This window comes from Schistocerca piceifrons, chromosome 8 (assembly GCF_021461385.2).
Source record: "Schistocerca piceifrons isolate TAMUIC-IGC-003096 chromosome 8, iqSchPice1.1, whole genome shotgun sequence".
Lineage (NCBI taxonomy): Eukaryota > Metazoa > Arthropoda > Insecta > Orthoptera > Acrididae > Schistocerca > Schistocerca piceifrons.
In genome coordinates this window covers 90,141,002-90,213,090 of record NC_060145.1, presented here as the reverse complement: position 1 = coordinate 90,213,090, position 72,089 = coordinate 90,141,002, and the positions used below count along the sequence as shown (strand labels likewise).

Genomic DNA, 72,089 nt, shown 5'->3' with positions numbered 1-72,089 from the left:
GAGTAGATGAACAGAACTATAACACTCCTTGCACAGTTTACAGATAATTTGTCATTTTCCGATGCTTGCAGTTTGTGTCAGACCACTGTGGAAGCCAGTCTCGAGTGGTATGTGCTAGGTTTGAATTCTGTTGGCGACGGAAGCTATCATCAGTATCATATAAGCATTGGGTCACTAGGTTCTCAATAGATGTGCAGGGACTCTAAGCCCCATGCTCTCATGAACACTGTCAAAGCACCCAAATGCAATACATGACTTCCAGTCAGCTGGGGAGACGATGCCCTCAGCAGGTGGTAACATTTCACATGTCAATGAGATGGCATGGAAACAGTAGTGCTGGCTCCGTGCCTGTTTCAGCAAAAGAGCATGCATCTGCTCACAATCATGTAACTTCCAGAAACTTCATAAGTGGCTGACAATAGGTGCCCTAACTCACAACAGACAGTACAACCACTTAAGGATTGGCTGGCCAGGGTGGCTGAGCAGTTCTAGGCACTTCAGTCTGGAACCGCGTGACCCCTATGGTCGCAGGTTCGAATCCTGCCTTGGGCGTGGATGTGTGTGATGTCCTTAGGCTAGTTAGGTTTAAGTAGTTCTAAGTTCTAGGGGACTCATGACCTCAGAATTTAAGTCCCATAGTGTTCAGAGCCATTTTGAACTTAAGGATTGGGAACAATAGCAAAGCCAGTTTGACCACAGGAGCAGATAAAAGGCTTTAGCTGTGGAACTACTGCTTTAGCAGACTCTTCCTAATTGATGCAGGCTCCGCAATGAGCATCATACCTGCTCAAGTATTTAATTAATGCATGAAGTGTTGGCTGCACAATTATTCACTGCCAATCACAGCCCCATCAAACATTTCAGAACTGTGTAACAGACAGTAGGTATATGACTACATGAAACATTTACTTGGCACTTTGTTACAGCCAATGAATGCAACTCAATACTGGTGGTGGATCTCTTACAAAAATTTCACCTGTCTCCTGACTTGGCAGAGGGGTTCCTTCATCAGACAATTAGTGAAGAATCCATGCAAGGGCTCATTGCCTTCCCACCAACAGGTAAAAACATTACTATCCTGAGACACAAAATATACGCTGGAACACACCCTCCAGAACATGATAGTGAAATATGAGGAAATTAAAAGGGAGAGAGCTTCAGTGTTTCAATGCTCACTGAAAATTATGTCTCAAGAGATAACAAATGAGCTCACCTCGTACAGTTACAACAACCATAACAGTTACAACAGCATCACCTTCATCAGAATCATCTACACCAGCAGAATCAGCTAGTTTTTCAGCAATTGCAGCTCAGAAACATCAGCAGCAGGACACATCACTGACTCTGCAGCAACAGAATTCAGAATAGATGAGCCACACATCAGCAAATGCCCATGTCAGTGCAATTTACAATGCTTCCAGTGTGCATGCTACCTCCACCAGCGATACCCCTACCACTCACAAACCACGTGAGCAAACTAAACAATGTGGAGTGATTCATGGCACTGTTCATAGAATAAATACCATGCCTGGACCACTAGTGCATTACAAAGCATGGATAGACTATACGCTGCAAAAAACACAACAGGTGAGTGCTACGGGCATATTTTGTCAGGCCATCAGAGAGTTCACAGGTCTCATCCATCCACTTAGTGACAAAGAAATGCAGTTCTTATAGACTTTGCAGTGACTGTTGTTTGCTGAATATATGTACAATGCCTGATCGGTACACAGCTCTGAAAATACAGGATTTTTCACACGCTTTTGCTGGCATTACCAACTTTAGCGTCTTAGACTGCAAAAAGGTGTATTTACAAATTCCCATGGCAAGTGAAGATGTGCCCAGAATTGCCTTAATGATACCCTTTGGGTTACATCAATTTCTATTCATGCCTTATGGTTTAAAAAATGGCCCCCAAACATGGCAGTGTTTTATCGACAAGACACTGCTACAATTCTGTTTTTGCTTTTCATATCTTGATGACTTCTTTGTCTTCTCATCATTGCCCCAATATTTTTTACACTCTAGGAAAGCACTGTGTTGTGGTAAATAACAACACATGTCTGCTCCAACAAAAAGAGATCATGTTCCTTGGTAACTCCATCAATCAGGTCAGAAATTGCCTTGCAGCTGAAATGATCGAACTGTTGAATTCCAGCATCCAAGAAACTATCAGAAATTAAGATGATTCAATAAAGCTGTTAAATTTTGCAGAAGACATTTGCCACAAGCTATGGTGGTACAAGTTCTGCTTATGGATGCAATAGCAGCAAAAAACAAGCACAGCAAAAAAGCTCTTACATGGACAACAGAGATTCAAAGAGCATTTGACCATATCAAACTGTGTCTGCAAATCACTGTGGCTTATCCTGTCAAGAACACTCCCTTGTCAATCACAGCAGATGCCAGCAAAACAGAAGTAGGGGCAGTCCTACAACAATTGTTAAGGATGACAGCAGCCATTACAATTTTTTTCACAAAAACTTACCCTCGCAGAATGCAAATGGTCTGCATTTGGCCAGGAGCTGAAGGTCATTTACAGGGCTGTGTGGCACCTCAAGGCTGAGGTAGGAAGTGGGCCGTTTACTGTTTATAAGGACCGTGAAAAATTCCAGTAATGACTGTTCTTCTAGACCCTATCACCACCTATACTATATCAGCTAATTCTCTACCGACATTCAGCACATTAAGGGTGCTGAGAACTTAGTGGTGGGCTATTTATCTCAAATAAATGCTTTGTCTACAAATATAAACATACTATGATGACCTCACTTGAGGTCAAGAACATGACCAAAAAATGCAAGTGTTAATGCAGTATTAATTGACTGGTCTGATTTTCAGATGTTGCTCTCTTCCTGGATCTGAGAAACAGATCTAGTTCCACTTTCAGTGCAACATCACATTTCCATAGTCTTCACTGTTTGTGATATCCCAGAATTTGACCTTCTACCGAACTAGTCACAGACAGTTTCATGTGGCCACATCTGAAACATGACTGCAAACAGGGCACCATGCAAATCTGTCACCTGGACAACATGTTCCACAGTAAGACTGTAGCATGTTCATCTTGACCTAGCTGGCCCAGTCCCAGAGTCTGAAGGATATAAATACATACTCTCAGCAATTGACTGCATTACACTGTGGGTACAGGCAGTGCCCATAGGAGGTGTTACGGTATAAGCCACAGCTAAGGCCTTTGTACAATTTTGGATCTATGACTTCAAATGTCTGGTCACTATTACCATGAACAAGGGCCATCATTTTGAGTCAACCCTGTTCTATGAAATATGGAAACTGTGTGGAGTGAAGAGCTTGTAACACCACAACCTACCATCGGCAGAGCAATGGGTTGGTCATGTGTGGCATTGCACTTTTAAGGTGGCGCTAATGTGTCACTGGGGTGTGTGCACAGAAGCACTATCTTGCCTACTGCTAGGAGTTCATTCAGCTTTTAAAGAAGACTTGCAGGCATTGGCGGAGATTTTATATAGGGAGCCTTTGAACCTACTAGTGGAGTTTCATGAGCCTGCAGAACTTTTGAATGTGAATCAGTTACCAACCCCAATGAGCCGTGTGAAACAGCACCTCTCACACATTAGAACAGGACCCCCTCAACACCATGGAACTCATAAGACATTCATTCATAAGGCCCTCACAACCTGCAAGTTCATAATGCTGCATAATGACACAGTACAGGCAGCTCTCCAATCACCATACTCCAGCCCTCACAAAGTCCAAAGGAGAGGTGTCAACACCTTTGATGTATTCCTTCATGACAACCCTACAACTGTCTTGATCCATTGACTTAAACCTAACTATATCTTACAGGACATGACTAATTCCTAGGGCACAGACAGCACTTTCACATCTAAGGATGCGCAGCAGCACTCAAACACATCTCACTGTTCGGTGACACTGCTAGAGCATTGCCACCTGCTTCCCCACCTTCACCACTAGCTGTGACATCCCCTTTGCAGGACAACCACCCACAGTCCCATTATGAGCACACTCACCGACTACCTCCTCACCTCAATGACTATATCCTAGACACCTGGTCCTCTGCACTACATGGAGGGGGGGCTCTGTGGGAACTTTTCCCAGCAGAGATTACAGTTCTTCTATTAATAACATTCTCATTCTTTGGCAAAGTATATTGTCTTTTATCTTTATCTTTTATTCTATAGTCTAGTTGCTTCATTGTTTGCTATACACGTGTTAATTTAAAGTAGTAAATAAAACAAGTGCATCAATGAACAGAGTATCACAATATTAATCAGAATACATCCTGAGTGGAGTCCCTCCACACTTACACAGCCATCAGGTTTGTAAGGAAGAATTCAGACAGAAAATAGACATCAGTAGCTGTGTGTAAACAAACTTAGTTTTAATATGAAATATCATCTATGTGAGTTAAGGTGGCACTGGAGTAATAAATGAAATTTATGACGTTTTAAAGAAGAAACTGGATGCACTATTAATATTTTGAAGGGTTGTTTACTACATACTGCTACACATATTATTTTCTATCACATTAAAATAAACCTGTGTAATACCAACATTAAAATCATTTTCTTGAAAAATGATGGTGGGAGGGGAGGGGGCAGCACCTCTTGCCCTTGCCCCCTCTTCCCCCTCCCCCAGTAATGAGCACCCTTTGCTTCAAGTAATAGTACACTAAAGAAAAATATACTGATAACTAAACAGTATCAACAAATAAACTGAATGTGTAGTGTTCTCTGACAGGACTGAACAATAGTAAAAACATAATATCAGAGACTTTGAGTAGAGGTTGGTAAATCCAGAAATTCTGATCTTTTCAAATGAATTACAGGGTTGAAAATAGCTTCCATCCCCTACAAATGTGTGGAGACAATGACTTGCAATTGTCAATGTTGCATCTGAAATCAGAGCCTAAGGAACAAAATGTGTACTTTTACGTCTTTGGTTCAAGTTGCTTGTTTAGTATGTTCATGGTATCCGCATTAAGCTCAAATGAATTTTTCATGAAGTTTATGCTAACAAAGCGGTTTAATTTCATTACAACAGCATGCAAGTGTTAGTGCACCAATTCATCTGCTTGGAATTTCCCACATTGGTGACCTACAACTCTTAGAAGTGTTGGAACCTGGTTAATAAGACTAAAAATTGTGACCAAAGGTTCATTATCAGCATGTCAATAAAGCCCAACACTGTTCTCATCAAACACTGAATAATGAAATTAGACAGAAATTGCGGGGACCTTTTTGCACAACCAAATTCTGATTTTAGTGCATTACAATGTGTGACGGATGAGACTGAGCAGATTATTTGCAAGGTGAAAAGTGAGACTGATTATGTTTCTCCTCTCACTTGGGGGCCAGTTGTGTGGAACACTCACAACAAATTAGTGCGCCAGAAGCCTTTGATCTTGCTGCCTTCATCAATGAGATCATACTACCTTGGTACAAAACTGTATTCATATGCCTCAACCAGATTATCATGTGAAATTTAACTACCAAGATCATGTGCCATTCATATTCACCTGTGCTTCTTTGCCTGTAATTGAGCAGATGAAACTGTTTCTTCCCTTATGTGGAATCCAGCTTGCCAGGACACACAAAAACAATTATGGTTAATCTCATACTCCATGCTTGATGAATGTGGTTCCATATGACAACACACCCTGATCACATAACCTAGAACTAAACGGACACAATGTCACTGATGTTCCTACACCACGGTGTTTGTTTCCTAAATCACCATTATTTCAACTTGAACACCCAGACTTAGTTTGCCATTACAGACTATTCAGACTACCCCAGCATTGTCAATGATGTGTCACAATTTTCCTCTTTGTTTGCTGTATTGGTGGCTATATGTATACCATCAGAGACATCATCCATCATACTGATGAAGGCACTCTTAGAAGTGTTGAAACCTGGTTAATAAGACTAAAAATTGTGACCAAAGGCTCATTTGTTTCAATTTGAATTTGTAAACGGTCTCTTAAAAAAGCAGATATGCTTAAAACTTTGTCATCCAGTCACCTCCAATCACTCACAAGTTTGGAACAGCAAAGACAGTCTTACTGTAATGGTTGTCCAAATCCTCGGAGAACAAGTTTATCAGGTGGTTTTTAAAGAAAATATCTAAGGCTCAACACCTATCCAGTTTTGGTGACATCTGTAGAAATTAGTGGATACATTGTGGGCAACATAGACGTGCAAGTTACCTCATCAAATCCAAGTTTCTTTGGTTTAAAATGAGGGTGCAATATGTGAGAACAAATTTTGGATCGCTGACCAGATTTTTGCACTTCTGGATCAAGACCATTACTATGTGGGAGCCATCAACAACCTACAGTAGCAGTGGCTACTATGCACCTCATCACCGTGTCTAACAGTCAAAGTGAGACAAACATATCCAGAGGAACATGACACTGCCACTCTATGTAAACAACAGACATCTCTCGAGATTCCTTGTGATCAGCTGTGCTTGGCAGACTGGCCCATAACTTGCTTTACTCAGGGTTACAACCACAGCTAACAGTGACATGCTGATGTTGGTTTCATTTACATTTTAGAGCAATTGCTCACAGGTGTATTACACAATGCTCGCACCCAAAACACTGATCAAAACCTCCAGTAAGCTTCTGATGTTGTTATAAGATGCAAAAATGCCTGTGTCTTAAGCGTGTGAGTCAGACCTGTGTGCTTCACTTTTCTAAAGACATGCAAGATCATAAATCCTCAACAGAGATACAGATCAGTATTCTGTTGTTGGCTTGAGCTCTTAAGTAAGCATAGACCTGAAGACAGTTGCTCTGTCTCATACCTTGGGATCCCTTCCATGGCTCCAGGCAGAAAAAGGCACACCTATTAGGCTGTACAGTACCTACCAATTGCACAGTTGAAATAGGACATGTTAATGAATGACAGTCAGGTGCCAGTTTTTTACTTCACTTCCACTTGTGTGCCAGTTCAACAGATTGAATACTCCCTCATAGCAACAGTGGTAATTCCATACCTAGTATTATCAGCAGACCATCTGTTTCTATAGCTATGACATCAATAGATTCATACACCTTACCAACAAAAGAGCTGCATGTCTTGTACTGCTCATTAAAGAAACAGCTGCCTATGGTGGGAACAGATGTAAGCAGATGTGAAGGTTGAATGTTTTGATTTAGTATATGAAAACTTGGCTTTACACAAAACTTAGAGGGAATGAAAGCAGCAAGCTAGTGAAAATCGGACATCAACTGTCACAGTTAAGGATTAGCAAAAATCGCCACCTTCAAACCCCCAAAACCATGCGATTCTACAAGATGTGGAGAAAAAGAGTGTTAGTGAGATCTTCAGTCAAAAGACTGGTTGGAAGCAGTTCTCCATGCGACTCTACCCTCTGGAAGCTTCTTCATTACTGAATAACTACTCAACCTTCATCCTTTTGAACTTGCTTACTTTTTCATCTCTCGATCTCCCTCTACAATTTTAGCCTCCTCCTCCCCCCCCCCCCCCACCCCAACTTCCCTCCAGTATTATAGTATTAAATTTATGATCCCTTGATGTTTCAGAATGTTTCCTATCAATGAGTCCCTTCCTTTAGTCACATTATACTTCAAATTTATTTTCTCAACAATTCCATTTAGTAACTGCTCATTGATTACATGATCTACACAGCTAATCTTCAGTATTCCTCCGTAGTGCCCCATTTCAAATGCTACTATTCTCTTCTTGTGTGAACCATTAAACATCCACTTTTCTCTTCTATACAAGGCTACACTCCAAATAAATACATTCAGAAAAGACTTCCTAATATTTAAATTTATATTTTATGTTAACAAATTTATCTTTTTCAATAAGGCTTTTCTTGCCATTTCCAATCTACATTTTATATCCCCTCTACTTCAGAAATTGTCAGTTATTTTGCTACCCAAAATTCATCTACTGCTTTTAGTGTTTTCTTTCCTAAACTAATTCTCTCAGCATTGCCTGATTTAATATGTCTACATTCCTTTATCCTTGTTTTTATTGTGTTAATTCTCATCTTATATCCTTCTTTCAAGACACTGCCCATTCCATTCAACTGCTCTTCCAAGTACTTTGTTGCCTCTGACAGAATTACACTGTCATCAGTGAACCTCAACATTTTTATTTCTTCCCCATGAAATTTAATTCATTCTCCAAATTTTTCTTTGGTACCTTACTGCTTGCTAAGTGTGCAGAGTGAATAATATGAAGGATAGGCTACTGTGCGGCTCTCATGTCCCTTGACTCTTGTAACTGTTGTGTTGTTTTTGTACAAGTTGTACATAACCTTTTGTTCTCTGTATTTTGGCCCTGCTACCTTCAAAATTTCAAACACTATATCCCAGCTGACATTGTCAAAAGCTTTCTCCGAATCTTAAAAAGCTATACATGTGGGTTTGCATTCCCTTGACCTATATTCTAAGGAATGTCATAGAGTCAGTATTGCTTCACGTATTCCTACCATTTACTTGAATCCAAAATGATCTTGTCTGGGATCAATTTGTACCAGTTTTTCTATTCTTTTGTAAATAATTCATGAAGAGCAGCCAGAAATAGCAGTCACGTGTACCTGAGATGTGCTTGCTCGTGTGAATGTGTGTGTTTTCCTTTCTGAAGAAAGCTTTGTCTTAAAGCAAATGTGGAACAGTCTTTTCATTGTTCCAGTCTGCAACTCAATGTGTCATCTTTCGATGAATAGCAATCTATATTTTTCATGAGTTTACAATACCTAAAGCTGAATTTTTCTCTTGTTGCTTGCCCAATCTTCACTAACTACAATCAAATATTTACATTTCTGGGTAAACTAATAATGACACAAAGTAATTACAGATGATGGCTGTAAGTGGATGCTGCTTAGACCACTCTGGCTGGATGGCTTAGTGGTCAGAGCATCTGTCTAGTAAGCACAAGACCCAGGTTTGAGTCATGTTCTATTGCAAATGTTTTATTTTCCCCATTGATTTCAATCAATGCCTGCTCAAAGTCATCATCTGTTATTTGTTTGTGTCTTAATTAATAATGGGTGCTAGATCAAAATCTGGTCTGTTTTTAGCAGTTACCCTACTTTTTTTTTTTATTTGTTGTCCTCAGTGTCAACATACTGGCTGAAAAAATAGGGGGGTGGGCATGCAGTACGGTCTACTGTAAATGATGTAGCCGACAGATGCACAGTTTCATTTCACAGCCTTTTACTTTCACTTTTCACAACCTGCCAATCATACACAGTTATATATGGCCTGTTCTAACTTCCCACAAGCCTCATTAATAGTTAGCTGGCGAACATCCACATACTGTTACAAGAGTTTCCTGTTGAACATAAACGACCAGTAAAAGCATAACCACACAATTCACAGTTATTTCAGAATAATCAGGTACATATGGAACAAACACTGTCATTGCTTTAACACATGGCCTATTGGTGTAACACTTATTTCACTGTTAAGTTGATGCATTGTTGTCGTTCTAACTAACACAGGTTCCTCGTCTGAAACTCAGCCATGGACTGATTGTCTTGTGACCAAAAATCGAGCCCTTACATATCCTCACAATAATAGGTGCTGAAACTACACATTGTTTGAAGTTAAATTTACAGAAATTACAATTAAAACTTAACTCATTAAATTAATTGACTACATTGAAAAATTTGTTCCTTTTAACAGTTTCTTCTACTACCAGGTTTAGGCCGAATTATTTGTTTAAATCATGAAATTAACATATATAGTTATGCAAACAATAATTCTGACAAAACTGTTAATTACTTTGGAATTAATTAAGGGCTGGCTTTGCTAACAAGTTTTCAAATAGAGCCAAATAGATCCTTTAAGAATACAATTAGTTGTTCCTCCAAATGTTTATAATTAGTACAGAAATTATATTTGTTTATAAGTCAACAATAGAATTTAGTTATGAAACAGTTATCAATTTAGCACTATAACAAAAGATACTAACTATGAATAGTCAAAATAAATTAGAAAATCAATTACATACATAAATCTAAGCACAAAATTAAATCTGTTGTTATTTTCTTTAAAACTTGGGGCCAACCTTTCTCTTTTATGAAAATGCAGGTTATACTCATGTATGTTAATCATAATTAGTTACAAGTGAAAAAACGAATTTAAGTAGGCAGATGGCAAAACAAGAGGGCAAGTAAAATTTTCCCAGCTTGCTTCATCATGTGTTCTTTTGGACACATCCAAAAGAACATATACCACATACATACATAAACTAATAATAGATGAGGATTCATTTGAACAAAATTTTCCAATATGGTAATAATTTCTGTAGAATTATGCCAGCTATTTTGCCTAAATATGCTATTCTATTTCTTAAGAGTTTAAGTACTTCAAAACTAAAAGAATGCACATATTTTCATCACTGGTTTTATAAATAATTCACGTATTTCTACAGCTTTGATGTCTTCTTTATCAGGAAGTCAGTACTGGTTCTGTGTTTATGTATGAACAATAACAACAAAATCTGAAATTACTGATATATTGTAATCAGCACATTTTGCTGGAAAACTATCTATTTCTTAGCCCTGAGCCAATATTTGAAATTTTAAGATACTGTGCCATGCCACGTAAATGACAATATCAAAGATATCACAAAATTTGCAGAAAAATTATGTGTGAGAGAAAAACATAAGACTAACATGATGGGTTCTTAGATAACAGTCATTTCCTCTTATTGGTTGAAGAATGGTGAACCCCCCATCATTATGTCCATGTATTATTTGCCAGTGCAGTGTTGTATTTAACTTTGCCTCAAGTTATTTATGTTATGTACACTGTTTTATCTACTCTGTACACACATTTAGTCACTCAAAATTTTATTCAGTCATAGTTTACTGCCACTGTGACCCCTAGCTTTCCCAGTCACTTTCAACTTTTACTTTCACTGTCGACAAGTTTGTAATTTCTGCCACATATCACTATACTTGCAGGTGTGAGTCAATTTTACCATACCAGCACAGGGAAATATCCTCACATCGTAGCATTGTTGATTAAGCCCTTGTAGTCTAGACAGTCAAAGTCTTATAGAACAGCTGTTTATTGATTGCCAGAAACTGTACTAATGATGTACACTGCACAAATTTTCGAGTAAGATGGCTTTATCCACATTTATCATCAAAAAGATTACAAAGATCAGATCCAGTTTCACATAAAATGTTACAGTATAAGCAAGTAGGTACAACCACTTGTGGCATCAATAGGTCGCATCAACCACGATTAACACCATCTTTGGACTCTCATTGCTCTGCCGAGGCTCCATGTTAGGTTTTAGCTCTGTTCTGTATTGCAAGCTGTGAACACATATATGACTTACTGCGAAATATATCTCTCTGTGGAATTTAATGGGGATAATTATTGCCTTCAAACGATAATAGTATCCCTTCCCCTTACTGGTGAGCCCGAAGTTTCTGCATCTTCCACAACTTCCGCACCGGGTGTTGTAAATCAAAAGGTTATGTGCACGATGCCATGGCTTCCTCACCCAATGCTTTGTTCGAAGATATGGAAGCACAACTACGATCACCTGATGTCTTCATTTCTTCACTGGTTCCACATTAATTCACAGTGATTCGCAATCTCCAGCCACGTTAACTTTGAACTTTTTCACTCTACAACAGTAAAGTACTACGCCACTAACACAAACAATGGACTCAGGTTTTGTGTCACTGGACTGTGCTCGCCAACATGTGAAGTGAATAATATTCATAACTGTGTACCTACTGATTGATGGTATAATGCTCAAAGTGATCTACATTCGCACGAACTGCAACAACAATTACTGTCGTGCCATGTGCAGCACCGCCATTATTGCAAAATGCACCCGGCCACTATCAACCATGACCTGTTCCAGTTTTGCCTCATTGGCAAACTAATCAAGAACATTTTAGTGCTCACAATTCTCCATGCTCACTTAAGAAGACCTTAAACTTTGGTCATACGAGTTACCGACTGCTACTGTTTAACAGCTGTCTGCTGGCAGAGGCAGAGCTCACTCCACATCCATGCTTTCTACACCGCCTGCCAGTATCTGCTCACTCTCTCCATTGTCCGAACATTCCATGATCGCCCATGCACCATATGTGCCGGTATACATGCCAGCACAAACCGAGAAGGACAAGCCTCCTCCGCTGCCGCAGTCACCACCACCACCACATCCGTACTGCTGGTACCACAATGTTTTCAGCAATAATGCTAAGAAGTGCCGGTTACCTTGCCAGCACCCAAGCCAACCACAGGACCTAAAAGACACTGAGCCCTGCAGGGAACCTCACAGGCATCCCCATATATTGCACTCCGTCCACTCGGCCACCCGGCTGAGCGGTCATTTATACGTGACTAACATTTCATCATGGCTCAGTTTCCTAGTCAACACTGGTGCTGACGTGTCTATCATAGCTACATCAAAGGCTCCCCCCCATCTTTTCGCTGACAAGGTCACTTCTGCAAGCTGTCGACACATCAATATTACAAACTTCAGGCTCTGTCAAAGTTATGGTGCACCTATCACCTGCTCTGTGTTTTCTGTGGACTTTCTAGATTGCCGACATTGATGAACCAATTCTTGGTATGGATTTTTTGTCCTATTACAAACTCTTTCTGAACGTGGTTCAGGGCTCGGTGCTACACTAGCCCACTAACACTCAGCTACTGTGGTCCCACACTCATGTTCCACGTTCTGTTTCTCTCGCGACATGTGATTTAGTATAGGAGTGCTCTGCCCTTGCGGGTGACATTGTGACCTGCATCACTAACCTACTGTCAGAATACGACCCAGCAGCACAAATCTGCCAGGGAAACAACGAGTTGAAACAACGAATAGCACACACTTACGACAAGCTCGTCGCGGCTCGTACCTTGCTGCTGAAACTGCAGTCCACAGTGCTGCCATCTAACCTTGTTTCTCCAGCAGACACCAGCTCAGACACTCAGCAGGTTAGTCCAAAAACATTAATTGTGTGTGACGACTCGCGTCCGGTAGACACTGCTCCCCTGAAGTGCTTGCCACATTTAGAGCCATGTGTTTCAAACGGTGCTTCTAATGACAGTCGCACACACGATAGAACCACACCCACCATGCAGGCAGCCACCCCCCATGTTGATAAACATTCCTTCTCTCTCGCACACCAACCACGTGACTCGGTGGCCATCACTGTTCCCCATGCAATGTCAATGCCTCTCCTGCCAATGCCTGTTATCCAAGGCAAGGCTGACAACAGACAGTTGCTGCGCGGCCCGACCTGCTCTGTGCTACGCACACTGCCAACCTCTCCAAACAGGTGCACGCCGTGCTCACGTAATAGGCATGTGATTATGTGATTTTCATGCTGCCTTTTCCCACCCGTGTTAATGGTTACGCCTCGTCGTGCCCCACTTGTCCAAAAACTTCATGTCAGGATGTTACTCAGTCTCGTGTGCAGTTCTTAGTTTCTTCCATCACTGACAGAATGACACACAAGATAATTGCCACTGCCGGCCCTCCTATTAGGCACAGGATTAGGTGCCTCAACCCCATTAAGTTGTGCGTGGCTCAGCAGCACATTAATGAACTTTTGGAGGCAGGTACTCTACCACCGTTTGACAGCAACTGGTCTTCACTGACACACCTCGTCTCCAAACACAATGGTTCTTTTTGAATGTGCAGTGATTACAGATGCTTAAACACTCATACCGTCATGGACAATTACCCTGTGCCGAACATAAACGATTTCACTCATATGTTATCGGGTGCCACAATCTTCAGTGTGGTTGACTGTAAATGTGCCTATCACCAGATTCCCCTAGTACTGGAAGGCATTCCAAAGACAGCTATTATCATGCCGCTCGGTTTGTTCAAAAACAACCTCATGCTGTTCAGCCTGAAAAATGCGGCACAAACATGGCAATGTTTCATCAACTCAATCTTACGACAGTTCAAGTTTTGCTTTGCATAACTGGATGACATACTCATTTTCAGCAAATCAGCTGAGGAACACAAAAATCATTTATACAAGGTCCTCCAGACCTTGAACTCCAATGGCGTCGAGGTCAACAAGGGCAAATTCCAATTGCGCCAGTCCTCTGTCACATTTTTGGGTTATACTGTCTCCACAGGCGGAATACAGCCTCCCAAATCCCACATGCAGGCCATCACATCACTGCCCCCTCCGGCTACTTACAAAGAACTCCGACATTTCTTGGGTACAATAAATTACTACCGTCGGCATCTGCCTTCTGCCGCCACCGCGCAGGCCCCGCTGACAGACTCACTGTCGGGCAAAAACAGACTTCAGGCCTTAAACCAGTTCACTGGACTGAACTTATGCTGGAGGCCTTCAAGGCTTTAAAAACTTCCTTAGCTCACGCCGTGGCACTTGCCCATCCCGACCCGTCATCCAAGCTGTTCATCACTACGGACACCAGCGACATCGCGGTGGGGGCTGTACTACAGCAACACAAGGGCAACACGGTTTCTCCCCTTCATTTCTTCTCTAAAAAACTGTCTACAGCTCAGAAGAGATATCCCGCTTTTGATAGGAAACTTCTGGTGGTCTATGAAGCCATCAAACACTTTCACCCCAACGTCAAGGGCCACTCTTTCTTCATCCTCACCGATCACAAACTACTAGCAGACGCTTTCTGCAACCCTCCCGAGGACCCACCCCCCTTGGTGTTTCTGCCACTTTGATTTAGTCTCTACCATGGCCAAGAGTTTCATCTCCTCACGGATTGCCAGGTTCGGTTGCCCGACCACCATCACCACCGACAATGGTCGGCAGTTTGAGTCTGCCCTGTTCACCATTTTCTGTAACATCTGTGGCATTAAAAAAATTCATACAGCAGCCTACCACCCGCAAAGCAACAGGTTAGTTGAACAGTGACATCACACTCTCAAGACTGCTCTCAGGTGCCACGACTGCCTCTGGTCTGAGCTACTTCCATGGGTGTTACTCAGTCTCCGTTCAGCCTTTAAACCAGACTTACAAGGAACTATGTCTGAATTCGTTTTCGGGGAGAACCCAGTCCTACCAGGGGAACTTATCCTGCCTCAAGCATCTGAGGATTTTTTCCCCCTCCCCAGATTTCATTAGCTGTATGCACACTCACTTCAAACATGCACGGCTATACCCGCCTATCAGCCATTCCCTGCCGGACACCTACATGCCAACTGCACTCAACACTTGGTCCTATGTTATGCTCAGGGATGATTCCATTAGACAACCCCTGCAATCACCTCACCTCGGCCCCTTTAAAGTACTCCGGCGGGGCGAGACAACATTCGGCATTATGGTTAAAGATCGTCCTCAAACTGTTTCATTGCACAGGCTCAAACCTGCTTTCGTAGACTCCGGGTTTCGCCGCCACTTCACGGTCTGAGGAGACTCGCTCTCCCACATTCAACCTGTGCTGCAACGTGCCAACACACCATGTGGACAACACGGCGATCATCACCTTCGATAACCAGGTGCTTGTGCTCCTAACAGAGACCGCGGCCTCGCCATCCAACGGGCAGTTAAATGTCAGGTTGGTGCATAGCCCGTCCCTCTCCTGCGAGTGTGACTCGTCAGAAATCCGCCTAGTCATCTCATTGGACAGCTCGATCTTCATACAGGGCAGACATGCCTGCACCATGCCACAGGCCACTCCACACACCTGCTCTCGGGCCAGTCGACGCATCGTCCGGCCCCGCTGGTTAACCTGCTACGAGGTGGACTTGCCACCGGTCACTCTGCCTCCGCCTCCACACTCCACCTCGACCGAGATGGAAATCCTGGTTGTGTTCCTGCCAACTCCCCCGACTACTACTGCCGCTGATGCCCACATGACCTCCACTCAGGCCTCACCAGTAGTACGTCATATCGACCACAATTAACACCATCTTTGGACTCTGATTGCTCTGCTGAGCCTCCATGTTAGTTTTTAGTTCTGTTCTGTATCACAAACTGTATACACATATATGACTTAATGCGAAATATATCTCTATGTGGAATTCAATGGGAATAGTTATAGCATTCAACCGATAGCTGTATCCCATACCCATACACTTTACTATGCACAAAAATTGTACAGTATTAACAACACAGTCACACTAGGAAGCCACAGTCCTTTTTTTACCACAATATTAACAGAATACAGTGACTGTGTAGAATTGCAACAGTGCACATGTTCAAAAGAAGTTTGAACAAAATCATACAGCATATCAAAGTTAATATGCTGACTCACACCTATATCTTGAGTGAATGGTACTGGTGACCAATTGCTACACAATGGCTACAAACTCGGACTCTTGTGGATATGTTACTCAGGTGTTACTTGATTGCTTGCTGGTCATGGACTGACTGTTTTGGGGTATATGAGACACACAAAGATTGGTGTAGGAACATATTGCGATTTTGTAAACTATATTTTGATTTGAGAAACAGCTAGGTTAGATTTCACTCATTCAGATGCACTGCATATTATGATAGTAATCTCGTTTACAGGGTACTTAGTGGTTAAGGAAAGTATGAAAGATCATGCAACCATGTTATGCATTTGCATTGGGAATAAGAATAATCCATTTACAAGTACAGGTGTAGATGTATAACCATTTATGCCAATTTACCCAATTCTTAATTAATAGCTAAATTACTTAGTTCAGGGCATTATTCAGTCCAATAAATATAGAGCGACAAAAGCATTATGGTAAAAGTTTGAATCTAACAAGATTAATGGCTAAATTTGCAATGGAAAATATAGAAGTATTTGAACTTCAATACTTATTATCAGTTAAGTTAGTTGGTTTGAGCAAAATACCTTACTATAAAGTTGGGATGTTGATCTTTCTAGTGAGTGGTGTCATCATTATTAAATTTATCTATTAGCTCCAACTGTTTTTGCCATTGCGTACTGTTGTAGAATTATCAGTTAAGCATAACTAAACAAACATGATTTTTTTAAAAACTGCTTACATCTTTGCAGTCCACTGATCTACGAATATAACTGGAATGTAACTGAATGGAATTGGTGTACATAATAATTGGATATATTTGTGTCAACTTGGTACTATGTATATGTTATAGAAAACCAGAATCAAATACCAATTAACAAAAAATTAATTATTGGTAGATGTGCAATAAAAACAGACTGGAGATTCCAGCTTGCTCTGTTTCAAAGCATTGGTGGCATATCAGCAAGAATTCTATCAGTTTCCCCTATTAGAACCAATTTTTTATTCTGAATGTTTTGATAGAATCAATCACCAGTTTCCAGAATGAAATTTTCACTCTGCAATGGAGTATGCACAGGTATGAAACTTACTGGTTGATTAAAACTATGTGCTGGACCGAGACTTGAACTCAGGACATTTGCCTTCCATGGGCAAGTGCTCTATCAAATGAGCTACCCAAGTGCCTCTCGTGACCCTTCCTCACAGCTTTACTTCCACAAGTAACTCATCTTCCACCTCTCAAACCTCATAGAAGCTTTCCACTGAAACTTGGAAGACTAGCACTCCTGGAAGTGATACTGTGGAGACCTGGCTTAGCCACAGCCTCGGGGATGTTTTGAGAATGAAATCTTCACTCTACTGCAGACCAAAGTAGCTTGCTCATTTCCAAGAAACATTGCATATTGAAGTCGCGGCCTGCCTCTGACTGATATGTATCGAGCATGTGACTCTCGAGGTAGAAAATATGGATACTGTAAATAGTCATCATGGGGTTGCTGCCAGATGACATTGTGCAAATTCTGTAATATTTCATCGGAGCAATTGTCTTACATCTTCAGGTGGTTCAACCTTGCTGGTGGCTAGGTGCGTCTGCCAGTATCTGCACACTGATGCCCTGTATACAGAACATGCACACGAAAAATGCACAGGCATGGAAATCACACATGTGCTACGATTTGCAGATAGATGGCGCCATACTAAAACACCCTCCACTAAAAACCGCATAGCAGTCCTCCTGCATGCGCGCTGTACACTATGTTTACTAACACTGCGGCCAGACATCACTCACTAAATACTGTATTAGACCAATGTTATGACAGGTCTGTTATTGAAAAATCTTAGCTTCCTCATCGTGATTTAATAGCAGTCAAACTAGGGTTCCAGGCTGTGCTCAGTTGGAATCCCACATCCCTATTGATGAGATTATTGGCTGTATAGATATTTATTGCTTTCTTAATGATGAAATTCCAGAAAGATAATGCTGGGGATAACAGACCCATAACAAAATTGGTCTAGTATAGTTTTTAGTGAGTGACTTCTGGCTGCACTGTAGTAAACATAGCATACAGCACACGCAGGAGGACTGCTCTGTGATTTGGCATTTTAGTATGGTGCCATCAATCTGCAAATCATAATGCATGTGTGATTTCCACACCTGTGCATTTTTCACATGTCTGTTCTATATAGAGGGCATCAACACATGGATACCGTCAGTCACTACCAGAAAGGTTGAACCACCTACATATGTTGGACAGTTGCTTCAAGGAAATATTGTGGAATTTCCATATTATTATCTGGTGGCAAACCTATGAAGACTATTCACAACATGTTGTTGTTGTCTTCAGTCCTGAGACTGGTTTGATGCAGCTCTCCATGCTACCCTATCCTGTGCAAGCTGCTTCATCTCCCAGTACTTACTGCAACCAACGTCCTTGTGAATCTGTTTAGTGTATTCATCTCTTGGTCACCCTCTACAATTTTTACCCTCCATGCTTCCCTCCAATACTAAATTGGTGATCCCTTGATACCTCAGAACATGTCCCACCAACTGATCCCTTCTTCTAATCAAGCTGTGCCACAAACTTCTCTGCTCCCCAATGCTACTCAGTTTACAACATATCAACTGCTAAAGCTTGAAGGGTGAAATATGGATACTGTTTACAGTGGACATGAGAAATGACAAAGGAGGAACATTTTATAACAAAGTTATTTATGAAAGAACCTAGTAATTTCATTTTCTTTACTTGTCAGTCACATCTTCAGCATGGACAGCCATGGGTGGTGTAAGAGAACAGAAAAAATCCTTTTTTTCCATAGACAGGATATATTCTTGATATGTCCCTCAGAAATCTTGGAGAGAGTCATTTGAAACAGTTTTTCAGAAAACTGAAAATTGTGCAAGTGTAGATACTGGAATACACACAGTCTCCTATTCATTTCTTTCTCTTAATTGAGGATTTCAAAGATTTCCATTTTCATAGCATTTGTCAGAAGAAACAAATTCAATGAAACAATTCAAAAATTCGTGACCTATGCCTTCTTTAAAGTTCTACAAGACTTCCAGCCATCATTAATAACTTTCGCACCTGGCAAAATGAAGTGCTTTATAAAGGGCACTAAGAGTGTAGTATGAAGCACTTCTTGAACTCCCATTAAATTACTCCAAAAATCCATATGTGCTCTATCCTGTGTTTTAGAAGACATCCTCCCCCGTACTTCCGAGTGGCGGTTTGTAGGTCATTAACTTCTACAAGTTACCTCTCACCACTGACAGCGACATTTTCATTCATGACAACAGCAGCACACTTCATGACAAAACCACAGTAGTCGCTAACACTATTATTCACAGCTCAGTTTGTGATGCAATGGCTTCTAAAGTGCACTCTACTTCACAGCATGACACTATAAACGTACGTCCATTTCGAAGATGTCGGACCATGTGTTTTTCCTGATGGAGGTCCTTTCCTTGCATTCTGTGCAGTACAATTGAAAAGGGAAGTACATCAATGATCTTCTTAAAGAGTATCACACAAGTGACTCCATGACAGTCGACACAGTTCTGCAGTTCATGTTTTGGCGACAAGCCATACACCCAACAAAACTTTAAACAACTGTCTACGCTACACAACTTCAGAATTAACTTCTGCCACATTAGATTATTTGAACTATATACTCCACTGTCAATGCAGGAAACAATATCCATATTTGCCATCTCGAGAGTTGTGCATTTGATTCATGTCGGCTGGAGGCAGGTTGCAATTTTGATAAGCAGTGATTCTTGGAAGTTACCAATAGATTTTATTGAATTACCAATAAAATTATTACTGATTGAAATTCTGCCCAGAGTAACAGTGACTCCAGCAAAAAACCATACAAGAAATGTAGCTGTTCACATAAATGACTATGAGTACAGTTATAAGAATTGATCTTACCCACTTACTTGATGTCTTCAGGATACTGCCCTAGAGGCAGTGATGTCAGGGTATGCCTTACCTGCTTGCACACTGCTGAAAGTTACATAAGAAAGATGGTCATGCTTATAGTTTGCAATGCAATGTCATTTTTAAAATTTGGGGCTATTTTGAATATTAGTCATGACATTTGTAATAAATAGCGTGGCCTTGTAAATGACAATTATTATATCTTAAATGTGCAACAGGCTACTAAACAATTACGTACATGTAGAAGGCAGTTGCAGGTAACTCCACAACATTTATAACTTACGGCAGTGCTCTGACTTCTGTACCACTCCTGACTGGGTGCCACATCTTTGGCTAAGGTAAGGGCAAAGCAACTCATGTTCATTTCTTCGTAAACATTGCCACACTCAGGAACCTGCAGAGGACAGTGTATTTTGTAATGAGCCAGTGCACTAGGCGAAACTTTCTTCTCTATTTAAGAATGGTTTATGATGCATTTAGGCAAACTCATAATTTCCATAACTGTTTTCTTTTCTATGATTTCCCTTTGACCTTAACTTATAATACTATATACTTACAAACAGTTCTTGCAGATTGTAGTAATGATACTACTGTTTTTTGTTACGTTAAGCAGGAGTTAGTGGGTGGAGCTTCCACTATAATACCGCAAGGAACAGAGCTCCACTCAGCAGTATTCCACACACTTCTTTCCATGCAATTGCCCCCCCCCCTCCCTGCCCACCCCTGGCCCCCTCCAGCTCTCAGAGAAAGGAAAAAAAAATATATAGTGTAGTCAGATGTCTTTCTTTCAATGATGTGTATTCTTGTACACTGAGGACTAGTATTTTAGTATGAGGACAAAGTTTTTAACAGGGCTGGAACTGAAACTCTTATGGCAACTCACAATTTGCCATTCATCTTCCATCATATTAAAAATATTCTATAACCCCAGGTCTAGCATCCCCCACCCACTCTCTACAAACTGTTATATGGGCACCTTTCATGCCACCAGTTCCTGCCATTTATTTTATGTTGTTTTATTTCTGTGATTGTATTCATTCCTCAACAACTTACAATACATAAGAGTAAAGAAATTCTGATGGTGGTCTTATAAGAGACTAAAACCAGGCACCAAGTGAAATATATACAACTTACATATGATCTAGACTGTTTTGTTGAAATAATTTTCACACTGCCACAGCTGCCGTAAAGCTGCCACAGATGTCAGTAGGCATAAAGTGGGCCAAAGCACCATTACACCAGAAGCAGCAATACCTCCAGCTGGTTTCCACATTGCAGGCTAGGGGCCAGACAGCGGGCTGACCAGCAAAGAGCACGACAGTTGCCACAACTTCTGGCCGCCACCTTGTTTTGGTGTACGAGATTGGAAGTGATGCCTTGGCTGAAATGGGCACCGAATCTATAAATACCCATCATTTTGAGCCAAAGGCATCTATCTGGCAGCACCTGCTATGAGGGGAGGTGCACAACAAGGGACAGAGTGACATTATTTTGCAGGCTGCTGTCACGAGATTGGGCTCCACTACTGATAAGCTGACTTCTTATTCTAAATCCACTCCCATGGACTTGGGGCCTTCCAGCTGGTGGACCATCTTCGGGCTCACTTTAGCTGCAGCTGGGCCTCTTCCTTGTGCCATGAAGGGCAGCCTTTCATTACCAGTGCAGACCTTCCAGTTAACCCCTCTGTACTTGTGCAGGCAAACAGGTGCTGTACACCTCCGGTCGCAAGGGCTGACACTGCAGCTGGGGGCTGGCCTCCTTTGCAAGAATCACAGAGAGTTTCGGCATCTGCAGGTGCAACCTGCCCCGAGCTGTGCTGGAACGACGACACTGTGAGAGCTGTAGCTCATTTTCTAATAAAATGTGTGGTGGCTGTTTGATATTTTTTTTGAGTTAACATCAGACAACACCCTGATGACAACCTGTTATCTCAACCCATCCCGAGCCTCTACAGCAAAATCGCATTAAGTTGCTGACAAATTTACAGTTGGGATCTTCCATATACAGCTTAGACATTAAATGTCTTATTTGTCTCATGTTTCTGGCTGGAGTCTCCCAAGAGAGAGAGAGAAGGAAACATTCCACGTGGGAAAAATTATATATAAAAACAAAGATGAGGTGACTTACCGAACTAAAGCGCTGGCAGGTCGATAGACACACAAACAAACACAAACACACACACAAAATTCAAGCTTTCGCAACAAACTGTTGCCTCATCAGGAAAGAGGGAAGGAGAGGGGAAGACAAAAGGAAGTGGGTTTTAAGGGAGAGGGTAAGGAGTCATTCCAATCCCGGGAGCGGAAAGACTTACCTTAGGGGGAAAAAAGGACAGGTATACACTTGCACTCACGCACATATCCATCCACACATACAGACACAAGCAGATGTCTAAAAGCTTGCAGCATTTCATCAATTGTAACAAATTCACTGACTTTATAAAGAGGAATAGTTACTTACAAATGTTTGGTGACATTTGGTACTGAAAAGTGACCTTAAGATATGAAAATTCCTGGCAGATTAAAACTGTGTGCCCGACCGAGACTGCAGAGTGAAAATCTCATTCTGGAAACATCCCCCAAGCTGTGGCTAAGCCATGTCTCCATAGTATCCTTTCTTTCAGGAGTGCTAGTTCTGCAAGGTTCGCAGGAGAGCTTCTGTAAGGTTTGGAAGGTAGGAGACGAGATTCTGGCAGAAGTAAAGCTGTGAGGACCGGGCGTGAGTCGTGCTTCGGTAGCTCAGATGGTAGAGCACTTACCCGTGAAAGGCAGAGGTCCCAAGTCTCGGTCGGGCACACAGTTTTAATTTGCCAGGAAGTTTCATATCAGCACACACTCCGCTGCAGAGTGAAAATCTCATTCTGCCTGTAAGATAGTCATACCAGTGCAACTGCATGCTCCCAGTTCACAGCAATTTGCATGATTTCCTTTCTTTCTGCCAATTAAAAACAATGCCCCAAAAAGTGCTTGACTTTCTTGTAAGAGTACTGTCTTTACAATCATGAGCTCCGGAGTGGTTAGTACCACTGCCTTTTCTTCCAACTGATCTGTTAGTACAAGATATGTCGTCTATCATGTTTTCAATGATGAACAGATAAAAGGCATCTGAATGTGTAAGTGCATTTTTGGCAGACCCTTTTCTCCTAGTTAAAATTCTAGTAATGTTCCTAGCACTTGTTTCTCCTGTAGTTAGGAGCTGACTAATCCAAAGAGTTTCATTGTCTTTTCCAATATAAAATTTGTAGTTACCTGCTGTAACTTCATGTGCAGCAGTTTCCCAATTGTTGTCTCCCACCTGCAACTGTTTAAATTCTCTATTGTGTTCATCAGCTTCAATAATTTCCTCTTCTATATCAAAATCTTCATCAGATTCATCACACGTCAACTCATCTTCCAAAATGTCCACTAGTAATCTCTTCAGGATCCCTTACATCATCACTTTTCCTGGAATGAATGTATCCATAATTAAACAAATCGTAAGCACGTAAAGTTGAAAAATACTTACAGGATTAGGCATGTGGCAGTAATCACACAGCAAATGCTGAACTGAAGTTACCAGTAATATTGTAACTAAACAATGGCCAATGTGGTTTCAAATGAGGTCACAAACGCCACATCTTCAATGAAGATAGCATACTAGGTGCCATACAAACCTACTGCTAGCACCAGCCAGTGGACACTCAGAAATCTAAAATTTGTGGTGAATATGCCATGGTGTGTCCATCAGAGCGTGAAGTTGCATTACTGGACAAGAAATAACTGTAACATGATATTAAAGTCATGCTAACACGACAATGAGTACCAGTCTTGGAACTTGCACTGTTGTTCATAATGAGCCCCCCCTCCCCCCTCAGTAGCAGTTCCCGTCAATTTGTTGCCTGAACACATGTGACAGACTAGTGTTCACACCCCAGATTAGAGTGAACTGCTGTTCTAGTGCCATTTCTCAACGTCTACTTTGATTCCCACATAATTCCATTTGTTTCTTTGTGAGAGGAGTGGATTCAAAAGCCTGTGCAGCAGATTTTAATTTCCAGTGTCTGCCTTTAACTAGTTACACCAAATCCAGTGTTTTTCTTTTGAGAAGGAAAGTGGTAGCTTTCTGCCTCCATCTTTGTCTAATCCAAAGGTGTGCTCCATCTCAGATTTTATTGTTGACAGAACATGTACCTGTGATCCTGTGCCCTATATTTTTTATGTCCTGAGACATTTCTGTTGATGTAAACTTTTATATTGTAGTGATAATGTGATGTGGCCTTATCTTGCAATGAAATTCACAATTCTTATAGGTGCATGGGTAGCAGAATGTGTGATTCAACCACTTCTTGTAGCTTGAAGTCTGGTTTTGTTAGTTCCCTACAAAACAATCAAAATTGCACAAGGCTTTGTGGCAAACTAACTTCATATTCCAATAAAGCCTGAGAATTTTTTGTGCATTAGTAAATAGTATTACACGTGTTTATTGTTTTGTTCAACTGACTTATCCCTCACATCATTTGCTGCTGACATTGACATGGATGTTTTTCGACATTATTACAGTGAGAACAGTAAATACTGAATCACCATACATGAGAATGAGGGGCTTGTGACAAAAAGATATAGACTATTTTATTTGTGGAGATGGATCACTAACTTAGAATGAATGGATGGTATTGTTGCCTACATTGTTTGTTCTGTCGGTTTCAGTACCCCTCTGCCAATTTCTGCCTGAGACCAAATTCGAACTCCTTGCACATACTGCACCTGCATGGGTTGTTGAAATACTTGAAAGACTTAAGATCAAATAAGTCAAAAGGGATTGATAAATTTCCCACAGAATTTCTAAAACTGGTGAGAAAGTGGCAGAAAAATGACTATTCATGTTGGTGGGTAGAATGTGAGGGTCTGGCAATGTACCATCTGACTTTCAGAAAAATATCCTCACAAGTCCAAAGTCTTAAAGAGCTGACAAGTGAGAATTATTGTACAATCAGCTTAACAGCTCGTGCATCCAAGTTGCTGACAAGGATAATATACAGAAGAATGGAAAATAAAATTGAAGATGTCTTAGATGATGATCAGTTTGGCTTTACGGAAGGTAAAGGAACCAGAGTGTCAGTACCGATGTCGATAATGGAAGTGAGACTTAAGGAAAATCAAGACAAGATCACAGGATTTGTCAACTTGAAGAAAGTGTTCGACAGTGTCAGGTGGTGCAAGATGTTTGAAATTCTGAAAAAAATGGGATTAAACTTTGGGGAGATGTGGGTAGTATACAATATGTACAAGAGCCAGGCGAAGTATGGTATCAAAATATATACCCTTAGTGACATGAAGACATGTACACCCTAAATTTTGAAGTGTAGTGTGGCAAACAGTTGACTGGGCAATACGTAAAATCAAATAAACCTGAAGATGTTGTCAGAAGACTGGTAACTCCCATAAAGGGTACAAACAGGAATTTTACAACTGACAGCACTCAATGGCTTTCAGTACAATTTCTGTTTATCTACGACTGTCACAAAAAAGACCTGTGATCCTCCTGTCTACAATGCATGACACAAATGTAATTGACATTTAAACTGAAGAATTGGCAGTAAATTTGCACAACAGAACCAAGGGAGGGTTGGGTACTGTGGATCAGATGTATTAAAGACACCAGCCAGAACAACCATGAGACAGCCGATCACATTACTTCACCACCATCTTTGTATTGCTGGACTAAATTCGAGTATCATCTTTACTCACAACAGCCCAGATAATAGAGATAGGTGACAGTTTTTTCTTAAAAACCTATCATACAGTCTTATGGGCACTCATCTAATACAGAGAGCAAAGCTGACAAACCTTCCTAAAGATGTACAACTACTTCTAGAAATATTCAGAGAAGGTGGGACCATTCATAAAAAACCTAAACCTGGAATATGTCACATACGTTGATGACACAAAAATGTCATGACATATAACATCATGCAGCAGATGTGGACATAATGTTCCCAAGAAGCATTCTCGTCAGAATGTTGTGTGTTTCTCCTGTGATGCCGATGACCAGCAGATGGACATTTGTTCTGATTGATGATGTTTATTGATGTGAACTATTTTAAAAAGTTTATATCTGTATTAATTTTTTACCTGAAATAATTAACACAGCTACAGGCTGTTTATTTCAGTTTTTACCCTATGGTTTGCCTAGAAATGATACTTACGTGAAGGCGAAATTGTGGTGTGAATGTCACGGCATGCCACTCACGTGAAATGAGGAGATGCGCCAACCAGATGGTTAGTACATAGAAGGATGCAAATTTTGATAATGACAAAAAAATATCTGAGAATGCCAATGAAACAGAACATTTATTTCTTATTATAAGCTATGTAACAATGGAACATTCTCATTATACGTGGTGTGAAAAATAAAATAAATGTCATTTGAGCACTGAAAATGTAATAAATGTATGTTACAAAAATACATTTATTTTCATACTGACTCCCACACACAGAATTATTAGAGTTTTTGCAATTCATACACACAGATAAAAAGGAGCATAAAAGGTAACTCCACATTCCCAGTCACATAGGAATGTTCAGTAGGATGTGCAAGGTCTTAACATAATCACAAAATACTTAAAAATAACTTCTGAACTAACAGGAATCATAATTTACCTCGATAACTTAAGTCTCTGTCATATAAATAAAAAAGAAAGCATGTTCGACCACACTGAAAAATGGCTGTATGAAACACAGGTACGTACTTTGTCTGCAAAAGAACTTACACAAAATCCACACTCGCTCTTCACTTACTCTAACAAATTCTCTTATTTACAAACATTCACAGGAAAGGTCCTCCGACTAGTGAGTGGCCAAGTAAAGCCTCAATCTGGGGGCACGGCGGGTGCCACATGGTCACACAAGGACCAGCCGTCACGCCTTCTGTGTCTGCCCCTGCCCGTTGGCCGCGATGGCTGCCGAGGGTGGCTGCTGACCTGCCACCTGCTGGGCATGTTCCGCCTGCGTCTGCAGAAGACGCGTACGCCGCCGTGTGTAGTGCTGCCACAGCAGGATCTGCTGGTCATCGATGAACTTGGCACACTGTGCACTCACAACTTCACGGCGGAAGTGCTCGTACTGTAGGAGATCTAGGAAGTGCAGGCACATTGGGTACCTGAAAATAAATTTATATATTACTTCATATGGAACACAGAAATCTTAACATATGCAACTGAAATGTTTCGAACCTCACTTCCTATTCTTTTGTTGCTAAGAAGCAGCACATTACAAAGCACACTGTTGGGTATCAGAAGTGATGGTGGCTATGAATGGGAGGGGGGCAGGGGAGTTAGATATTTACAGCAGTAGCAATAGTGAAACATTTCACTCTTCTGTTACCAAGAAATAAATGATTACAGTTGAAGCGACATCAAGTTTAACTGAAGTCATCACTTTGCTAGTGTTATTTTATTAACATTGTCTTCAGAACATTCTCATACATTAATATTCTTACTGAATGGGAGCAGTTTCATACCAACAGAAACTGCATTGCAGCAACAGAGCAGGAATCAAATGTGGAACTTGGATGATCCAATGAAGAGGTAGAAAAACTAAAGTAAAATTATCAGATGTGAAGCAAGGAAGAAAATACAACATCAATACAACCACCGCTCAAAAGCCTTAAAAACTACATTTTGCAGTACAGATTGCTGTTAAACATGCAGGAGGAGAGTTAGTGAGATTCTGGGTGGTACCGGCAAGAATATGCAGCCATGCCAACTCCAGTGCCATGGCAATCTGTGCTTGGTTGCGGATCCACCGCACTAACAGTGCAATCAAGGTAGTACCACAGAATCTCAACTGGGTTTAAATTTGGAAAGTCTGGTGGCCAGGGGCATACAGTAAATTCATCCTGGTGCTCCTTTCAACAACACATGTATAATGTGAGCTGTGTGACATGCTTCATTGTCCTGCCAATAGATGCCATGGTGCTGAAGGAAAACAAACAGTAGTATACCAATGAAAGTAAATTTTTGAAACTGTAATGTAATTGGGCAGATAAAAAAAAATCTACTCACCAAGCAGTGACAGGAGAACATAATAAAAATATTGAAATTTAAAAGCTTTTGGAACCAGTGGCTCCTTCTGGCAGAAAAAGCTGATGGGGAAGGAAGAGGGATGAAGGGAATGGCCTGGTGAGGTCTAGGAAATGGGGAGAGTTTGGAAGAATCAACCAGAGCCCCGGGTTAGGGGAGACTTACCCAAAGGGCTGAGAAGGAAAGACATGATTGCTGGGTCCTTCACCTGATGAGATTTGAAACCAAGAGAGCCTGGAGGTGGAAGATAGGGTAATACACAAGACAGATTACTGACAAAAATTGTGCAAGAGTTAGTAAGAGCAGAAAGCAAAGTGCACCATATGTGGTAGAGCTGGGGTGGGGCAGTAGTAGTGGTGGTGGTGGAACAGGCCATAACATGAAAGATACATAAAATTAAAAGGGAGTGAAGAAAAGAACAGTTACAGAGAAGAAATTCTGAGATCAAAGAAATTACCATACATTTAAGGACAGGTAGGTGGCCAGAACCAAGGCCATGATGTAATGCCGTTTTCCACCTGTGCAGTTTTGAGAGACGCTTGTCTGACAGAATAATCCAGATGGCACATTGTAGTAAAACAGGCACTGAGGTCTTTATTCATGTTGTAGAGCATACTCTGCAACAGAATGTTTTGTGTTGGCAGTATATCCCTCTACCTATGAACAATCATTCTAACTGACAACTTGGTGGTAGTCACGTCAATATGAAAGGCCGAACAAGAGTCTCACCCCATCTGGTAAGTCTGCCCTGACCTGGGGTTCTGGGTGGCTTTTCAGAATTGTATCCCTTTCCCTAAACCTCTCCAGTTTTTTTCCTTCACCTCTCTTCCTTCCCCTTCAACTCTTCTGTCAATAGGAGCCACTGGCTCCAAAAGCTTGTAAACATTAAATCCTTTTGTGTGTGTTCCCCTGTTGCCGCTTGGTGATTAGATTTTTTTATCTATCCATCTGCATTATAATTACATAAGAGCTGGTACACAACTGGAGTTGTTTCACATGTTGCTCTAACTTTGACAGCACATGTTTTACCAGTTACAGGGCTGGTATAGGTAATAATAGGAAAGTGCATGGGGCAAGTGTTACAGTGGGGACAGCACAGATGAAGTTATAGGTTAGGGAAATACATGCAGAAGGAGTATAGGGTTCGACACAGATAATGCAGAGACTGGGAGGCTAACAGAAGGCTATTCTATTGTGGTGGGCACAATATTGGACAGAAAGGACCTCATTTCAGAGCATGATTTTAGGAAGTCATAGCATTTCAAAGTAGCTAATTAATAAATTCAAGGCCTGGATAATAGTGAGTCACAAGAGGTGTACTACTAAGCTGTTTATTGGAAGGATCAGCAGTATCAGGATTGGATGTGATGGCCCAGGAAATCTGCTTTTGAACTTGGCTAACAGGGTAATCATGTCTAGCGAAGGCTGGATGAGAATTGTGTTGTATTACTGTAAAAAGTCTCGTGAACAATGTGCTCTCTCTCTCTCTCTCTCTCTCTCTCTCTCTCTCTCTCTCTCTCTCTCTCTCTCTCTCTCTCTAGTGATCTCTGTCTAGTGTAGTCACAGTATAATTTAAATATAAATTAAAACAAACCAAGAATGTAAAACTGAGTGGCAGAGCAGCTGAAAATGATTGGTAGTTTGAAATACCTGTGGTGTATGAAACAGGTAAATGGAATGAATGATAAGGAGATAAACAAACTGGAAGGTGAGCTGTTAAATTTCATAAGAAGTGAGAGGAGCGATATGAAAAAAAGAAATCTCCAAAACAGTAGCAAGGTGATACTGCCACTGTTGTGGTTTTCAGTCCAAAGACTTTCACAATGTAGCTCTCAATGCTCACCTACACTGTGCAAGCCTCTTCGTTTCTCCAAAGCTACTATAACATTTGTACCTGCTTGTTTCTAGTCACTCTTCAGTCATTATCTACTATCTTTAAATCCTCCCTCCGTCTTCTCTCCAGTATAAAATTAAAAATCACTTGGTAGCTCACAACCAACAAATCACTCCTACTCAAATTTCACCACAAAATTCTTTTCTCCACAATTCCAATCAGTACCTCACTACAAGTAAAGCAATCTACCACATAATCTTGAGCATTCTTTTGCAGCACCGTATTTCAAAAGCTCTTGTTTTCTTTTTGCTGACACGTTTATTGTCCACATTTCACTCCCATGCAAGTTATTTTGCTGCCCAAGAGACAAAATTAATCTAGTTTTAGAGTCTTCTTTCATGGTTAAGTTCTTCAGAATGATTCAATTTAATTCAGCTGAATTTCATACTTCTGATAGTATTAATTTTCTGAATTTGTTTTCATGGCACTATTCATTCTGTTGTACTGATCATCCAGGTTTTCTGCCTCCTCAATATTACAATGTCATGGACATACCTTCAAGTTTTTATTTCTCTATCCTGAACTTTAGCTCATTTTCTAAATTTCTCTCTGGTTTCCTTTACTGGACACTTAATGTACAGACTGAATAACATTGGGAACAGGCTACAGCACTATGTCACACACTCCTGAAGTATTATTTTCTCTTGTTCTTCGTCTCTTAACTGCAGTAGTTTCCGTACAGATTGTAGTCCATCTTATGTTCCCTGCATTTTATCCTGCTTCCTTCAGGATTTTGAGGATTGTACTCCCAACAACATAGTAAAAACATTTCTCTAAATCTACGAACACTACGGACGAAAGTTTGCTTGCTTTCCTTCAGTGCATCTTCCAAGATAAGTCATATGGTTCAAACTGTCATGTATTCCTACATTTATCAAGAACTTGATCTGATCTTTCATACTCTTTGTCCTTCCATTGTTTCATAGATATTCTGCATCCATGACTTACTGAACTGATAGTTTGGTAATATTCACACATGTGAGCAGATTGACTGATTAATTGAGAGCGGTTATGGGACCAAATGGCGACGTCTTCAGTCCCACGATCCCGAAGTGAGTCAAAGAAGAAAGAGGATGATCCAGTGATGGGAGTCTAATTACAAAATAATGAACATTAAACACACACAGTAAAGGCATAAAAAGTGAGACCAAATCAAAAAACTGAAAAAAGGGGGCAATCATGAGGTCACAGACCGAGAAGACTGTAAAAGAAGTCCCACCCACAACCAACCTACTCCTGCTCCAAGACTAAAGCAGAACCTTATATCTGGAAATAAAAACCACTTTCACAGAGGAAATTGAGGACCAGTTCAACCATCCGTGGATTGTCTGCTAATATTAAATTTAAGGAATCGGGAAGACTAACACGAAGGGCCGAAAGAAGGGAACATTCCACCAATATGTGAGATATTGTCAGTCTGCCTCCACAACCACATTGTAGGGGTCAAACGTTATGTAAAAGGAAACAATGGGTGAGCGGGGTATGACCAATGCGTAAACGGCATCAAACAGTGGACTACTACTGAGGGAAGTGAAGCAAAGAGTGCCAACTGCAGTAGACTCCTTGAAGGTGCAGAGTTTATTACTATGAGCAGTAACGATCCAGATGGCATTCCACTTTTGCGCGAAGAGAGATTTGACACACATCCGCATATCCACAGCTGGAATCATGCAAGAAAATGGAGATAGGTATCTGCTTCTCCAGTCAAACGGTCAGCCAGTTCATTCCCTGGGATGCCCACATGACTTGGGACCCAGAGAAAGATGACTGAACACACAGGTGAGCAGCTAATATACCAATCATACTACATACCAGGTCCGTTCTACACTGCAGAAATGTAGGTCATGAAGTACAGAGAAAAACAAGGTACAAGCAAGTGAAATGAAGGTTCTGAGAAACTGGGTGGATGTAACAAAAGTGTAAAATATGAGAAATGATAGAGTTAGTAGGGAGATAACTTGAGCAACCCCTAGAAGGGGAGATAGGTAAAAAAAGATTGATATAGTATGGGCAAATGAACAAAATTATGAGACAAGGTTGCCTAAGAAGATGGGAGGGATGAAGATGGATGGTCAGAGATCAATGAGAAGGCCCAGGGACAAGTGGTTGAAAGGAATGTGAATAAACATTCAGGTGAGAGAAGAAGACTGGGTCATAGTAATGACACGGAGGTGACAGGAAGAATTGACAAAATGGAAAGGATGGAGCGACTTGTGTTCTAACAAAGTCCTTCCCGTGGCATATAACTGTACAATATGATTGTTATGATTAATTAAAATAGCAGTACGAAGACACGGATTAATTTCCGAACAATGTTTTGCCAGAATGATTCCAGATTCATACTGCCCAGATCAAATGCTACCTTATCTTCTATGTACAAAACAACATTCCATTTAATTTTCAGGTTGGCACTTCTGTGCTAAATTTTGTTTTTAGTACTTTATAATCAAATCAGCTGAAATGAATACCATATTGTGAGTGATTTCCAAGAAGACAGAAGCTGCACTCTACATGGGAGTCTTACTTCTATTATGACACTATAAACCATGTAGAAATTTGGTGTTCTGTTTAATTTAACTTTAAGTAACAAGTAAATCAAATTAAGAGAGATATCATTATAACATCGTTTGGTCAACACTGTAATAATTACATAACAAACCATCATGTCAAAGTGGCTGCAGCCAAAGAGGAGCAGTGTCAGTCAACATTAAGAAGAGGCTGTATAATGCTGAAATCTTAATTACAATTACTGCTAGTGTCATTTGTATATTTTATCAATGTGCAAGTGTAAAAATAATAAATATTATGCTTTATTTTATTCATTATTAACATAACAAAAGGAAAATTTCATTGGAAGTCAATAAAAGCTGTGGACCTGTACTTCTCGATGAATTGACAATGCCAAAAAGATAAGAATAACCACAGAAGTTGCGTATTTGGGAGTCTGCACACACACACACACACACACACACACACACACACACACACACTCATGGGTGAACACTTCTTGTACACTGCTGTACTGGGCTCCTTTTTGCTTTTTTTTTTTAAATCCATTGCTAAATTATATTTTACTCATTTAAGGTGTAGCCCGTATTAAAAACATCTGCTAAATGAAATACAAAGGCCATGAGAGCACAAACAATGTCCATTAGACATTGCGAGTACATTATCAATAAATATTTAAAATAATCACAGTTATGTTGTCATACAAAACAAAATGCCTACATACATAGTACAGCATCACCTAAATACATTCTCAATATAAGTTCTCAACTGACTGGGCTGCCATTACAAGACCTTGCTACCAATGTATGCCATCATGTGGCTTAGTTATAAGGCTGTAAATGAATGGGAAATTAATAGCAAAAATAATATTAGAAAAATGTGAAGATAATAAGATAAAAACACCTATGAAGGAAACTACAAGGCAGTAGTTAAGAGTGTATAAACAAAAATACATCAATGAAGCACACAATTTGAGGGCTTGTGAAAAAGGGGTGAAGGGAGAATTGGATTGGTTGGTTGGTTGGTTTAAAACAGAGGGGGCAAGGGACCAAACTGCTAGGTCATCGGTCCCTTGTTCCAATTAAAATAATTCCACAAGGGTGGGAGTAAAATAATAGAAAGGAGAAAACCACAAGAGTGACAGAAGGGCAACAAACACTAAAATGGGCAAAGTCTGACAATAAAAATACAGAGAGACGTAGAAGACATCAAAACAAGACAGCAAATTATCATGGCTGGCTGACCATGGGAATAAAAAGGAGAGGCCAGCCACTCTGCAACACATTAAAACCTCCACCCTAAAAGCACTAGGATGGAGGGGACAGAGGGACAAAGGACATGCGCTTCAACTTAGATCAAATGATAAAACCCACCCTCACGAATAAAGAGTGAAACAAACTGTTGTTGAGGCACTGTCGCTCAACACCGAAGGTAGGGTGTTGGGAAAGTTGAAAGTACACCACAGAGTGGCTAAAAGTGGGCAGTCCAGCAAGAGGTGACAACCATCCTTTGTGAGCCACAGCGACACCAAGGTGGGTCCTCGCGATGGAGGAGGTAACCATGTTTTAGCCATGTATGGCCAATGCAGAGCCGGCAGAGGACAACTGATTCCCTGTGAGAAGACCGCATGGAAGACTTCCATACATTTGTAGTGCCCTTAGCGACACACTGTTTGTTGTGTGTACTGTTATGCCATTCCACCTCCCAAAGCTGAGAAAACCTGTGGCGTAAGACAGAACGCAGGTCAGTTTCGAGGACGCCCACCTCCAGAAGCTGTCTCCGTGTGGCCTGTCTGGCCGGCCTGTCGGCAAGTTCGTCGACTGGGATTCAGTGTCTGGAGCCGACACAAACACCACTGAACGACGGGACCATTCCAGGGCATAGACGAACTCCTGAATGGACACTACCGAAGGATGGCAAGGGCAGCATTGGTCGATAGCTTGTAGGCTGCTCAAGGAGTCAGTACACAGGAGAAATGACTCACCAGGGCACAAGCAGATGTGCTCAAAAGCACAAGATATGGCCGCCAGCTCTGCAGTGAAAACACTGCAGCCATCTGGCAAGGAGTGCTGTTCAATATGTCCTCCAACATATGCAAAGCCTACCTGACCATTACCCATCGAGTCATCTGTGTAAACCACTTCGTGGCCCCGGTACATGTCAAGAATCAAGAGGAAGTGATAGCAGAGAGCCGCAGGGTTAACGGAGTCCTTAGGGCCGTGTGAAAGGTCCAGAAGAATCTGCAACCTAGGTGTACACCATGGAGTTGTACGTGAATGGACCTCAAGGAGAGGTGGTAATGGGCAGAACTACAGTTCAGACAGAAGGGACTGGACGCGAACCACTATCATAAGCCCTGACCTGGGCTGCTGATATGGGAGATGAACCGCTGTGGTTGGGAAAAGGAGACAGTAATTCAGATGCGCAGGAGAACTATGAACATGGGAGAACTGGAGTCTTATCGTACAGAACAGATACGAGTACAAGGAAAATGTAATGTTAGCATATTTTTTAAGTTTCACAGATGTACATAATTTTACCTATACTTATCTTTTCCATGGCATAAGATTAGTTAAACATTGTATAGCATTATCAGATACAAAATTATGAAAAATAGACCCACCTTATGTTCTAAATGATGTATACGTAAGCCCAAACGGGTAGAGGGAGGAGGGGATACTTCAGACATAGTGAGAAAATCATTTAAAGGACATATGGTGCTATTTTACTAGCAATTTTTAATAAAACAATGAAATATCTAATATCTAAAGGCAGTATATGCACTTACAAATTCGATTATATGCCACTGCACCAACAAAGTTAAAATACAATACATAAGTGTAAAGGTTTTTCTGAACTTGTTTACGAAGAACTAAGCAGTAATGAGAAAGAATGTTTACCAAGCCTTGTTCTATAGTACAGATGCATACAGAAACAATATATGAATTTTTGAAACCTAAAAAGAACATGCTCGTACTAAATTTTCCTTGCACTTGTCTACTATATAGCATATCCCCTCTGTTTTCTCTTCATCCTTTTCCAACAAGCCCTTAAATGAGTAACATGATCTATTGATGTATTGTTTATATATTTCATTATTTCCTTTTAGTTTCTCTCACAGGTATTTTGCTCCTATTATCTTTACATTTTTCTAATACTGTTTTTGTTATTAATTTGTCTATTTACTTTCCTTTACACTTAACACCACTATAACCATATAAATATGCCACCTACTGACATCTATTAGTAGCTAGGATTTTTAATGGCAGCTCACCAACAGTTGAGCATGAACGTAAAGAATATACTAAGGAGGGGCTACACTGTGTGTGAAGGAATTTTGTTTAGCACAAGAACTTAACTGTGAATTATTATTTTATAAGTTTTCTATTTTTTATTATTTTTTTTTATTTTACTTTTAATGTCTAGTGAATGTTCTCCTTGTGCTCTCATGGCCTTTGTATTTTGTCTGGCATATGTTCCGAGTATGGGCTAAACATAAAATGCATCCAATATAATTTTTTAACAACAAGGGATCTGTTGTCTTTAAGCAACTCATCATAGCTGTATATAAGAGGGGCTCACAATTTACTTTACAGTCACAGGCCTGACTATATCGCAACTTCAGTTTACACACAATGTGGTTGATACACCAGCCAAATAATGATGTATATCTTTCACTCAAGGGTATACTCCATATTGTTTGTGCTTTGGAAGTTTTCTTCACAGTATATTTCAGACATGTAATGTGGGGGTTAACATTTTATGAAGACTGAAGTGGAGAGGGGCCTTAGGGCTATCACCAACTCAACAATTGACTAACAGCACTGTGCTTCACTAGTCATTATCTTTTGGATGCACTTTACTTCCTCCAACCTTTGAGTTACCCAGCCATTTATAAGGGGGTCTATAATTTAATGTACTTTACGAACCACAGAGAAATTCAGCACCTAGGTGAAAGCAAAACTTCCTCCAGAGAATATACACACAAGATGATGATTACTTACTTCAGGTATCTTGCATATTCAGGCTCTTTCCAATACAGAAGGTATTTGAGATAGTTGATGAAAGCTTGATCTTTAAAATAACCTCGTTGAGCCAAAACTGAAATAAAAACAGTTGGATTACTTATCAGACCTTGATACAAACACCGTAGTCATAGTTGACTGGATTCGAATATACCATTGCTGTAACACTTATTAGTAACTGTTAAGTATGCCTAAAACATGCCGATGAATTCTCATTTTACATTTTATGTTTAAAGCAATTTACTGTTTCTTCCAACTGCTTGGTCCAAAAAATTGTCAGCATAGAATTAGAGATGATGTGTTTCTCCACAAGACTAAACAGTGTAATAAGAGTTAGTTAAAAAATACAGTAACAGTAAGAATACAATTCTAGCTGCTGCTCCTCTTTGTTTAAGTACTACCTGACTCTGCCCATGTTCATGAAGGTTCATCTCTGCAATGGGAGCTAAGAAATGCAATCAGGGTGTCCTACGATTCTACAAAAAGTTTGTCCGAGTTTGCCAGGTTTTCCTAGCTAAGTTTCAATTTTTCCAGGGTCATACTGTGTTTCAACCCCAACCAGTTTATTCTGATTGATTTCTTGACAAAATCTACAAACTTTGTCAATATATAAGGAATGTAAAAGGTCTACACTCTGAGTTAGAAGGAAAAAACCTTAAAATGAACAACTTTAATTCTACCCACAATAAAGTAAATGTACTAGAACCTGCCAACAAAATTTTTATAATGTAATTTAAACAAAAAAGCTAATGGAAAATTAGAATGAGACAAGGTTGCAAAGAAAGTAAAGCATTATTAAAACATATTTACACTGTGACCAATTAACTGTAGGGAGTGCACAGACAAAAAACCGAGCATTATCTATTTTGGTCATAAAACGCAAATTTTACAAAGAACTCTACGAATAAGTTTCAAATACAATTTCAATAAAATGATTGTGGAAGAAACAATAATAGACTAGTCTGATGAGGAAACGTACTTTAACATTAAGTAAAATCACACAAAGGTGGTTATTAGTGTTAAAACTACTACTTCAATCTAAGAAACCTCTTTCTCAGCATTTTCCTCGAGTTTTGTTTTCATACTCATAGCTTTTCTCTGCACACTTTCTTCTCTCTCTCATTTTCCTTTGAGGTCTTCCGAGCTGCCTTTCCTCTGCTACTTTTTCACTGTACCTCCCCTATGCACTTTGGAAACTGTATGAGCTGCTTCGTGATAGTCACAATTTAACACCCCCACAACCTTGAACACGTCATTAACAGCACGAACAGTTACAAAAGAGGCTCCAATAAAATTTTTGACCAGAAAGCAGTTGCCAGAGAAACCTTTTCCAAGGCTGGCATTGCCATAGATACTGCAAGCAGACTCGATAAATCTCTTCGCATTTTCAAATCCGCTTTTGACCCCGATTACAATCACTGACTGATGTGAACACAATCCCCATCAAATTCTTTGATGAATTTCCTTACTGGCATGATCTGCACTCAGTTCTGAAACTCGTGGGCAGCATCAATATCATGACCACCAAAGCGATTGAAGGTACTGATATTTAACAATTCTATACCAAACTGTCTCCTCTCATTGTCAGCTTTAATTGCCCCTTCCGAGTCTAAACGTGGAATGCCCTCCATAGAGAAATATGCCACGTGCCATTTATCCAGATACCATACACTTCAGAAATGTAAGGCACTCATTCTAGTATGCCACGACATCTTCCTCTGACATGTCACATTGACACAGAGCTATTTTGTTTCTGTACCTGATGTCCACTTTCTGAAGATGGGACTGATTTATAATCATTCAGATCTATTTGGAAGCTAGCCTGTTTCTACAAACTTCTGGTTTGACAAATTTTCTTGTTATTTCTCTCACCATACACTGGAGACAAGTACAGCGGAATGGAGTTAAAGGGGCATCTGACAGTCAGAAACAACTCAGCCTGAGTAGCTACAGTCTCAAAAAAGATCAGATCAACTAGCGGTAAATTATCCCTCCAAGACAATTACTGGTAGCTATGACTTACGAATTCCGATAGTGTCCTTAGGTTTTGGCTTTACCTGCTTCTGTTCCTTCTTTACTCTTTCTAGGTTGGTTGGTTGGTTGGTTGGTTTGTTTGAGGATTAAAGGGACCAAACTGCAGAGGTCATCGGTCCCTTGTTTCATAAACACACAGAGCACAGGGAAACCATCCATTAGTCATTCAAAGCACAAGATAAAAATTCCAGGGGAAGAAAATCCCCAAGGTCAATAATAAAGGAACATGGAAATCGGAGCACAGCAACAAAAACAACACAGAGAAGAAAGGCAGAAGGAAGTAAAACTGTACAGCAGAGGACTGAGGCTGGCTGATCACGAAAATAATAGGATGAGCCAGCCACCCTGCAACACGTTAAAACCTCCAGCCTGAAAGTTTAGGGTGGAGTCGGATGACAACACAAAACGAAGTAAAATATACAGCACAAAAGAGGGTGAAGCAATAAAATTAGAGGGACCTATAAAACCCACTTGCTCGAATAAAACTTAAAACACGATCTGCCATAGAGACATTGTCACCTAAAAGAGATGATAAATCACCATGGAGATTAAAAGTTCACCTGAGGGCGGTTAAAAGAGGACAGTCCAACAATATATGGGCCACAGTCATATTCGCACTACTCTTTCTAGTTCCTTGACACATTTTAAACAGGTGTTAATAATTGCCGACTCCAGTCTTGACACCATTTTATTCGCTGATTCAAGTATTGTCTTGAGAAAAGTTTGATAGATTTTTATTTGGTCTTACTCAGCTGTATGAATATAGAATTTATTGCTGTAGTGTTAGCCAGTTTTGGGCTGACTCTCCCATTCTCAAACCACACATCCTGTTATTAACTAAAAAAGATCCAACCAATGCTAGTACAATCTGTCAAAGTCACCATGCACTACATGTAAGCCTCATGTCCCAAAAAGCACAAGATCCTCTGGATTACCCTCTAATGCACTTTGTTTTCAGCTTTCTTAGGAATGCATTATTAACATTAGGGCCATTCATGGACACTTTAACAACCTGCTTTTCAAATATACCTAAGATTGGGATTCATCTGCCTCAAATTCAACTAAATCTTTAGTAGCATTTTTCCTTCAAAAACAAAAGTGCCTATGCACTATTCCAACAACATACAAACAAATCAAACTCAACCACTACCACATCATAGGCAGCAACAGTATCCTGTAGTAGTTTACTGGAAAACATCCTCAATTTGAACAACACTTTAATTTATTTTTGACTTTCGAAGCTGCATTCTGGATGCAATGTTACTATTTGGGAACACATCTGGTAAGAGATTAACAAAGCTGCCTTGAAGTAGGACCTGGTTGCTAAGACAAATCAGCTGCACAATTCACTCCCTGCCAGTGCCATGGTGGACTAAAAATACATGGACTCTAATTAAAAACACTGCTTTCATTCTGTGAAACTGTTTATTTTATTTTCCAGTGCAGCTGCCGAACCATCCTCTCCAATGACAGAGCTAAAGATCATTTTGAGTGCATCCAGGTGGCGAGCAAACACCACAGAAGCCATGTATGATGCAGTAGCATTGAAGTCACGGCTATTAGTGGCGATTAGCATGGATACAGACAATGTAACCTTCCACGTAGTCTTGAGACCAGCATGCTTCCTTCCCCTGGATTACTGAATAAGGCAAGACTGCTTATACTTCTGAGCAAGAATTTCGTTTTATTGAGGAGGATTCTTTTTTTTTTTTTTTTTTTTTTTTTTTGTGGGCTTTAAGGGCACTCAACTACTGAGGTCATTAGTGCCCAGTTACAGTTAGTAGAGCACATGGAATCTAGTAAAACTCAAGGGGAGGGGGGGACACCAGAAAGGCTTGACAAAGATGCAGATAAAATAAGTAAAAAGATGTCTTCGGACAGGCCGGTCAAAGTTATAAAACGCAGAACACGAGCAGCTGCTCGAGCTTCATCAGCTAAAATATCCAGTAAAGTAGATAGCAGGGACAGGACAACACGAGACTGACTAAAGCGGGGACACGACAATAAAACATGGCGCACTGTTAATGCCTGACCGCAAGGGCACTTCGGGGCTGGGTCACCGGAGAGCAGGTAGCGGTGGCTAAACCGGCAATGCCCAATCCGCAACCTGGTCAGAAGGACCTCCTCTCGCCGAGATGGTCGGGAGGAGGTTGTCCAAGCAGTTGGGAGCGGTTTTACTGTCCGGAGCTTGTTTCCTTGGAGGGGTGACCAAGCATCCCACCACAACGACACAAGCCTCTTACAAAGATCCCCACGAACGTCAGATGACGGGACACAATGGGAGGCTGGCCGAGACAGGAGGACTGCAGCCTTGGCTGCAGCATCCGCAGCCTCATTCCCAGGCACTCCTACATGTCTGGGAACCCACAGAAAGCTGACAGGAGAACCATTATCAGTGAAAGAATGGAGGGACTGCTGTATCCGTTGAACCAAGGGATGGACCAGATAGGGATCTCCAAGGCTCTGAAGAGCACTGAGTGAGTCAGAGCAGAGTACATACGATGAATGGCGGTGGCAGCAGGCATACTGAACGGCCTGATGGAGAGGAAAAAGCCCGGCCGTAAAGCTGGAACATTGGTCGAGGAGCCGGTATTTAAAGGTGGCGGCCCCGACGACAAAGGCACAGCTGACACCATCGTCAGTTCTGGAGCCATCGGTGTAAATACAGGTGTGTCCGGCAAGTCGAGCACGAAGTTGGACAAACCGTGAGCAATACACTGCAGCCGGAGTACCCTCCTTCGGGAGTGAGCTGAGGTCGAGATAAATATGAACCGGAGCCTGGAGCCAAGGTGGTGTCGGGCTCTCACCTCTCTGAAGGTGGTAGGGAGGGCAAAATCCAATTGTCGAAGCAGGCGACGGAAGCGGATTCCGGGGCGCAGCAGGGCAGACACATACAACCCGTACTGACGGTCGAGAGAATCGGCGAAGAAGGACTGGTAAGAGGGGTGGTTGGGCATAGACAACAGCTGGCAGGCATACCGACACAGCAGTACGTAGCGCCGGTAGGTCAATGGTAATTTGGCAGCTTCAGCATAAAGACTCTTGACAGGACTAGTGTAGAAGGCTCCGGTCGCAAGACGTAACCCCCGATGGTGGATGGAGTTGAGACGGCGTAAGAGAGATGGCCGAGCAGACGAGTAGACGAAGCTCCCGTAATCCAGCTTCGATCGGACTATGGACTGATACAAGCGTAGCAGGACTATGCGATCTACTCCCCAAGATGAACCACTAAGAACTCTGAGGACATTAAGGGAACGTGTACAACGGGCCACCAAATAAGAGACATGCGGAGACCAACACAGTTTCCTGTCCAACGTGAGCCCTAGAAACTTTGTTGTTTCCACGAATGGGAGAACAACGGGACCGAGATGTAAGGATGGCGGAAGGAACACTTCATATCGCCAAAAGTTGATACAAACCGTCTTCTCTTCAGAGAACTGGAGGCCATTTGCCACGCTCCATGAGTAGAGGCTGTCTAGACAACGCTGAAGGCAGCGCTCCAGGAGGCATGTTCTCTGGGCACTGCAGTAGATCGCGAAGTCATCGACAAAGAGAGAGCCTGAGACATTAGGTGGAATGCAATCCATAATTGGATTGATCGCGATGGCAAAAAGGGCTATGCTCAAGACGGAGCCCTGAGGCACTCTGTTCTTTTCGAGGAAGACGTTGGACAATACAGAACCCACACATACCCTAAACTTTCGATCCATTAAAAAGGAATCAATAAAAAGGGGCAGGCGACCGCGTAGGCCCCACCTGTGCATAGTGCGGAGGATACCTCCTCTCCAACAGGTATCATAAGCCTTCTCCAAATCGAAGAACATGGCTACCGTATGGCGCCTTCGCAAAAAGTTGTTCAGGATGAATGTCGACAAGGTCACAAGGTGGTCAACAGCGGAGCGGCGGCGACGAAAGCCGCATTGAACAATGGTAAGTAGCCGTCGAGATTCAAGAATCCAAACTAACCGAGCATGAACCATGCGCTCCATCACCTTACAGACACAGCTTGTAAGAGAAATGGGGCGGTAACTAGAAGGAAGGTGTCTATCCTTCCCGGGTTTGGGTATAGGAACAACGACGGCGTCACGCCAACGCATGGGGACCTGACCTTCGGTCCAGATGCGATTGTAGGTACGAAGAAGGAAGCATTTGCCCGCCGGAGAAAGATGTGCCAGCGTCTGAACGTGAATGGCATCTGGCCCCAGAGCAGAGGACCGGGACAGTGCAAGCGCACGTTCGAGTTCCCGCATAGTAAAGGGGGCATTATAAGTTTCCAGATTCAGCGAGTGGAAGGAAGGTCGCCGAGCCTCTTCTGCCTCTTTCCTGGGAAGGAAGGCAGGGTGGTAATGGGCGGAGCTTGAAACCGCCGCGAAAAACCAGCCGAAGGCGTTGGAGACAGCCACAGGATCAACGAGGACCTCATCACCTGAGGTCAGGCCAGGTACCGAGGAGTGGGCCTTAACGCCCGACAGCTGGCGCAGGCCACCCCATACGACAGAAGAGGGAGTAAAACTATTAAAGGAGCTGGTGAAAGAGGCCCAACAAGCTTTTTTGCTGTCTTTGATGACTAAGGTATTGCACTAGGAGTCGTTTGTATCCAATACAATTCGCCAACATAGGATGGCGGCGAAAGGTGCGTAAAGCACGTCGTCGAGCACAGATAGCGTCTCTACAAGCCTCGTTCCACCAGGGGACGGAAACGCGACGTGAAGAAAAGGTAGTACGAGGAATGGAACATTCGGCAGCATTGATGATAACAGCCGTGAGGTATTCGACCTGACTGTCACAACTGAGAAAATCGTGGTCCGGAAAGGTCGCCAGGGAGGAGTAAAGTCCCCAGTCAGCTTTCGGTATGTTCCAGCTCGAAGGACGTGGGGATGGGGTGTGGTGCAGGAGACGAACGACACAGGGGAAGTGGTCGCTCGAATAGGTGTCAGAAAGGACATACCACTCGCACCGACAGGCAAGAGTGGTAGAACAGATCGAGAGGTCCAAGTGGGAGTAGGTATGAGTAGAGTCCGAGAGGAAAGTAGGGGCGCCAGTATTGAGGCAGACAAGATTGAGATGGTTGAAGACATCCGCCAAGAGTCAGCCTCTTTGACAGGATGCAGGAGAGCCCCAAAGGGGATGATGGGCATTGAAGTCCCCAAACAATAAAAACGGCGGGGGAAGCTGAACAATCAGGTGCATCATGTCAGCCCAACTAACAGCGGATGACGATGGAGTGTAGATAGTACAAACTGAAAAAGTAAAAGCAGAAAGAGTAATACGGACAGCTATTGCTTGGAGTGCGGTGGTCAATGGGATGGGATGGTAATAGGCATCGTCCCGAACGAGCAACATGACCCCACCATGAGCTGGGATACTGTCCACAGGGGTGAGGTCATACCGCTCCGAGGTATAGTGGGTAAAGGCAATACGGTCAGTCGGGCGCAACTTGGTTTCCTGGAGACCAAGGACGAGCGGACAATGCAGGCGGAGGAGCAGTTGTAATTCCTCCCGATTAGATCGAATACCTCTTATGTTCCAATGTAACAAGGCCATCGCTAGTCAAAAAAGAGGGAACGAGATGGGGGAAGAGCTGGTCACCTCGACGGCTGCGGAGGGCCAGATTTCGAGGGAACAACGCTACAACCGGCGGGAGGCGGATCCTGTTCCATCGAGTCATCGCCAGCTGCGGCCACTGTCCCTGGTTGTGTAGGAGGGTCAGCATCATTTGCCGACGAGAGGCCAGCTGAGCGCCTGGCAGCAGAGCGTCCCGGCGAAACTGAGGACGGCCGGGAGCAGCGACTCACGGATGGAGCGTCAGACGAAACGCGCCGGGGCGGAGAGGGGGATAGAGACTTCTTCTTGGAAGCCTTCTTTGAAGTCCGAGGAGGCACAGGGATGGTGGGCTGGACCCGAAGAAGGTCCTCACGTGCGGGGTCCGTTTTGGAACGCCGCACCTCGGAAGCTGGGGTCCGGAACGTTTCCCTGATGGACGCCTGAGAAGAGGATTGCTTCTCAGGTGGCGGGGGGGGGGGGGGGGGGGGGGGAGGAGGAGGCGGAGGAAGGGTGGCCCCTGTGGCAGAGGGGGCGGGGGCCACAGGGGAGGAGGATTTGGAAGGGAGGGATTTGGGAGGCGGAGGCAGAGACCCCGGATGGGGGGAGGAGGCGGAGGGGGGCAGGATAGGTGTGAGGATACCGCGGAAGGAGTGGACACAACTGAGGCAAACGAAGTGGCAATGGCATGGGATGGAGGCGGTCATACTTATTCCTGGCCTCAGAATAAGAGAGACGATCCAAAGTTTTGAGTTCTTGTATCTTCTTCTGATATGCGGGGCAGTCTGAGGATCTAGGCGAGTGGATGCCAGGACAATTAACGCACCGAGGTGGTGGGGTGCATGTATATTCCTCACGAAGAGGACGTCCACAATCGCCACAAAGGGGCTCAGCCTCACACCGTGACGACATGTGCCCAAAGCGCAAACACCGAAAACAGCGCATAGGGGGCGGGACGTAAGGTCGCACGTCGCACCGGTAGCACATCACCTTTAACTTCTCTGGGAGAACGTCCCCCTCGAAGGCGAGGATAAAGGCCCCGGTGTCGATGCGACAGTCTTCGGGGCCGCGCTGGACTCGCCGGACGAAATGCATGCCTCGGCACTCCAGGTTGGCCCTGAGCTCCTCATCAGATTGCAGCAGGAGGTCCCGATGAAAAATAACCCCTGCGTCCTATTTAGTGCCAGATGCGGGACAATGGACACTGGGATGTCCCTTAGGCGGTCGCACACCTGGAGCGCCGCCGACTGTGTGGCGGAGGTGGTCTTTATAAGAACGGACCCCGAACGATCCTTACTGAGAGCCTCGATTTCCCCGAAGATGTCCTCAATGTGCTGAACAAAGAACATGGGCTTGGAGGTGGCGAACGTCCCCCCATCGGTTCGAGAACAGACCAAATAGCGGGGGAAGTACTTCGCCCCAAGCCGGCGGGCCTGTCCCTCCTCCCAGGGAGTGGCCAAGGGGGAAAGGGCAGGAAAACCAGAACCAGAGACAGTACCTTTCCTTTTGAAAGACTCGGCCGCAGAGCGACCTGATACGTGTTGACGTTTCATCTGCGAAACATCCGCCCCGATACCACCCACTCCGACCAGGGGCTCTCCCCACGGGCACCACCCAGCCTCAGCAAGGGCCACCTGGCAGGACGACCGTTGCTGGGAGTCCTGATGCCCCAAGGAGACGGGCATCTACTCCTTGGCCGACGTGGGGAGGGTGCAGCTCAGGTATCGGCAGTACGATCCCTGTGTTGTCAGGGGGCTACAATCTAGAGGGTACATGACGACCCCACCACAACGGGCTGGCTACCGTGCTGGATTTCGGGTGCCATGGGAAGTCCATCATGATCGTAGGTGCAGATGGGGACACAGTAAGGGCGTAACTTGTACAACCCATCAGGCGTTTAGGCCCAATTTGAGGAATAGTGGGTATGGTTACAACGCCGGTACAATGCTGAGTGCCAAGGTCTTAGTGCACTGAGGACCAGTGGTACACCACGTAAGGCGTCCTTCCCCAAAAGGCTCGTACTTCTGTAGAATTTTGAAAAATTGAGGTCAAACCCCAAGGGGGACCATCACATGGAAGGCCGAAACGGTTGAAACTCCTTTTAGTCGCCTCTTACGACAGGCAGGAATACCTCGGGCCTATTCTTACCCCGGACCCGCAGGGGGGGGGGGGGGGGGGGGGGGGGGGAGGGGGGAGGAGGATCTTAACACTGAAATTTTCAGAGTTGTCTTTTGTGACCCACCACCTCTGGATCCTCAGTCCAACAAGTGGTGAATGCACACTCCCACAGTTCATTGAGTAAGACCTGACTTAAAATATGCATTAGGCAGGATTACACCTAAACCATATAGTGAGATGTGGCCAAGACTTCACAAAGATGGGGAGCCATTAAAAAAATCTCAAGACATGCACTTCTTTCTTTCTTCCGAACTATTTCCACCAGACACTCTCACCTCTCGTTGCCCGCGTTTGAAGGAAGCCAATAAAATTTTCTGTGTGTGCGTCTAACTGGAAGTAGTTCATGTTGAGTAATACCCACAGCAGCATCAGAAGTGTTAGCCAATGAGGACAGAAATGACAGTCTCTTTGCCTCAGGCCCCAGCTGCCTACCACCACATTCCTCACTCGCTCTCTGCCCACCTGCTCTGCAATGTTCCAGTCACAGGCTTTAGTTCAATCTTAACTAAACCAAAATCTGCTCTGCAATGACCAAAGACTGCTTGTTAGTGTCCTAGCAACATTATTTTATGCCTACCACCGAAGATCTATTATAAATCTTATTTTTACACAATGCAATCAGATAGATAGCTACAGGGATGTACAACAGTAATTTACAATGTGCTTATCACGTCCTAATAGCCTAGTTCAAAACAAATGGATTCAAATAGGCCACAAACAGCCCTAAAAGCACAAGACACATCTCTGACCTTATTGTGATACCAAACAAGGCAATACTTACATGAATGTAAACCACATCAAATATTCATCACAGATCTGTGCGGATTACATCGCATCACAAACCCACAAAACCATGGCACAATAAAAAAAAAAAACCAGGGTAGCACATTCAGGCTGCAGTGACAGGCATGCAAACCATCCCACATTAACAAAAACAAACCTCAGTCAGCTGGCTCGGCCTGGCTGCTACTCTGGACTGATTGGGGGAGCAGGTTCAGGAACGCCAAAACTCTGGTGGATGGTGGTCACACAGCACCCGTCTAAGGAGGAAGGGTACACCCACTTTTGCACCAAGCCAAGCAGAAGGCAAGCAAATGTCTCTGCCCAAAATCAAATCATATACTATCCCCTTTCAAGAGCTTTAGGCTAAATGCAACAGTCTCCCAAGTTTCCCCGAGTTTTCACCCCTGTTTTCCAAGTTGTTGGACATCCTGACAATGATAGAATGAATGAGCATCAATATTAAGGGCTTATGAAGCACTTTGGAGTGTTTTATATCCAAAATACATTGAAATCCGCAAGACAAAGACAGTTATTTGTTTACCTAAATAAAATATATTGTTGGTGGGCATGAATAGTACTGCCGATTCTCTTACAGCTAACACTGTGAACTTAAATCAAGTATATTCTTTTTTTAATTTTGAAAGTTTATGTAAGGCCAAAGGAAGATAACACCCACCACGGCAGGTTTATATGTGTTCTAGCTCTTCAGGTGAAGAGATTGAAAGAATGTATGAGGAGACAAAGGAAATTATTCAGATAGTTAACATAGAGGGAAATTTAATTGCGATAACAGATTGGAATTACTAGGAAAAGGAAGAGAAGGAAAAATAATAGGAGAATATTTGACTGGATGAAAAGAATCGAACAGGAACCTACCTGATAAAATTTTGCACATATTGTAACTTAATCATTGCTAACTCTTGGTTTAAGAATCATAAGAAGATTGAACAATGGAGACTATAGGGTGAAATATCAACAATATTATGAAAAGGATAGACAGTTACCACTGTAAAGGTGACCCTTTACCTTTAGTTGCAGACAGGCACAAAGAAAAAACACACACACACACACACACACACACACACACACACACACACACACACACACACAGACGCGCGCGCGCATGCGCGCGCGCGCGTGTGCCCGCACGCACACAAGTACACCTCATGCACACATGACTTAACACCAGCAGCTCCAACCGGACTCCATAATTACAGTCAGAGCTGGCAGTGACAGCGGTCGTGTACACATGAGGTGTGCATTTTCTTTGCTGAAGAAGGCTTTGACCAAAAGCCATAATTTGTAACAGTCTTTTCATTGTGCCTATCTGAAACTCAACACATAAGGAGAATGTATAGCCTATATAGAAGAACTGGTCACAATGGAAGATTTCAGAGTGACTATATAGTGGTAAGACAGATTTCAAAACCAGATTTTAAACTGCAAGACACTTTATTGCTTATGAACTGCAGGTTGAAACAGAAGAAATTGCAAACAAGTAGAGAATTAAGGAAATGATGCTTGGATGAAGTGGAAGAATCAGAGTTTATTGGGAGCTTCAGTACAAGCATTAGGCAATGTTTGATTGAAGCAGGGAAATGGAAAACTGAAGAAGATGAATGGGTAGTCATGAGTGATAAATTAGTAAAGGCAGCAGAAAACTAAGTACACAAGACCTAGTATAAATCCATCAATACCCAAGGGGTACGAATTGAACAGACAGGAGAAACTATAAAAAAATGTGGCAAAAAGAAGTAGGTGAACAGGAATGTCTCAAAAAAATGACTTGGGCAGAAAGTGCAGAATGACCAGAAGACAAATGCATATATAACTTTGGGAAAAGAGAGATATTACCGATATGAAGATCAAAGAGCCCTTTGGGAAGAGAGATGCAACTGCATCAATATCAATAGATCATATGGCAAACAGGTACTAAGCAAATAAATAAAAGTGGAAAGGTGGAGGAAACATATAGAGCGGCTGTACAAGATAAATGAAGTTGCACAAAATATTAAATTATAAAACAGAAAGTGGAAGTAGATGAGGGTAACATGGGCGATACAATACTGCAAGGAGAATTTCACAGCACACTGTAAGATCCAAGTTGTAACAATACCCCTGACATAGATGACATTCCCTCAGAATTATTAGGATTCTTAGCAGAGCCAGCTGTGATAGAAGTATTCCACCTGATGTGCAAGATATGAGATAGGAGAAATGCACTCATATTTCAGGAAGAAGAAAATGATTATAATTTCGAAGACAGCAGGTACTGACAGATGTGAATATTATCAAACTATCAGCTTAAAAATTCATGGCTGCAAAATACTGACAAATCATTTACAGAAGAATGGAAAAATCTAGTAGCAGCAGACCTCACATAACACACAACAAAATACTGAATATGACTTATCTTCTATGATAAGTTAAAGAAATACAAATATATGTTTACAGCATTTCTAGACTCAAAGGAAACTGGAATACACTGACATTCTGAAGGTAACAGGGATAAAATACAGGAAGTGAAAGATTGTATACAGCTTGTATCCCTGTCACACTGGAGTTGCAAGGGTTGCAGAACATTCAATGAAAACAATATGGGAGATGCAACTAACACAGGGTGGTAGCCTGCCCTCTATGTCATTCAGTCTGTACTGGAGAAGGAATTAAAATTCAAAGGGAGGAAATAAAAACTTTGTTGTTTGCAAATGACACTTTAATTCTGTCATCAGTAAAGGAGTTGGATGACCAGTGAAATGGCTGGATAAAGCTTGTTTTGAAAATATATTATAGGATGAGCATTGCAGATTAAATCAAGTGGTAACAGAATGTAGTCAAAATAAATCAGGCAATGCCGAGGGAATTCGATTAGGAAGTAAGATACTAAAAGTAGCAGATGGGTTTTGCTATTTAAACAGAAAAATAACTTGTGCTGCCAGAAGTAGAGAGGACATAAAATACACACTGTCTATACCACGGAAAGGTTTTCTTAAATGGGGGAATTTGTTAACATCGAATACAAATGTAAGCCTAAAGAGAGGTTTTATTGACAATGACAAGCATGTCACAGTCGATGGCACCTCTTACACCACAGCTTTCTAAACTTTTTCTAATGGTGGCATCCTAATACGTACAATTTCAGAAGATACACTTTCACTAACATTAAAAAAAAGAGATTATATTATATCAAATGACACTTTACAGAAACATTATTTTTCAGGCTGCATTTCTAAGTACAGTATAATTATACATTAAACACCTTTTCAGTACTATTATGAATTCAGTGAACCACATGGGCTTGATGAGCATTACATATCTCTTATGCTAGCTTGGGGGTGGAACACATGCATTTCCTCATACAACTTTCTTAACTCCCACATTTCACTATTTTTGTATTAGTCATAATAGAAAACAGTCTTTCACATGATTATGTTATAGACAAAACATTTGTCTTCTTTGTATTTCATGTTGGCGGGTTTGAGACACACTATTTGATGGTTGTTTTGTATCTACTGAAGTTTCAGGCATATTGCCTGACTGTTGCTCCACATCTTATGTTTCATAAACTGTCTAACGTCTTTTTCTAATACAAAATTATACAATTCGATGACATTTGCTGGCTGCCATGTCTTTGCCTTTCAGTAGGATGTGGTGGTCAAATGGTTCAAATGGCTCTGAGCACTATGGGACTTAACATCTGTGGTCATCAGTCCCCTATAACTTAGAACTACTTAAACCTAACTAACCTAATGACATCACACACATCCATGCCCGAGGCAGGATTCGAACCTGCGACCGTAGCAGTCGCGCTGTTCCGGACTGCGCGCCTAGAACCGCTAGACCACTGCGGCCGGCGATGTGGAAGAGCAGTTGAACGGAATGGATAGTGTTTTGAAAGGAGGGTGTAAGATAAACATAACAAAAGCAAAACGAGGATAATGGAATGTAGTCGAATTAAGTCGGGTGATGCTGGGGGAATTAGATTAGGAAATGAGACACTTAAAGTAGTAAAGGAGTTTTGCTATTTGGGGAGCAAAATAACTGATGATGTTCAAAGTAGAGAGGATATAAAATGTAGACTGGCAATGGCAAGAAGAGAATTTCTGAAGAAGAGAACTTTCTTGACATGGAGTATAGATTTAAGTGCCAGGAAGTCTTCTCTGAAAGTACTTGCATGAAATGTAGCCATGTATGGAAGTGAAACATGGACAATAAATAGTTTACACAAGAAGAAAATAGAAGCCTTCAAAATGTGGTGCTACAGAAGAATGCTGAAGATCAGATGGGTAGATCATGTAACTAATGAGGTACTGAATCCTCCCACTGCCACCTACCTAGTCCTGTCACAGGCAGTCCTATTCCATCAAAAACAGGACCACATGTAAAAGTAGTCATGGACCTACCGACTTAACTGCAATCACGGTGCTGCTTTAGTTGTAGGCAAGACCACGAACAAGCTGTGTGTCTATATGAATGAATGACAACTGCCAAACAGTGGGCAAGAGAAAGGTGGACCACACAATAACTGTTCATGCCACCAAGTACTACGTGCAGGACTCACAAGTGTGTTGGATTTTAATGATAGTTCCACAGCCTGTGCAATCTGGATTCTTCCCACTGACACCAGCTTTTCTGAACTGTGCAGATGGGAACTATACCTGCAGTATTTCTTCCATTTCCGTGACTCCCTGGACTCTGCCTTCCCCAGTCTGTGTTCTCCACCTTCTTCCATTTCTTTCCTGCCCCCACTTTAGCCCTACACACATCTGTCTTAACTACATTCTCCTTTCACATTCTTTACTTCTCTCCTCTCCCCTTTCGTCCTCCAACACCCCCCCCCCCCCCCCACATATATGCTCCTTAACACAACCTACCGATGCTGGACCTAACACCCACTACGCTGTCCCCACCATGTCCCTGCATGTTCCCACAGGCAGCATTATCATATTCCCCACCCTTATACTGCTGTCCCTCCATCCCTTCTATAGACTCGCTACCCACACCGGCGAAGATCACTGCTGTTTACCTCAAAGTCTGGCCTTAGTCTTGTGTGAAGACGACAACTGTCATGTATGCATGAGAGCTAAGCATGTGTGAATGTATGTTTCAGTTTGTCTGCCTCTGATTAAGGACTTATCCAATAGGTAGTAACTTCTAGCATCTAGGTGATGAGTAGCAATGTTATCCTTTTCGTGATTATGATAATTCACTTTCACAGGACATTTAGGCATTAATTACAGTCAGGTGCCATACAATGCTCAGTGCAGTTAAACTTTACTATGAGCCATCTGCATGCTGCTCTTGTTTGTGGTACGGCACAAATTTTGCATTGCCTGTGCTTTTATCATTGGTGGCAGCCAGATTGAGACAAGCTTCTGTAGAGCAAATTAGTTAGCCAGAAAATGAGAAAATATGAATGACTCAAGTTTTTTTTCACAAACATTTTTGGCCAGATGTCTACATTTATGACACAAATAAAGATCAGAATACGACATTTCACTTGGGGTGACAGACGCTCAAGAACTGTTCGTACTGTGGAGATGGTCCGTTCTTTAATTTTCACTGTTGCAGGATTCTGATTTATCTATTACTGACTTATTTAGCAACTTGTATGGTGAAATATTACTAATGAATTTTTTTTCTTAAATGTGGAATGTTGTGTTGGTGACAGACAGCAACTGATTATTCACGTTTCATGGATGGCCCTGTATTAGTTTTTTAGTTATGCTGCATTTGGCATTTTCATTACAGAAGCAAATAGGCAGTTTGGCATTTGTTATGTTGCATCAGTTAATATGGGGCCTATCTAAATTACAGAATTATTTGTGTGAAAGTCTGACTGCAAATAATCTGTATACAATGGCGAATTTTTGTTCCGATGAGTGACGAATTACACACTCTGTGTAGATGGCCTGTCCTCTCAATTCTACTGTAACAATATATGACCATTTCTATTATTGGTATATACAGCACTTTCTATGGTGAAATATTAGTAATTCATTGCAGAATGTTTAGTTGGTGAAGGACTGGTATGAATAATACACATTTTATGGGCGGTCCATTATTAATTTTCTACTTCTGCTGTATTTTAGTGTTTCTGTTATTGATGCATTTAGGCAATTTGGCATTCTTTATGTTGATGTTATCATGATCTCTACGTAAATTACGGATATTTTTGTTTTGTGACATTCTGATCAGAATTGCATACAGTAATGGATTTTGGTTGCAATGATAGATTAATTACAAGCACTGCACAGATGAACTGTTCTTTAGTTTTTTTCTGTTACAGCATGTTACCATTTTTATTATGACCAGTGGCCTAGCCATGTCTAGATTAGGTGGGAATGTGAATGATTGCGAGTTGGCAAAGCCAACTAATGTGGAAGCAGAACTGGATATGCTGACTGACTAACCTGTAGCAAAGCCTGAGGTCTTTGTTAGGTTGGAATGTAAGAGTTTGGTTGTGAATTGTCGAAGCCAACAAATCAGGAAACTGGTTATGTTGTTGGACTGACATGTAGTGTAGCCCAAGACCTATGTGAAAGTGATGTGTCTGAACCAGTAACCGTATGGGCAGTGAGAAACAAACTAATGTCAAGTTCCATTAACATGTTTTGTTTTGTTGCAGAGATGCTTTAGATCGCACCACATCGAACAAGGGTGGGTTTGCACAATGGAGGCTATTTTGCCCTAACCTAAGGAAAAAAATTACTGAAGCATTGTCTTAACTTTCTGACAAAGCTTATTTGTCTCTAATCACCTTAGGGGAGCCCCACACAACTGCATGCTTGGCAAGCACTCTTGCGTAAACATGCTTGAGAGTAAGAAATTTGTACTAGCATCAGTACAGTACAACCAGCTTGAATTTCAATAGTCAATGCTTGTGCCAGTGTTCAAGCATGTATACGCTTGAGCTTGTCTACCAACAAAGGGAGGCATGTGTAAGCCTTTGTCAGTGATCTGGTTTGATTTAATTTTTATTTGGTCCTGTTAAATTATGTTTTGCACAAAGGCTGTACTGCAATGCAGTTCAAATCAAAGAATACAATATTACATAGAGAGAGGGAGAAGGAGAGTCAACACTACTGTGAGATAGTTTCCACAGTATGTCTACCATGAATAGCTAGGATGGGAATTACTTTTACATTTACTAGTCTTTTCTTCATATAATGTTTTTATCTTCCGATTTTTTTTTCTGTAACACAAGCAAAAAGGTTGCCAAAGCAAATGCATCATTGTCCAGGTCCAACATTTCCTAGTAAACAAACTAATGCTTGTACAACCATGCTTGAACTGTGTGTAGGCGTCAGGAATTTGTGCACGACTGCTGCTCAAGCACATAAAAAAACAGTTATTTACATGGAAAAGCGCTATCTACCAAAATAAGTTCATGATGATGTTATGTACTAATCCCTGTATGTCACACTAAGTGGTACGTATCTGGAAAGTTAGGTACAGGCAAAAATACAATGCTGTAAATGGGGATGATTTCAATGAACCTATGGAATTCATTAACACTGCTGAAGTGCCCTGCAGCCCATTATTCTGGCAACAATATATTACTATGTGGAACAATAGGTGCGATGAAACTGCTGCTTTTGGACTTAGGTTCTCGGTGCGAACTTGCATAAGTAAGTGTACTTGACAACAGGTAGGAGACAAAGAAATTGAAAAAGTCATGAAACTAACTATAGCGTCACTTAGAACTATGGTAGACCTGCATTAGATGAACTACTTTTCCTTGACAGATTAAGAAATATTTACACAGGTAATGAGCTAAGTTATTGTAAGCAGACACCATTACAACCTAACTTATCACTAAAAAGTACACAAGGGAAGGTTTTGCTGCAGATGAATAATGTAAGATTTATGACTTCATTCACGGAAGTTAAAAACATGAAACTATGAAGAAAAATTTGGAGTAGGCATTAAAATCCAGTTACAAGAAATAAAAACATGGAGGTTTGCTGATGACACAGTAATTCTGTCAGAGACAGCGAAGGACTTGGAAGAGCAGTTGAGCGGAATGGACAGTGTATTGAAAGGAGGATATAAGATGGTCATTAACAAAATAAAAACTAGGATAATGGAATGTAGTTGAATTAAATCAGGTGATGTTGAGGGAATTAGATGAGGAAATGAGACAAAGTAGTAGACGAGTTTTGCTACTTGGGCAGCAAAATAACTGAGGATGGTCGAAGTCGAGAGGATATAAAATGTAGACTGGCAATGGCGAGGAAAGCAGTTCTGAAGAAGAGAAATTTGTTCACACTGAATATAGATTTAATTGTCAGGAAGTCTTTTATGAAAGCATTTGCTTGGAGTGTAGCCATGTAAGAAAGTGAAACAAGTACAATCAACAGTTTGGACTAGAAGAGAACAGAAGCTTTTGAAATGTGGTGCTACAGAAGAATGCTGAAGATTGGATAAATGGCTCACATAATTAATGAGGAGGTACTGAAAATAATCTGTGAAAAGATTAATATGTGGTGCAACTTGACTAGAAGAAGGCTTTGGTTGGTAGGACACATTCTGAGGCATCAATGTATCCCCAATTTAGTACTGGAGGGAAGCATGAAAGGTAACAATCAGAGGGAGACCAAAAGATGAATACACTAAGCAGATTCAGAAGGATGTAGGTTGTGGTAATTTCTCTGAGCTGATGAGTCTTGTACAGGATAGAGTAGCGTGGAGAGCTGCATCAAACCATTCTTTGGACTGAAGACCACCTACAACAACACAGACCAAATAAAATACGATCACGGAAAACAGCTGACCTTACACATAAAGAGTGTTGGTTTGTAAACAAAATAGCTGGAACTGATTATGTTTCACAAGCTGTTCGGCTCACTTTCTGTAAACCTAATAGCACTAACTATGAGCAACAGCTTCAAATAAAGTAAATGTAATAAATTTATTTACAACAAGCTTTTCATTCTGATGGTTCAACAGAAGACTGAATATACAATCTGGATGTATTAGTTGGTTCTTTGCATGCGTAACTGAACTGTGCAAATGAACTTTCCCTATCATGAGTGGAGAAAAATATCTTGTTTTGCACTGAACTAGAAACTGTTAAAAGGTTGTCCAACAGTTACTAGGCTACTGGGTTAAAAATTGAATGTACATATGGCAGAAGAGAATGAAGACAAACCATAATAATAAACTCGTGCTGTTTATTCTAGTTATCCTTTTTGTATTTTATACCTGTGATTTTGCTGCCTTTTATTCATACATACTCTTTAGATGTATTAAATCAATAATATAAATATATAGCTGACTTAATAATCAATAGTTATTAGGTGAATGTTTGAAGAGACATCTAGCACATGACTTTTTAAAGCATTAGTCTTGGCAGGTGTACATTTCATCAAAAATATACTTCAACTGCACTATATTACTTGACCTTTTGTTTACTACTAGTAACTTTAGCAAATTTTCTAACTAGGTGAACATACTACATTCACTGATAGTGCTAATTTAAAAGAATAAAATAGTATTGAAGTGGGACTTTCACAGGAAAAATCTATAATCCAAAATTTGTTAGAATGTGCACCCTCTGTTTGTATATTTATACTGTATGCAGTGACTACACTCAAAGCATTAAATTCATTTATTAATCAGCAACATGATGGATAAATGTTATTTTCACACTTTGATTAGACTGATATCTGCAGACCATTAACTAAAAAAATTATGTTCGATAGTTAATTTACGAAATATTTTATCAAACATTTGGTGACTTTAATGCTATAGCTGAAACTGATAAAACAATCTGCATTTTTATATATACCAGTATCGACATAGAAAGCATTTAACACATATCTATTGTAATAATTTCTTTCTATCAGTTTATGAAGTAGGAGAGAACCAAAATACACAGTAAAGAACCTCAATAAACTCACAGTTCAAATAATTAGGATTTGCGAGGCACTGAACAAATTCTAGTTCCACCTGAAATCTCAGGCGTTGTTGTTCCTCCGTTTCTGGACCGCCCACTGAAATTAGAAGGTAATTTCGTGAACATTTGCACTCCCTTAAAGAAACATGTTGACATACTTAGTGAGCTGACACGTATAATATTAGTTTGTTACACTAAAACTCATCTTCACTACAACGAGTTCAGTAATAAGTGATCAAACGTGGAGGGATACTGAATGAATATATGAATCTACAAACATATATTGTGATAACTTCTACTGTCATGATCATATGTTCCAAGTATTAACTAAGAAAACAAATCACATTTCTACGAAAAATATAAATCGAATTCACCTGGAAGTAGATCAACTCTTCGATTATTCATAATCAACAAGGAATATAAGAACTCCCTCGCGGGAACTCAACTACAATTTTATTACGACACACCACCCTCCGCCCCTAAACTCGGCCGCAACATAGACGGCCATATTAATCCTCGCAGCGCAAAACGCTACTGCGATGGTTATTGTGCCGCGCTTCGTGTATTGCAAAGATGTGAGACACGCTCACTTATCCAAGGATTATCTTTATATTTCCAACGAACAAGAAACAAATGTGTTTCATCGACCGAACGACGTAAATACAAACAGCTGCTGACTTCTCTGTATACGCTCCTCACATGCGAGAGTATTGAAATCCTAATGGTAAATTGGCGAAGCATTCGCACCGAAGCGCCAGAGTTTGAAGCGCCCATAAAAAGCAGTTGAGCTTACATAATACTAAGTATAGAAAGCTGGTTGAATCCTGAAATTGATGGCAATGAGACTTTTACGGAAAATATAACCGTATATCGAAAAACTAGGCAAATGGGAAATGGAGGTGGTGTATTTGTCGCATTATATGAATCTATCGAGATAGAAACTGAAGTTGCATGTGAGACAGATTGAGCAAGACTCGGTATTAGGAGTAGGCATAAGATGATAATTGGATCCTTATATCGCTCAGCAGACTCGTTTCGTGATGTAACCGATAGCTTTAGAGAAAGCCTTAATTCACTTTTATGTGTCACAGAGTAACATCTCTGATTGTAAATGAGGATCGCTTCTCCGCCAGGCGGTAGGGGTCAATATTCTTCGTACGCTCGTAACGCTTACACCACGGTTTAACGGAAAAGTCGCGACACTTCGCCTCGATTTTGTTGCCTATTGCGTCAGCAGCACGCCAAGGGGCCAGTAAGTAAAACTGTTGAGTTCGGCGCAATCGTGGAAGCAAATAGTAGTTGTTTATTTTTGTTTGTACAACGGTTTTTGCAAGTGGGAGCGTACTTAGCGCAATGAATTGCAGTAACAACAAGAATAAGATACCACATCTGTCTTTTTTTTTAGGTTTTCTGAGCACCCTGAGAGGTATATACCATCGTGTTACTTAACTGTATCGTCAGGATTCGGTTGCAAACTACATGCATACTGGTGATTAATGTTTCGTTTTAGGAGCATAAAATGGCTAGTGAAAAGCAGGCGAGAATATTTTATGAAATAAGACCCTGTTTACCTTTATAATAACGTTAAGTCTTGTTCGCTACGCGTCGAGCAAAACTAGTTCATGAATGTAGACATTAATAAACTCGTGCGGAATGCAGTAACCACACTGACATCCCAAATAAGCCACCTCAACTGACGATGTGAAGAGGAAACTGCCACAAAGATTGGACAATCCGTCTAAAGCTGTAAAACACTCATATGGCACAGAAGCAGCGAGTTCAACTCTCCATATTTCAGCGAAACATTCATCTGAATCGTCACTACAGACCTGCTTTGACGACGATGTGGTAAAATTAAGTGCAGTAGTCGTGGTCAGAGAAAGCGTGTGGAGTATCAGAACGTGCAGATCGCTAGACTTTGTGCAAAACTATTACGGGACAAGGAAAATGCCTATCATTTTAAGTACAGACACAACAGAAACTGTGACAGAAGAATCAAGTGCAGAAGGATAAACACATTTTGAAGACTACAGGATCCCGATATTTAAAAAAAAGATGCCCTTGATTTGTTGTTAAGCCAGATTAGCATGCCATCTGTAAGATGGAAAGACGAAAATAAGCTTTTTGCGTTAATATTTACTGTAATACATCACGCAGGCATAAAGATTTTGTCAGAATGTTTTATGTTTCTATCAGTGCGTACATTACAGAGGTATGTGGAAGGCATACAAATAAAACGTGGGGTAAGTGACAATACGTTCCACCTTCTAAGGCAGAAGACACAGCATTTCTCCTAAACTGATAACCTAATGCTTATGTCATTGGATGCAAAGTCTAATGGCAAATTTTACAACACTTCTGACAGTATTATTGGCTTTGAGGACTTGGGGTTTACACTGACAGTATATTTCTCCCACTATTCGGCAGTTGCTTGTCCCACTTAGAATAATATAAAGATGAAGGTCGTACTTGTGGCAACATGTCTGTGACTCTTATGTGTGAATCTATATGTTTATATTCTGTTCATATCAACATGGTAATCTGCAGTTCTATCCAACGTTACAAGTATTTCTTTACGAATGTGTTGTAACTGGGCACTAGATTCATGATTTTTGTACCTAGTTGCTCATATTTTAGAATCATTTTTAGAAACATCTATCGAAACAAGGCCCCAGGAGTAGACAACATTCCATTAGAACTACTGACAGCCATGGGCGAGCCAGTCCTGACAAAACTGTACCATCTGGTGAGCAAGATGTATGAGACAGGTGAAATACCCTCAGACTTCAAGAAGAATATAATAATTCCAATCCCAAAGAAATCAAGTGTTGACAGATGTGAAAATTACAGAACTATCAGTTTAATAAGTCACAGCTGCAAAATACTAATGCGAATTCTTTACAGATGAATGGAAAAACGAGTAGAAGCCGACCTCAGGGAAGATCAGTTTGGATTCCATAGAAATATTGGAACACGTGAGGCAATACTGACCCTACGACTTATCTTAGAAGCTAGATTAAGGAAAGGCAAACCTACGTTTCTACGTTTAGAGAAAGCTTTTGACAATGTTGACTGGAATACTCTCTTTCAAATTCTGAAAGTAGCAGGGGTAAAATACAGGGAGCAAAAGGCTATCTACAATTTGTACAGAAACCAGATGGCAGTTATAAGAGTCGAGGGACATGAAAGGGAAGCAATGGCTGGGAAGGGAGTGAGACAGGGTTGTAGCCTCTCCCCAATGTTATTTAATCTGTATATTCAGCAAGCAGTAAAGGAAACAAAAGAAAAATTCGGAGTAGGTATTGAAATCCATGGAGAAGAAATAAAAATTTTGAGGTTCGCCGATGACATTGTAATTCTGTCAGAGACAGCAAAGGACTTGGAAGAGCAGTTGAACGGAATGGATAGTGTTTTGAAAGGAGGGTGTAAGATGAACATAACAAAAGCAAAACGAGGATAATGGAATGTAGTCGAATTAAGTCGGGTGATGCTGGGGGAATTAGATTAGGAAATGAGACACTTAAAGTAGCAAAGGGGTTTTGCTATTTGGGGAGCAAAATAACTGATGATGGTCGAAGTAGAGAGGATATAAAATGTAGACTGGCAATGGTAAGGAAAGCGTTTCTGAAGAAGAGAAATTTGTTAACATCGAGTATAGATTTAAGTGTCAGGAAGTCGTTTCTGAAAGTATTCGTATGGAGTGTAGGCATGTATGGAAGTGAAACGTGGACGATAAATAGTTTGGACAAGAAGAGAATAGAAGCTTTCGAAACGTGGTGCTACAGGAGAATGCTGAAGATTAGATGGGTAGATCACATAACTAATGAGGAGGTATTGAATAGGATTGGGGAGAAGAGAAGTTTGTGGCACAACTTGACTAGAAGAAGGGATCAGTTGGTAGGATATGTTCTGAGGCATCAAGGGATCACCAATTTAATATTGGAGGGCAGCATGGAGGGTAGAAATCGTAGAGGGAGACCAAGAGATGAACACACTAAGCAGATTCAGAAGGATGTAGGTTGCAGTAGGTACTGGGAGATGAAGAAGCTTGCACACGATAGAGTAGCACGGAGAGCTGCATCAAACCAGTCTCCGGACTGAAGACCACAACAACAACAACAACTATGTCTTCTGATATTATACTAATTCTTGGGAGAGAAAAAAAAGACAAGTATTTCGTAAATCACATAGGAATGGGATGCAAAACAAGCATTATGCTTACGACGCAACTGACGTTCTCCTTTCTCGACGCATAAAGCACTAGTGTCGCTCCAGCTGTCCAACGGCTACAATTTTTACAGCAATGAATGTAGCGACTGTTATGTTAGACTGTGCGAACACATTGTAATGTATATGTGCTTGCTAACAAATATGTGGAAATCGTAACTCTATTTGTGTCACTATTCTACCATCACGTTGCCGATACCCCATTTCCCACAGTGGTGACCAAGAATTTCCGCGCCGCGCCGTGATTTTGCTGGTAAGTCGAGGTCTGCCGCGCCGGTTATATCATCAAGAATGCTGTCGTTGTAAACGGTACAACCTCAACGTTTCTTCGTCAATGTCGACAACATCTATCAATAAGTGCTCGTGAATTCCATGAACATCCTGTGTGCGGAGTCGCTAAATATCCGCCAAGGCTTGGACGATATTACAGTGCCAAACGACATAGCCACAATGCCTTTATTGTTCGTCACATTTTTGGACCAACCTCGCGTCGCCACCGATGCCAAGCAGCGAATTGTGCCACGACGAGTCTCGAACTTACTGAGTGACTTCACGATAATTACATATTTGACACACAAAAAGCAATGGCCGCCCGCCTTTGTAACAAACATTAATCTAAGTGCCTTCGACTTTTGCACAGGAAAAAACATAGCGTGTTCCAGTTCCAAAGCCAGTGATTATGAACGTTAGGACATTAGCGTTAATGACCTCAATGATACGGACGCCTCCCGCAGTGCCATTATGGTTGAACAGCAATGGGTAGTGCCATACCACTATGTCTTTCCGTTTCGTCATTCATCTGTCAGTGGACTGTGCGATCACAGTTTGCATCACCTTTCAGTACCTGTGGTTTCCAGTTTTCCAATTACTGTTCCAACCATTGCGACGAAATGCGAGTTCCGCGAAAGAGACTAAGACGTCACTCGTAATGCAGTTGCCCAGCTGCACTGGGAATCTCAACCGATTTGCTTCCAGTCCAGCACCCAGCATGAAAACCAACTATGGACTGCGTGAATGCATTTTCCAGGACATCGCTTCAGCGAGGCCATATACCGCTGTCTTCCGGTTCGAGTGACGTCACACCCGCGTCAGCCGCGCCTCGGATGACTGCATGTCTGCACGAACTCCATGAGACACAGTAAGTGTTGCTGCATAATAAATGTACTCTGCTGTCCTCCTTTATAGTGGCAGGACCTCACGAACACTCTCACATGTGTTTTCCGCCATTTCAGACATCTGATATTGGGAAAGTATTATCTACTGCATCAGTCTCATGACTTCACTCACATAATACAGCCATTCTTCGAACAGCCACCCGAATTTAATCCACAACGCCAGCGTCACCTACACCAAGACATGACCCACCTCATTATCCACCGCCCTGCACCAAACCGCATTTCCTGCCTGTTTCGCACACCGAAGCTCCCACCCCTTGTGTGTCTCCTTTGCCGTACCATGTTCACCTTGCGATGGTGCCTTACAATCAAATCACTGATGGCCACCACCATCCAAAACTACCGTTGTTCCACCCTGCTTGTCCCGTGATGTGGTTTGACCTCAGCGACTGTTTGATGTCTGCCAGTGGCATCATTGGGGATGACGAGAAGTTCACCACCCTTCTTAACCACCTCGGAGACAATGTGGATCTTATTAGTGATTGCTTTTAGATGTTTCCACTTCTCACAAATACGATACTGCCAAGAAACTACTGGTATGACGACAGACACACACACCTGAGCAGCAGCTGCATCTCATCATCAATGAGAGTACTTTGGGCAACTACGGAGACGAATTGTCAGTACCACCACATCACTACATGCAGCTCAACAGCACTACAGTGCAGTCGATACCCAGTATTCCTGCACCAAAACCGATCTTGCATGATCCCAGCCAAGCAGATTCAACATTGTGTGCAGCCATAGACTGCCCTGACCTCTACCACCCTGAGCACCTTTCATGGCTCCAGCTGACAACAGTTGTCTACCGTGACAGCTGTGATTGTCATTCTCCCAGCTGGCCACCACCCCAACTCCATCCAACCGAAAGCTGTGCCGAGCAAGTGATCACCTGCTTCCACAACCAACACATAACAGCGCTAAAGGTGGTTTTAAACCAGATTTTGCAGGATGCATAGCACTGCAGACAACTCTGCATCCACCCATACCATTATGGGTACCAGAAGTAGGAGCATCAGGCCATTCTTCACCGACAAGATGCCTCTGCACACCACAACAAAACAGCAATGATGTAGCATTTCAACAGGCAGATGGTCTCCGGCTATTCATACATGACAGACGCCTGCACACGTATTTCCTCGTCGATACCGGGGCAGCCATGAGCACCCTACTGCCTGCTCTCGCGCCTTCTACACTGTCCTCGTCGCCACTGCAACTGCGCATTGTCAGTGTCACTGTAATCGCAGTTTCTGGAACTGCACACATCACACTCGACCTCAGTGCAGACAAATACCTTGGACATTCCTAGTGGCAGAGACAGTTGAACCAATCCTGGGAGCCGACTTCCTTCGACACTACCAACTACTGCTGAATTAAAATCGCGCCCTCCCATTATGAGAGGACAGCTGGCAGTTGATCCATGGTGCCGTCAGCGATATGCTACTTGCCAGCGCTGGATCGCCCCTGGTCACGCTGCCACCACTCGACACACCACTTGACCTGAAGCTCAAAGTGAATCACTTTTCAACTATCTATGCTTAAAGGCAGATGAGTACTCATCATTACATCATGAGAACGAGGTCACTCTCCTCACCAATGAATAACTACAGGGGTGCCATGACATCACTACATGCAAGCTCAACAGCATCTCATTGACCTTCAGCATCTCAACACCAATCACTACCATGGTGATGCTACTATGGACATTTCTCAGGTTAGTGAAGCATCACAACGCTCCTGAGATAATGCTGTGTGACATTAACAGCAAGGGAGAATGACGCCATGCCCCACTTCCTGGACTTGCTCCATGCTCCCCCTTTAGACCACATACAATCTATGCCATGCAGGACTGTACAGACCACCACATTACAACCACATCAGGTCCCTACAGTCGCAGGTTCGAATCCTGCCTGGGGCATGGATGTGTGTGATGTCCTTAGGTTAGTTAGGTTTAAGTAGTTCTAAGTTCTTGGGGACTGATGACCTGAGAAGTTAAGTCCCATAGTACTTCAAGCCATTTTTGAACATCAGGTCTCCCTGTCTGGTTCTGAACACTATGGGACTTATTATCTGTGGTCATCAGTCCCCTAGAACTTAGAACTAGTTGAACCTAACTAACCTAAGGACATCACACACATCCAAGCCCGAGGCAGGATTCGAAACTGTGACCGTAGCGGTCACGTGGTTCCAGACTGAAGCGCCTAGAACTGCACGGCAACACCGGCTGGCCTCCCCCTGTCTGTTGTTTGTCCTGTTGCCTAGCTCCCCACAAACTTAAAGTGGCTAAAGCTGCCGTAGACGAACTTTTGCGAGGAGCAGGAAGAGGAGATTAGTGTTTAATGTACCGTCGACAATAGGTCGTTAGAGACAGAGTCAAAGCTCGGATTAGGGAAGGATGGGGAAGGCAATTGGCCGTTCCCTTTGAAAGGAACCATACCTGCATTTGCCTGATGCAATTTGGGGAGACTACGGAAAATCTAAATCTGGATGACCAGGTGTGGATCTGAACCATCGTCCTCCCGAATGCGACACAGTGTGATAACCACTGAATCACCTTTCTGCGTAAACTTTTGTGAGCTGGCATAATCAGACCATCAGGCAGCGCTTGGGACTCCCCAATTAAACTAGTTCCTAAAAAGAATGGTACTTGATACCTATGCAATAACTACCGCTACCTCAATGCCCATACAATCTTCGCAGCTACCCATTCTGAACCCTCATCTTGACCGGGGCAAAAATATTCAGCATCGTTGATTGTGAAACAGCATACCTGCAAATTCTCATAGATTATCAAGACGTACCAAAACTTACGGTAATCACGCCATTCTGTCTCTTTGAGTTTTCTGCATGCCATACAGACTAAGAAACGTGGCACAGACATAGCAGAGATTTATTGATAGGGTACTGTCCAATTTGCCTTTTTGTTTTGCCTGTCTAGATGACGTCATAATCGTTTTGCAAAACAAGCAAAACCATGACGACCACCTACGTGTCGTCCTTGATAAGCTGACCTCTCAAAGGGTCATGGTAAATGATGACAAATACCATCTTTGGCAACCCGATGTGACCTTTGCTGGACACCACGTTGCATGTCTAGGCCGGCCGCTGTGGCCGAGCGGTTCTAGGCGCTTCAGTCCGGAACCGCGCTGCTGCTACAGTCGCAAATTCGAATCCTGCCTCGTGCATGGATGTGTGTGATGTCCTTAGAATAGTTAGGTTTAAGTAGTTCTAAGTCTAGGGCTGATGATCTCAGATGTTAAGTCCCATAGTGCTTAGAGCCATCTGAACCATATGACATGTCTAGAGTGCGTCCTACTCCTAAGAAAACTGACCAGACACGCCTCCTCCCACCTCACAACAAGAGCTGTGTAGGTTTTGGGGGGTTATAAATTTCTACAGGAGCCAACTGCCACACACCACTGAGGCTTTGCTATCACTCACCCAAGCACTGCACCACAAGAATACGTCTGGTAAACGATGCCTCAATTAGACACCACAACACCTTTTATAAGCCATGACTTTCACCCACCCATCGCCTGACGCACATATAATTATTGTGTCAGATGCTAGCGATCATGTGATCAGGGCTACTTTGTAGCAAGAGATTGGTGGAACCACTCCGCCGCTCGTGTTTTTCTCATGCAAACTTACCAACACCAGAAAAAATGGCCCACAACTGACCATGGACTGCTATCCACGTATGAAGCAATTGATCACTTTTCAAGGAGATATTGAGGGGAGACCTCTTACCATATATACAGACCATCGCCCATCGGTAGACGCATTCCGCAACCTGTCGGCAGATTCTGCACCCAGGAGATACTGCCACCTAGATTTCGTAGCACGGTTCACTTCTGACATGCGATATGTTAAAGGTGATGGTAATATTGTGGCAAACTGTCTTTCCTGTATCAAAGCTACCTCTGTCCAATTGGACTTCGATAGAAGCGCAGATGCACAAGCGACAGATCCTATTTCCACAGCTTTGTTAACAAACCAGACACTGGACTTCAGTTGCAGCAATGCACACTACCAGGCGCGACAAAACAAGTAGTTTGGTGTGACGTTTGAAACTGAAGCGTCCGACCAGTCGCCCCATAGCCGTGTCGGAGGACAATTTTTGACCTTCTCTATAATCTTTCGTATCGTGCAGCTTACTGTATGCCTCATCACAGAATGGTTTGTCTGGCCTAACATTAAAAAGGATTGTGCCATGTGGACGAGGACTTGCATTCTGGGCCATCAGGAAAAACAGACCGCCACACACAGCCCTCCCTCCCCCCCCCCCCGCCCCCCTTCCGACATGATAAATTCCCGATTCCAAAGGGGCTGTTTCAGCAAGTTCAAATTGACATCATAGTGCCACTCCCCGAATTTCATGGTTAGCATTACATTCTGTCTGTGATAGATACCATGATGCAATGGGTGGAGGCTACGCTCATTGCCGACTTATCAACAGAGACAGTAGCAATAAATTTCATCAACAGTTGGCTTGCCAATTCGGCTGCCCGACCTCCTTAACATCAAACTAGGGTCAGCAATTTGAATCCCAGGTGTTTAATGAGTTAAGTCACCTGTGTGGATGACACCAGTTCCACACAACTGTCTGCCACCCTCAGTCCAATGGCCTCATGAAACATTGGGCAGTGAAAGCTGCTCTCTTGTGCTACTCAAGATCGTGTGTGGAAGCTCTTCTCCTGGGCATTCGCACGTCACATAAAGATGACCTTGACACGTCGCTCGCTGAAATACTATACAGCCAGCTCCTGGCTCTACCTGCTGAGTTTGTAGCACATGAAATGGTCCCCACAGATGAGGACTTAACAGACTTAGTCACGCGTGTGAGCACATATACACAAAACATCTGTATTCCAGCCCCGTTCCATCACATGACAATCTCATGCGACGTTATGTACAGACTCAGTGGAACCCGGCCAACAACCGCCATTTACAGGGCCATGTCGAGTGTTGAAGCATGATACAAACACTTTTGATATTGTAATTCCTGGAAAAAAAAACATCAGTCACATGAACCGACTTAAACGGGCTTGGACTTGAGCAGACCTGCCACAACAGACACTCCTGCCTCACTGGCTCCTACCGGCGCGTCAGTAAATTTCCAAGCGCGTGTGAATCTCCTGGATTTTCTGCCTGACGACATATCCGTCATGTTACGTCTATACCGACCTCACGGTTACTCCTACCTACATGGGCAGGCAAGCACTGTCACACAGTTTCATGGACACCACTCGTGTCTCGCCAGAAGTTGACATGACAGGACTCACCTCCCATTTTTCAGCTGATGCTACAGTCGCCGTCACCATCCCAGCTTAGACCACTGCCGGCCCCGTGACACCTCCTCTAGATGCAACAATGCAAGGCAACGCCGCCAACGTGCTCCGCCTTAGAACGCCGCCGCCGAACCACCAACAATTACAGATGTCGCTGAGACTACTTCCTTACCTGCGAACGCCACTGGTGGCAACCCGTTAGTTGTACCACAACGCCACACCCTGGGCCCTTCAGCCGCTTCTCATGTGCTCTGCACTAAGGCGGTGCTGTGTGGCGGTGTAACATATCTGACTCTGTAAATGAGGATTGCTGCCCCATGAGGCGGTAGGGATCAGTATGCTCTGTATGCTCATAACGGTTATACATGTTATTTATATGCGCCTATTAATAAACAGTGTGGAAATCGCATCTCTACGTTTTGTCACCGTTCTACTATCACACTGTCTGCATCCCATTTCCCAGATATGTAAGTTCCCCAGTCATACAGTAATCGTTAGTGGAGACTTTAAACACCCAACAATTAATTGGGAAGATAACAGTTTTGCTAGTGTGTCACTGCTCTACTATCACATTGTCGGTACCCCATTTCCCGCAAACATAAGTCCCCCAGTCGTGAAGCAACAGTCAATGGAGACCTTAATCATATAATAATTAATTGGAAAATCACAGTTTTGTTAGTGGTGGATGTGATATGACATCGTGTGAAACATTACTAAATGACTTTTCTGAAAACTACATAGATGAGATAGCTAGGAACCCCAGTTATGATCTAATGGTAATAAATAGACTTGACCTCTTTGAGGATGTTCACATCGAAACTGGTATCAGCTTTTGACAATGTTGACTGGAATACTCTCTTTCAAATTCTAAAGGTGGAAAGGGTAAAATACAGGGTGCGAAAGGCTATTTACAATTTGTACAGAAACCAGATGGCAGTTATAAGAGTCAAGGGGCATGAAAGGGAAGCAGTGATTGGGAAGGGAGTGAGACAGGGTTGTAGCCTCTCCCCAATGTTATTCAATCTGTATATTGAGCAAGCAGTAAAGGAAACAAAAGAAAAATTCGGAGTAGGTATTAAATCCATGGAGAAGAAATAAAAACTTTGGGGTTCGCCGATGACATTGTAATTCTGTCAGAGACAGCAAAGGACTTGGAAGAGCAGTTGAACGGAATGGACAGTGTCTTGAAAGGAGGATATAAGATGAACATCAACAAAAGCAAAACGAGGATAATGGAATGTATTCGAATTAAGTCGGGCGATGCTGAGGGAATTAGATTAGGAAATGAGGCACTTAAAGTAGTAAAGGAGTTTTGCTATTTGGGGAGCAAAATAACTGAAGATGGTCGAAGTAGAGAGGATATAAAATGTAGACTGGCAATGGCAAGGAAAGCGTTTCTGAAGAAGAGAAATTTGTTAACATCGAGTGTAGATTTGTCAGGAAGTCGTTTCTGAAAGTATTCGTATGGAGTGTAGCCATGTATGGAAGTGAAACATCGACGATAAATAGTTTGGACAAGAAGAGAATTGAAGCTTTCGAAATGTGGTGCTACAGAAGAATGCTGAAGATTAGATGAGTAGATCACATAACTAATGAGGAGGTATTGAATAGAATTGGGGAGAAGAGGAGTTTGTGGCACAACTTGACGAGAAGAAGGGACCGGTTGGTAGGACATGTTCTGAGGCATCAAGGGATCACAAATTTAGTATTGGAGGGTAGCGTGGAGGGTAAAACTCGCAGAGGGAGACCAAGAGATGAATACACTAAACAGATTCAGAGGGATGTAGGTTGCAGTAGGTACTGGGAGATGAAGAAACTTGCACAGGATAGGGTAGCGTGGAGAGCTGCATCAAACCAGTCTCAGGACTGAAGACCACAACAACAACATCAACATCAGTGATTGTGGCACAGTAATGGCTTAACGACTATTAAAGTACAGGAGCAACTAAATCAAGCACAAAGAGATGTATTTTCAATAAACTACACAAAAACTGAGTAGTCTCATATCTCAGTGAGGAACTTAAAACTTCAGCGTAGGGCAGGAGCATGTAGAGGAACTCAGGTTTGAAAAAAATTGTGACCATGAACTGGATAGATATCAACCCACTACGAGGAGACATGCATGGTATACATTCACTGTAAAGAATCTTATAAAGAAACAGAAATTACCGCCTAATAAGCGTAAAACAAAGTGTAGGGCTATAGATAGAGAGTTGCTGAATAAAACGCGCACCGCGCAAGGTAACCGCGCGGTCTAAGGCCGCCTTGCCACGGTTTGCGCGGATCCGGATCCCCTCATTGGAGGTTCGAGTCCTCCCTCAGGTTTGGGTGTGTGTGCTGTCCTTAGCGTAAGTTACTTTAAGTCAGATTAAGTAATGTGTAACCCTAGGCACCGATGACCTCAGCAGTTTGGTCCCATATGAACTTACCACAAATTAAAAAAAACGCGTTTGGTTGTCAAGAGGGGAATGCGTGATGCCTTCAGTGACTACCTAGTAGAATGTTGTCAAGTGATCTTACATAGAACCCAAAGAAATTCTGCTCGTACATAAAGGCTGCTAGTGGCACAAAAGTTAGTGTCCAGTCCCTAGTGAATGAGACAGGAACTAAAACTGAGAGCAGCAAAGCAGAAACTAAAATGCTTAACTCCATGCTCAAATGTTCGTTTACAAAGGAGAACTCAGGAGAATTGCCCCAATCCTCGAACCAATGAACAGACGAATTAAATAAATAGTTGTGTCAGTGGTGTTCAGAAACAGCTGAAATCTTTAAAAATGAAAAAGCACCAAGACCCAATGGAATCTCTGTCGGATTCTGTACTGAATTTGCAGCTGAGTTAGCCCCTCTTTTTACTGTAATCAGTCATAGATCCTTCAAACAAAAAAAAATGTGCCCAGTTTCTGGGGAAAAAACCGGGGTCACACCCTTTCACAAGAAGGGTAGTAGAAATGTTCCACAAAACTACCATCCAATATCCTTGACATCGATTTTTTGTAGAATCTTAGAATATATTCTGAGCTCAAACATAATGAGCTATCTTGAATGGAATGACCTCAATGCCAACCAGCATGGATTCCAAAAATATCGATCATATGAAACCCAATTCGTACTTATCTCTCATGATATACTGAAAGCTTTGGATCAAGGCAGTCACGAAGGTGCAGTATTTCTTGATTTCCGAAAAGCATTTGACTAAGGACCACACCGACACTTACTGTCAGAAGTACCATCATAAGGGGTGTCAAGGAAATTTGTGACTGGCATGAGAACTTTTTAGTTGGGAGGACGCAGCATGTTATCTTGGATGGAGAGTCATTGTCAGATGTAGAAGTAGCTTCGGGTGTGCCGCACAGAAGTGTGTTGGGATCCTTTCTGTTCATGTTGTATATCAATGACCTTTCAGACAATGTTAACATTAACAAGATTTCAGAGTGGTGCAAAGATTGACAACTTGTTTTAAATGTTCAGACACGCACAAAACGAAAAGTAGTCTCCTATGACTCCATTAAAAATGAGTCACTGTTGGAATCGACCGACTCACACAGATACCTGGGTGTAAGGCTTTGTAGGGATATGCACTGGTATGATCGTACAGGCTCAGTCACGGGTAAAGCATGTGGTAGGCATCGGTTTATTAGAAAAACACTGGGCAGTTGGAGTCAGTCTAGAAAGGAGATTGCTTACAAACCACTCGACGATGGGTTCTAGAATATTGCTCAAGTGTGCGAAACCCAACCAAGTAGAACTAACAGGAGATATTGAACATATACAAAGAATGGCTGCACGAATGGTGACAGCTTCGTTTGTCCTGTGGGAGAGTGTCAGAGAGATAGTGAAGTTGCTGAACTGGCGGACTCTTGTAGATAGATGTATCCCGAGAAAGCCTATTATCAAAGTTTCGAGAACTGGCTTTAAATGATGATTCTATGAATATACTATACCCGCCTATGTATCGCCCACATGGGGGTCGTGAAGATAAGATTAGAATAATGACTGTAAGCTCAGAGGCATTTAAACAATCATTCTTCCCACGCTCCATGCATGAGTGGAATGGGAGAAATCCTAATAAGTCGCACAGTGAGATTTACCCTCTACCTTACACTGACGGTGGTCTGCAGAGTATGATGTAGATGTAAATGTAGATATTTTCTCATTTGGTGAGATACGTCTTGAACTGCAACTACAGTGAGGAGAGCAGTGTTTTATATGCTACAGTGAACAATGAAATCATGGACAGTTGACTGATGAAAGTGGTCACCCCTATGCACAGTAGAACGCGGGCCAATTAGCAACATACGACCAATGACGCAATTCAAGTGAGGCT

The 72,089-nt window shown here is 42.1% G+C and overlaps 1 protein-coding gene across 1 annotated transcript; it reads right to left on the bottom strand.

The window, feature by feature from the left end:
• Positions 1–26,488: 26,488 nt before the first annotated feature.
• On the bottom strand, positions 26,489–57,712 carry LOC124711638 (mediator of RNA polymerase II transcription subunit 31-A). Its single transcript, XM_047241824.1, has 4 exons — positions 57,447–57,712; positions 57,077–57,169; positions 36,615–36,711; positions 26,489–27,286 (listed from the first exon to the last, which is right to left on the bottom strand). Exons 1-4 carry the CDS (start codon positions 57,475–57,477, stop codon positions 27,046–27,048), a joined length of 462 nt encoding a protein of 153 aa, XP_047097780.1. The 5' UTR covers positions 57,478–57,712; the 3' UTR covers positions 26,489–27,045.
• Between the last annotated feature and the right edge of the window lie 14,377 nt (positions 57,713–72,089).

Coding starts and splice junctions, on each gene's coding strand:
- LOC124711638 (XM_047241824.1), bottom strand. CDS start 57,477: ATGAATAATCGAAGAGTTGATCTACTTCCAG. Junction 57,170..57,446: donor AAGAGTTGATCTACTTCCAG/GTGAATTCGATT, acceptor TTCTAATTTCAG/TGGGCGGTCCAGAAACGGAG. Junction 36,712..57,076: donor AAATCCTAATTATTTGAACT/GTGAGTTTATTG, acceptor TTTTTATTTCAG/TTTTGGCTCAACGAGGTTAT.